Raw genomic sequence first — 72089 nt, 5'->3', positions numbered from 1 at the left:
GGCTGAATAACTACAAAAAAAATAGAAAACGGACCCTGATTACAGCAAGATTTTTCAGAGGGAACTATTCTTGGAATGTAAAAGCTAGTTTTTATTTTGCTTTTTCTGTAAATACTCTAGGAATATAGAGCATGCCTTTCTTTTCTTTCAAATGTCTATGAAATGAGTTCTTGAAATTTTTCAGTAAATATGCATTAACACTTCATTTCAATGATCAGGATCAACCATGTGCAAGGCTTTTCAGTTCATAGGTTATTAGGTTTATTGCTGAACCTATTTCCCTCTTTGTCCTGCCAGATTTGATTGTGGCCAAACATATTACGAACACAGAGATGCTAATTCAAAGAGACATTTACAGATTGGAGAAATAATCACAAGCACACAGCACAGTTGGGAAAGATTGTGTGGGTAGTTTAAAAAAGGAAGCTATACTCACAAGCGAAATACTCTGTAAGTTAAAAAAAAAATGGCATTATAGTAAACAAAATAGAGATTTGTCATAGGTGTTTTCAACCAAGCATGTTGAGAAAACACTTTATTTGTTTTAAATTCTCCTTCTTCCCGCAAACAGAATACCCACTTGGCCAGTACTCGGAACTTGAAGTTGATAAAGCACAGGGAGAAAAGTATTAGGCCTTGGAAACTAGGTTTTCTGACATTATCTGCCTGTGTTTGATGGAGGGCAGGGTCTTTGGTATTCCCGTAAATGCCTTCTATCAAAAGGTAGAGATGATTCCAATGAAAGATAAGAAAACAAAAACAAACAACTTCATCCAAGGTGAGAAAAAAATCACCAACCTTATGAATGCATTTATTGAGGATCATGAACTTATACTCATTGACCCGATTTCTATCAGAAAGCAAGATTTAAAATGATTGGTAAAGGGTAAATAATGTTGTATAAAATGCCAAGCCACATAGACTGGAATCTTAAAAACAAAAAAGTTATCCAAGAGAGTCAAGGAATCAACCTATGTACAAAGGGTTTTACTATTAACTATGAAACTAGTATAAAATTTGGTAACATTCTTTGTCTAATATTGGAATATTCTAGTTAACATGCTTGATTTAAAACATAGGAAGAGAATGTGGGCAATTTTTCCAGGTAAATACCTGCTAAAAACAAAGTAAAGGTTCCCCAAACTTATTCTTAGATCAACAGGGAGAATGAAGTGGATTCAGTAAGATTTCAGTGTGTGACCTTATAGTTCCTCCGTTAGCTAGCATTTATTTTTCTTCTTAGGATCCCAAACACTTTTATTAATTCCTGATTATGTCCAAGTCCTTCTGTTTTAACAGATCTAAAATAGAAAATAGGAAAAATAACACTGTAATTTTGAATATGCATAATATATCTTATATATATTGGAATATATTGATATTGTAAAATAGATTTATAAATTATATGCTAATTAAAAAATAGACAATCCCAGTTTAATGCATGCTTTATGACTGAAGGACAAAAAAAATCTAAACGTTTGCAAATATATAGGAAGCCATTAGTTTTTCTTTTTAAATGATGTCATTAACTAATGATCTACAATATTACATTACCTACTATTTTTCAAAATAGCCAGCTTAGGTTAAAAATATCTATATTTTTAAAAAAATATTTCATTTGATAATAAATGTGGATGTTAATAACTTCTTTTAAAGATAGATTGCATTTAGCATATCATAAAAATGGCATCTAAATAACTATCACGTCCCTTTCCAAAATAACTTCACATATTGAAGATAAGTCTATCAATACAATGCTAATATTTTGCGGGGGGTGTGTGCATGTGTGTGTGTGCATGTATGTATGTATGAAAGGTGTTCAAGGATAATTTTTAAGGAAAAAATTTCTATATGGAGTGACAAATATTATGGATAGAGTTTGTTGTACATTTATATACTCAAATATTTTATGTTTAATTTTATGTGTTTTTTTTTGTGAGGAATATCAGCCCTGAGCTAACTTCTGATGTCAATCCTCCTCTTTTTACAGAGGAAGATTGGCCCTGGGCTAACATCTGTTCCCATCTTCCTCTACTTTATATGGGACGCCAGCACAGCATGGCTTGACAAGCGGTGCATCTGTGCGCCTGGGATCCGGGCCTGCAAACCCCCAGGCCACCGAAGCGGAGCGTGTACACTTAACCGCTATGCCACTAGGCTGGCCCCTATGTTAAATTTTTTAAGACACAAGAATCAAGTTCTATGATAGTGAGAGTAAACCAGTTATTGATTTATCAGTTTCTTATAACAATGCCCATCTCACAGTTAGAAGTCTTTCTTTCCAAACATACCAAGAGAAGCATAACTGATGCTTGCCCAATGAGGCTACAATCAAAGAAGAAAAAAACAAGTGAGGATCTCTGTTCATGACTGGAGAATTCCAAAGTGGGTTCAAGGAATCAGGGTTCTACACAGCTACTCCTGAATGTCACTTACCAATTGAAATTGTGATGTAGTCATTGACCTACCCAATCTTTATTTTTGACTACACTGTGCTGGGCAAAATGGGCACTAGTAAGCTAATGGTGATGAAGACTCAAGTCCTGATCTCGAGAATCTTAAGTGTACTGCAGTGGTATAATATTGAGTGCTATGGAACATAAAGAGTGAGAAACCACTTGGCTTTGGGAAGTTCAGGAAAAGCTTACTAGAAAAATAAAACTGAAACCAAGACGTAATAGTCAAACGAAAGGAAAAGACACCTCATACTGTATATAACAGTGGTGGAATTTGAGGAAAGAGGAAAGTTCAGGCAGAAGAAAGTTTGTACAAAATACTTAGAGTGGTCCTCAAATATAAATCCATAGCTGAAGCTTGTGAAGGTTCACAATGAAATATAAAAAATAAAAGAAATAAAATATTTCATAAATGTAAATGCTTTTTAAAATCTTTGAATTTGAATAACATTTTTAGTGTTAAAAATGTTTTATTGTATGAAATAATTATGAGGTATATACAAGAAATAAAATGTTAATATATTATTAATATGGATTTAATTATTTATTAATATAAATTTTAACATATAATTTATATTTTATATAATAAAGAAATAATTGTGATATATGTATATGTATGTATATATATAACATATATATATGTATACATATATATAACAATTATTTAAATAATGAGAAAATATATATGTATATACATACACATATACATATATATATTTTTTTAACCTCCTTACTCAAAAAATACAACGTTTGTAAGACTGGGTGCCTGTGTGTCTTCTAATTTTTATTTTTTTTCCAGGTAATGACAGCAAAACATCTACCAGCTGTTGCTTTTAGATAACTTCTAGGACTTCAGTATGTGTGGAACACTCAGAGATACATTTGAGAAAGACTGAAGATTAAGGTTATAAAGGAAAGCATGGGCCAAATAACAGAGAATCTTACATTTAAAATTAAGAAATTTTCACTTTATCCTGAGCTTATGGGGAAACATTATAGAATTTCAAGAAAGAAAGTGAGAAGATTAAATGTGTTCTTTTGAAGTATTATCTTAGCTACCACATAAAGACAGAAGTGTTGTGGGGCAAGACTGAATGAGACATGAAAAGTAGTAAAATGGACCGTTCAAGTTTTTCAGGACACAGCTGAGGTTGTTTTAATCCAAGATAAGACAGTAGCACCGGAAATGGAGAGCTATAGAGATCTAATAGGATCTGTGGGCACATAAAAATTGTGTAGAGGGGCCGGCCCGGTGGCGCAAGCAGTTAAGTGCGCGCGCTCTGCTGCGGCGGCCCGGGGTTCACTGGTTCGGATCCCGGGCGCGCACCGACGCACTGCTTGATAAGCCATGCTGTGGCGGCGTCCCATATAAAGTGGAGGAAGATGGGCACCGATGTTAGCCCAGGGCCGTCTTCCTCAGCAAAAAAAAAAAAAAAAAAAAGAGGAGGATTGGCGGATGTTAGCTCAGGGCTGATCTCCTCACAAAAAAAAAAAAAAGATTGTGTAGAAAAGCCTTCTACGTTTTATTATGTATTTATTATACACCAGCATATTTATCATATGTGATGAATTCCTACTCAAAGAAAAGTAGCAATCCAATTTTTTTCAACATATATGCAGGAGGTGAAGATATATCAATGACATTTTTTAGTGCATCTTTGATATGAAAATTTTCTGATGCATCTAAAATATTTAAAATGGATATTTTCCTCCATTTAAAGTGTCCTTTAGAGTATATTGACTAATCCAAATATTTAGAAGACAATGATTCTCTCATACAAAATGGTTCGCTCAATTTTGAGATTTATTATACTCATCAAATTTAAAGATTGAACACTAGATATCACTAATTTTAGGTAGAAGACCTGGCTAATGTTAATGTGCAATCAAAAGGCAACTGGAAACAGCAATATTATTGCAACTATAATAAAATGAATACTGGGCATATTTGAGAAGATGCTAATGCATGCTAATGTTCCATTGAAAACACAACTTACAGAACTAGAGTCCTACCATCTATGCAGAATGATTTAAATACAATTACTTTAAAACTACTTGGCAGCTAGGATTGCAATCTACAGAATTTTAATAATACAAGTAACTAGAGGTTAAAATAATAAATGAAAGTTAAAGATTTTTTTAAAGTAATAGTGTGACCAACAGAAATGTCCTTCTCTAGATCTGAATTTCAATTTTCATTTAATCAATACCTCTAGCTAATACTAATGTTATCCTTCAAAGAAATATCTATTGAACACATGCATTCCACACACTGTGCTAGAAATGGAATGGAATTTTAGCAGAAGAATCTGTCATTTTGAAGTATATTATTTAGAGTCCTAATAAGAAATGTTAGGATAATTTGAGTTGTGCTTAATAAATGTACTATTTACAAAGTCATAGGCAAGTATAGCAAAACAACTAGGTAAGGCTAGTAATTGCAGAGCCATTGCCTCCCGTAGGCTTGAAGAGAGGAGGAGAGGGGTCTGTTACTGGAATCCTGTAAGAGAAAGTTCTGGAGATGGGGCAACCTTGAGAGGGGCAGTGCCTTTGGTCAAGGGACACTTCCAGCCCACGGTGAATCTTTAAGGAGGAGAACAAGAAAATAAATACATTGAATTCATCCTCTTACTCTCTGCTCTTGAACTGGGGCTTCATATTGGCCAAACTGAATGAAAGGCAGAGGGTAAGGGGGCCTGTTGATGAACTCCATCCTTATCAGCATTCCGTGGAAGAGATCAGGGCAAAGAGTGTTGAGATAAATCTCAATGAGCAAATGTATGGTACCCAGCACCTCCAGAATCTGGTAGGCAGGTAATTACGGTGCCCGGAGGTGCTTGCTCTGATAGCGGGGAATCATTCCACTTAAGTCATTAATTCTGTTCTTGTAAGGTCCTTAAAAGCAACTCACAGCAAGAAATATCTATCATGAGATATTAAGAATGGTACGGGGAGCTGGCCCTGTGGCTAGTGATTAAGTTTGTCTAGCTCCGCTTCAGCTGCCTGGGTTCACAGGTTTGGATCCTGGGCATGGACACACACCACTCATCAGCCATGCTGAGGTGGTGACCCACATACAAAGTAGAGGAAGACTGGCACAGATGTTAGCTCAGGACTAATCTTCCTCAAGCAAAAAAAGAGGAAGATTGGCAACAGATGTGAGCTCAGGGCTAACCTTTCTCAGCAAAAAAAAAAAGAAAAAGAAAAAGAATGAGATGGAATTAGCCAAAGAGAGTAATATAATATCCCAGACCTGTGTTTCTCACTCTTTTGTACTATAATACACAGACTCATTTTAAAAAGGAAAAAAAACACAAAACATCATAGGTCCTAGAATTGGCTTCAATTATTTATTTAAATACAACTTGACTATATTCAAATATAAACCTATGTATAAACACATTATGCTTATTGTATGTACTGTAGTATAAAATCTCAACAGAATAACTTAATAACATCATAAAACAAATAAAATTCAAATTAATGTTAATGTAATTGAAGGATGAAGTTTTGTGGAGACAAAATTGCTTTTTTTGTGGAAGCTAAAGCAAATCTAAGTATCAGAGACTTTTGTATAGATCATGCTTATACAACCAAAGTTGGGAACTAACTCAATTTTCTTTCCTCTTGTAACTATTTAAGCCATTGGGAAGTCCTCATTCACAGTTTGTCATTTTTTTATTTGCTTATCCCTCTCACTTTACAAGAATGCATTTTTTATATATCAAGGTGATCTTTCTCTTACTTTATCTCTCCATAACAATCAGAATAGCACTTCTTATGGTCAGTGTTGTTGAGAATATAAGTAAGAATGAACACTGTCTTAGTCAGTTAGGACTACTGTGACAAAGTACCATAGACTGAGTGGCTTACAAACACAGAAATGTATTCCTCACAGTTCTGGAGGCTGGAAGTCTGAGGTCAGGGTACCAGCATGGTTGGATTCTGGTGAGAGCCCTCCTCCAGGCTGCAGATTGCTGACTTTCCTTTGCATCCTCACATGGGGAAAAAAGAGCTAGCTAGCTCCCTGGCCTTTTCTTATAAGGGCACTAATCCCATTCCTGAGGGCTCCGTCCTCATGACCTAATTACCTCCCAAAAGCTGCACCTCCTAATACCATCACATTGGGATTAGATTTCAACTTAGGAATTTTGCAGAGATGCAAACATTCAGTCCTTAACAAACAATTTACATGGTAATTCTAGTACTAGGTTGTCTTCCAGATGTTCTGGAATGTGATCATATTCATATTCTTTAGGCCATCGTAAGCATAAATAAAAAAGTATTTATCTGTTCATATGTGTTGACTCAAGATTAAGGAACAATTCATTGCCCCAAAAGCAATTATGCAAATATTTTGTGGATTTCAGAAATTTGCCTTATGTTACACCAGTATTTCTAAAACTTACAGTGAAACAAATTCCTCGGAGAACTTCCTAAAAATTTGATACTTTAATCCAACTCTAAATATTGGGGGGCTGGGGTTATATATTTTAATGGGCATCCCAGGTGATTTTGATGTAGATAATTCACTGATGAGACTTTAGAAAATATTGACTTAAACATTCCTTTAGAGTCTGTTAAAAATGTCTCAAATTATTATTCAAAATATTGTGAGAGCAGTGATTAAGTGAATTTGATTAGGATTTATTTATGGTTAGTATTTTTCAAACTAGATTAACGTATTAACACAGAATCTTGTTTATAATATTTCTTAAAAATACAAACCTCCATTATAAGATACCAGGTTTTATATGCCTGTATGTACAATAGCTAGAATAACTTGCAAGATGCCTTCTCTACCCACTGGGACTCTGAACACGTCCTTTCTGACTGGAAGCATCTTCTCCCTGTCAGGCTTTCCCTCCTTAAACTCCAACTCATCCTCTGGCCCCAGCTCAAAAAAATCACCCCTCAAAGAAGCTTCTCTGATATTTCAGATTAGGTAAACTCCCCTGAAAAACCCTCTCTTAGCAGCACGGACATTCCCTCTTCAGCAGTTATTCACATCTATTTAGTACCAATTTGTGGTGACTTCCAAATATTTTGGGTTCTCCTCCCAAGCACTTAGTAGGATTGTATCTTCTTGTCAAGTTGAATTTAGTGTGGATCTTTGACCTGGTTAACCAGTGAAAGGTGAGTAACAGTAGCAGGTGTCTTGTTTAAGTAGAAGCTTTAAGAACAAATATGCAGTTCTCTACTCTCTGTTTCCCAACATGCACAGATGGTACCTGCTAATTCAGTATGGATTCCAGAATGAGAATTATATGGAGCAGCCCCTGATTGACAAATCACAATATGTAGCCTAAGTGAGAAATAAACTTGTAATTTTAAGCCCTTAATATTTTGGGATAGTTTATTAGAGTAAAAACATAATGTAGCCTTTTCTGTCTGAAATATCACAGGTGTCATTTTATATTTATGTGACTGATTATTGATTATCTGCCTACCATACCTAACTAGGGTCCCAGGGGCAATCTTAATTTTCACTGCACAGGATATCTTTGATACCTAGCAAGGCACCTCGTATACAGCAAGGACTTAGGCTAGGCAGAATAATGATCTCCCAAAGATGTCCATCTCCAAAAGCCTGGAATCTGTGAATATGAGACCTTAAGTGGCAAAAGGTAATTTGCAGATGGAATAAAGGTTGCAAACATTAAAAGAAGGAGATTATCCCTGATTATAATGGTGGACTCAATTTAAATGCCTGAGATCTTAAAAGTTCAAGAGGAAGACAGAAGAGTGAGAGATCTGACAACAGAAGAAGGAGGAGGAAAGATTTACAGAGTGAAAAGACTTGACCTGTCACTACTGGCTTTGACAGTGGAGGAAGGGGCCCTGTGAGAACCTATGTGGGCAGGCTCTAAAGACAGTAACTGCTCTCAGTGGACAGACAGAAAAGAACTGGGGATCCAGTCCTACAACCACAAGGAGCTGAATTCTGCCAAGTACCTGAATAAGCTAGGAAGCAGATTCTCCCCCAGAGCCTCTGGGAAGGAATGCACCCTGCTGTCAACTTGCTTTTAATCTGGTGAGACCTCTGTTGGAATTATAAGATAATACATTTGTACTGTTTTAAAACCCAAAGTTTCTGGTAATTCGTTAGAACAGCAATTGAAACTAGTACATGTCTCAATAGGTTCATGCTGAAAGAATAAATTAATGAATGAAAGAAACACCAGTAACAAATTTAAACCTCTTTCTTACATAAAACTTTAGTGAAGAGATAAAATGTTATCTAAAATGGTATAATTTTTTAATGGAATCCTATTTTTCTTATTCCTTAAAGATAAATCTTTCATTTTCATTCATTTAAGAGATTTGGGTTAGAAGGAAATTTGTTCAGGGTTGGTCTTTGGTGCTTAACCAGCTCCTGATTTTTAGAGGGGTATCAAAATCTGCTAACTAGGTTTTTACTCCTCCAAAGGGAAGACCTTAAGTGCCTCCCTAATCCATATCTTCTAGCTCTGCCAGGGAAGAAATTGGTCTAATTACTCCAAGTGAAAGTCGTAATTGCCCTTCTACATTTTATGCCATAGCCCCTGTCTTATTTCCCCTCACTGTTAATAAAGACAGAAAGAAAGAAACACTTGCCCTGCTTGGTTCACCAGCTTTCCCTAATGCTGATTATTGCCTTTAACCTAGAGTGCCTCTGCGTTGGCTCACACACTAGTAGACTACTCACTGTTCCTTCAGAATCTTACTCTTTGTATACAGGTGACGACATAGTGATGGCCAAACATGATATTGTAAACAAATCTCCAGACTTCCAGTTGTTTTAATTTACTAACTTTGGCCAGTTTGCATTTTTCTTTGTTTGATTAAAGGGGCAAAAAATGTGTAAGTCTACAAGTAAGTGGAGTTAAATGGGATTTCTTCGAAATATTCCACTGAGCTTTTAAGGAACATCAGACAATAGCGAGTACATTTGTCAAAGATTTGCTGGCAAAATATGAAAAAGATAAAAATACATCCATACCCACCTATACACCAACCCCTCCTCCAAAAAAAAAGCAATAAAATAAAAACTCCCCTCCAAACACAATTAGTTTGCTTTTTTCTCCTTTGACTGTAATTTTATGGTCCAGCATGTTTATAGACTTATAAATACGGGAAAAAAAGGAAAACATTCATAATATCAAATGTTGTCAGGGTTTGAAACATCTCAAAAAAGAACATATAAATTCAGATTAAAGAGAAACAGAATTAACTACAAAATATCTTTAAGTCAGATAATCATCTTAGCTTTCTGCGTAAGAATTTAGTCAACGTGAAATTTCATTTTCTCAGAAAGAAGCCTCCATCTTAATACAGATTATTTCAGAATTTTTCTGGCCATCAAGATTCTCTGGCAATTTTCCTAGAGATAAATTTCATTTGTTAATGTACTCTGTTATTTTAAAAATAAGCTATTGTTTATGCAGGGATTTATAAAACAATGATCTTTATGCTATGGGAAGATTTTAATTTACATGGTAATTTTGAAAATACTCCTCAAAGTTATTCTAGGCATATCTCCTCTTCATTTAAAAGAAAGCTTTGTATCATGTTAATATTTATGATTATAGGTGCTATATAGTCTTTTTTAACAAAATTGATATTGTCAGGATAATTCTTAATTATATATGTCTGACCCAAGCACTGTAGGATATTTGGTATTCTTTGGTATTGTCACTAAATGTCATTAGCACTTTTCTGTCCTTGTGACAAAAACAAGATGCTCCACACATTTTCAATCCCTTCTTTCCATGGAGTGGTACAGTCTCAGTTTGATAGCCATTGTAAAAATATCCTGCATTACTGCTGGATACTGCTGGACACAGTTCTAATGTGAGAAAACTTTCAGAGAAGCATTTCCTTATATGTTTATAATAAATTATAAAAGTAAAGTTGTCACATCTCTACTAAATATGGAGAAATAATTTTGCAAAATGATTTATTTTTATTGCTTAATGCCAACTCTTTTTGACCTTGAACATGATTGTGATTTACTAATTTGGAATTGAATCATCATTCCCAATAAGTGCCTAATGATATCTTGTGCAGGGGTTTCAAGTCATAACTGTTATGTTTGAATCCATATTTTACAACATATTGCTATTGCCAAACCCTGTTCTTATGATCTTCACAATCTTAGAATTCTCTTTTTCCCCACTTTCTTCCCTCTTCTATACTAAACAAGTCATAACCTTTATTTATTTGAAATATCATCAGTGCCTCCTTTATTTTCACTCATGCTCACAATCTTCTCATTTAATTTCTTATCAAAATTCCTTAACCATCATGCTGCCCTACCTGCCATATTGACTTTTTCCAAAACAAACAACAACAAAACCCAGAAATAATGGCTAAAATTTATTGGGCATATTATAGAATTATATAATTTAATTCTGAGAACATATCATGAAGACAAAAACTCCCTCTATTACAGATGAAAAATCTTGGTAAAATATCTCTTTGACCATGTTCATAGGAAGACAGACTACAGATTAAAGGTCCCCGGCCTGCCCCGTGGCTTAGCGATTAAGTGCACGAGCTCCGCTGCTGGTGGCCCGGATTCAGATCCCAGGCGCGCACCGATGTACCGCTTCTCCGGCCATGCAGAGGCCACGTCCCACATACAGCAACTAGAAGGATGTGCAGCTATGACATACAACTATCTACTGGGGCTTTGGGGGAAAAAATAAATAAATAAATAAAATTATAAATGTCCCAGGTAGGGGCAGGCAACTCTGTGCAGGTAGTAATTCTGCTAGGTGAACAAAATTACCTCTTGTATTTTTAAGGAAACTCATTAATTCCATTGTAATCTTCAAGTTGCACACCTCATGAGACTAAACTACATTCTCCACTCACACTTAAACTGATAAAATCACTTCTACTATATTACAAGGAAAATAGGGATTAGAACATAGCAACCCTCTCATTTCTATATCCATTATCTTACACTGCACCACACTTCACTGGAAAAGAAATCTGGATCAGTAGTTATTCTTTTGTCTGTTACTCCTAAAGAGTGATTGAGTTGTTAGTAAAGTTGTTTTTATTCGTATGTTGATTATTTCAACAAATATTTTTCAGTGCCTACTGTATATTAGCTACTATGCTAGTAGAATTTGGACAAACATTTGGACCTTATTTTTAGCTTTTTAGCACTAAAAATTCTATTTTTAGTTTTTTAGAGCTAAAAATTCTATTTTTAGTTCTAAAATAGTTTAGAACTAAACTATTTTTAGTTTTTTAGTCTTATATTTTTAGTTTTTCAGAAATCTTGCTCCACCAGGTATCCCCCATTTTTTAATGTATTTTCTTTCCTAGATCAGGGTTTAAAAATATTATTTTGTAAAGTGCTAAATAATAAAAATTTGGGGCTATATGGGGCAGATGGTTTCTGTCACAACCATTCAATTCTATTCTTGAAACTCAAATGTATGGCTGTCTTCCAATAAAACTTTATTTATAAAAACAGGCAGTGGGCCAGACTTGACCCAAAGACCATAAGTTCCAATCCATGTTCTATGTACTCCCTTTTAGCATATAGACACATTCAAGTCTTTCCTGTTTTAAAAAGCCAATCTTTGAAAGGCTTAACCTTCTAGGTAATGTACCCTATGTTCTTTATCTTCGATATTTATAAATGGAATTGTTATACCCACTCTCTATTTCCTCACTTCTCATTCAATTCTTGGGTCAGTGAAATCTTGCTTTTACTTTTATCTTGGCTGTATAATGTCCCTTTCCAGGACTAAACTTAACGGCATATTTTACCATTGCCATACTTTACCTCTCCATCATATATGATATTTTGGGTCACTTTTTCATGCTGTACATTGAATTTTCAACAGATAGCAGTGGTTTCTCCAATTTCATATGCTCTTCTAGAACCTTGCCATTTCCCCATCAAGAGGTACAATCTAATCCTCTTCACTTTAATCTGCATGGGCCTGTAACCAATTGAATCCTGTGGAAGTGACATTGTATGACTTCCGAGATTAGGTCATAAAAGGCAACACATGCAGCTTACTAGCTGAAACACTTGCACTGGAACTCTGTGCCATCATGTAAGCTGTCCCACTGTTCTGAAACCGCCTTGCAGTAAGGAAGCCCAAATTGCTCATATGAAGACATCCTATAGACAAGCCATGGGACTAAATGAAGGGAGAGATATGCAAATGCATCTCCCAGACTGCCACTCCAGCCACTGTGTAACTGCAACTGCATCAGAGACCTTCAGCCACCAAGCCAAGCCTTTCCCAAATTCATGGGACACAGAAACCTTAAGAAATAGTGGAATGATGGGTGCTGCTTTAAGCACCCAAACTTTGGACTGATTTGTTATAAAGCAATAAAGAGACACTCTTTCAGATTCTCTACTTTCTTGACTTCTAGGCAGATTACTCTAAACGTCCTTCTGCTTTTCTAACATTCTTTCTCAGTCTACATTACTTTATTCTTAAACAATCCGGTTTTCCACTGTGGTGTTCTCTGTGGTTCTGTCCTCAGCTAATATCAGCCAACCCCATGGTTTCATCTATCATGTATAAATGATGCTTACTCCCAAATCTCTCCTGAGGTTTTAGATTAAATTCCCAAAGGTCTACTAAATTCACATTTATATTCCCTCATGTATCTTAAATTCATAATATTCCAGACTAAAGCTATCATCTCTACTGCTTTTCACACTGTTCCTCTCTTCTGGATATGTAATTTTTGTGTATAGTACTACCATTTATCCAATTTCCAAAGTCAGAAAATAGGGAATCATCATGTCTCTTCCATTTCCTTTACCTTATCACCCCACATTACAACAAACCACTGATTCCTTGTGTTTTTATAAATGCTTTTCCCACCTTTAGTCATTGTCCATATCGTTAATAGAATATTGTATCTCAAAGGAAAATCTTATCCTCTCACTTTCTGTATGGGATGCGTAAAAGTATTTTAAGAGCAATTAAACTCACTTCATCTTGCCCTGACAAACTGTACGCTAAATGTGTAACCACTCATCAAAGTGTTCAGAAGATCTAAAAGACTTTACTTAGACACTCTCTGCTTAAGAAGCAGTTGTGTAAGAGAGACCATTACACTACAGTCTATACAAGACCCTAAGAGTCGTAGGGGGCAATCACTTTGAAAAGCTCAAATTTCAGATGCTCTATTCCCTGCCAAATGGTCACTCCTCTTTTTATTGAAGACTATGACATAAAACACCTTTCCCAACAGGCCCATTCCTATCTCTTACTGCTTTACCTTCAGGTACGCATTTCTATATGTTCCAGTATTACATTTACATAATCCTAGCATCACTCAGTACTCAAGTCATCATATATTCACATATCTTTTCCTTCTATTAGACTTTGGCCTCCTCAAAATCATCAGTGCATCATTTGCCCCACTCCCATCAATTTTGCCCTTTGTGACTAATTAGAGCCTAAAATTTAGAAGCTAAGTAAGTAGTTTTAGAATAATAAACCTATCAATGAAGGATTAATAGGTATTTGTGCTCTTTTTAGGATATTTTGTAAACTAAATTCTCCTCTAAAACAGATAGATTTTTTTTCTCTTAAATGTGATGATTTCAGGCAATTGGTGACATTTTCTGGTAATTTTTCTTGTTCAGGAATATCAGGAGGAGATAGTACCTCATAATTCAAAGAGGGGTTGTCATAAATAATATACCTCAGAGCTGGGAGATCCAATTCTTAAAACGAAGCCAATGTATTTCTTTGAAGCTTTAGACAGTAAAAATACTCATTGAAACTCCTAAATTAAAATATGAGAAACACAAAAGACTACTTTAGGAAACTACTGGCATGTATGTTCATATTTCTGATAGTAGTGGGCACAAAATAAAAACTGGTTATTATTAGTTTCATGAGAAATATTTTACTGTTTTATTGCCTCACATACAATTTTATAGGAAATTTTTATAGACAATATAAAATAACATTTTATAGAACATATAAAAATAATATAGACTGGAGTTTGGACATGAAGAAATCCAAAACAATGTCAGCTAAATAATTAATTGCATCAAGAGAATGGAGAACAAAATCTGAGAGTAAAGAATGAGAATTTTATATCATGATAGTTATACAAAAACATAGTGATGGAGATATATTTTAGCAGCAATATATGTGAAGAAAGCTGAAGAGATTTTCATTGTCAATAAATTCAATAAATTGCTTTGTAGCTACAAAAAAATCAGCATATGTCTTCATTAGCAAAAGTACAGTATTTCAAATTAGGGAGATGCTGCGCCCTTTATCCTTCTCTGATAAAACCAAATCTGGACCATTATTTTCAGTTCTGGTCACCATATTTTAACAGCATCATAGGGAAAAACGTTTAAAGGAGAGTGACTAGGATGGTAAAGTTTTACATGAAGACAGCTCAAACGAATGAGAAAATCACATGTGGAAGTGTTAGAGATTTGCTGCACGGACCCAGGGGAAGCTCTAAGACCAACGAATGAAAATTACAGAGTCATAGACTCTGGGTTGATATGAGAAATTTTATAACAGTCAGATATGTTTTATTCAGTCTCCAATAACTTGAGCTGTTCAACGAAAAGCAAGGATGACCACTTAGTGGGAAATTTGACACATTTACAATTCGACTTAGGGCAAAGAGAGGAAAAAAATATATACATATCCAATAATATATGTGAAATATATATCTTAATGTACAAATAGATCATAAACAGCAAATATAACTGGTAATTTTTCAACACTGATATCAAAGTGATGTAGCAATGGTAGTGTACACAATTCAAAATGAAGAAAAATTTAAAAAACCCAGTGGAAGTCCAAGTTTTCATCTATTACAGCAATTGCTTTAATGCTTTGGAAAACTGAACACTTATGCTTTAAAGCATGAACAGTAGGGTTCACCATCCATGCCTCTAAAGTGCCTCGAATAGAAACATCCTCTTCTATAGTGTTTTGAAGCGTGTGCATAACCATTTGTACAATAGTCACTTAAAGGTTAACCAGTTATCTTTAGTCCTACAAAGTCTAGAAATACATTATATGCAATATTTCACTTTCATATTGTCTATGCAGATTAATCCTCCTAAAGTCAGCAAAAATCAAAAAAGCACAAGAGATATTTTACAGATAATAATTACAAGAACCTCCTAAGGAGAATGTATCTTGTATTTTTTTTTTTTTTTGATGAGGAAGATGAGCCCTGAGCTAACACCTGATGCCAATCCTCTTTTTTGCTGAGGAAGACTGGCCCTGGGCTAACATCTGTTTCCATCCTCCTCTACTTTACATGGGATGCCGCCACAGCATGCCTTGACAAGCAGTGCCTCGGTCCATGCCCAGGATCTGAACCTGTGAATCCAGGGCTGCCAAAGAGGAGCATGTGAACTTAACCACTACGCCTCTGGGCTGGCCTCGTATCTTTTTTTTTTTTTGGTGAGGAAGATTGGCCCTGAGCTAACATCTATTGCCAATCTCCCTCTTTTTGCTTCAGGAAGATTGTCCCTGAGTTAACATCTGTGCCAATCTTCCTCTATTTTGTATGTGGGATGCCACCACAGTACGGCTTGATGAGTGGAGCTGTGCGTAGGTCTATGCCTGGGATCGAATCCACTAACCCTGGGCCACTGAAGCCGAATGTGCAAACCCAATCATTATGCCACTGTGCCGGCCCCTGTATCTTGTTTTATAGAAGGCTTTTTGGCCTTCTGAAGGCCTTTGTAGGTTAGACGGGAGCTTAGGAGGAGTAAGAAAGAGATGAATAACTCCAGACTACAAAGTGAAAAGAATTTTTAAATAAGTTAGGAAGTAAGGAGTGAGGTAGAGAAATTAGAGAGAAAGAGATAAGAACAGCCTCTGAGCTGCCATGAGCTGCCAGGTACTACATGTAATGAAGGGGCCAGAGTAAAATCTCTGGTGGTTTGATGGTTGAAAATGTTATGAACAGGAGTGTCTATGGTTCGATGCTTAGTCTGTAGTGTTCCTGCGATGTACTCATTCCTTCTTCTATTTCTACTCAGGTCTGGATTAAACACTATTGTCCATGCAAAATGGCATATGAGAATGTTGTTACATTGTTGTTTTATTTGTGGAAATCTGAGAAGGAGCTGTGTAGTTCTCAAAAAGAAATAAAGATTAGATCCAGATCCATGCAATTCAGAAGAAAAACAACTTGAGGGTCAAAGAGATTTTTCATAAACTGAAAGGGCCTATATGTGGGCTTGGTGCTTTTCCAGGAGTTCATAGAACTCATATAGAAGACTTTGGGTCCCTCATTGCTTGAAACTGTGGAAAGTGGGCTGATTTCAAATAAATTCAACTTTGATAGGAAACAGGAAATCCCAGCTGAGATCTGCTTTATATATAGTCCTTCTGTTCTGCCTGTTACAGCCTTATTGGACCACATTAGCCTTAAATGGTCCCTGTCCTCTCTGAACTCAATTCACTTAACATGTTTCATGAACTAATTTGGCTTGCACTTTGCTGTCTTGAACACTCATTTAATTAGGCCTGTGTTTTTTACATTTGCATGTGCTTACATTATGCCTTGGAAAATATTTATGAACTGCAGAAACACAGGGTCTGTTTTGTAAAACGTGCTGAGTTTATATAACACATACTTGATGCATTGTCCAAGTAGGCAGGGAATAAATACTTGTTGAGTTGATGAATCTCTATATGAAGTTAGAAACATTGTTTTTGGGCAGATTAAATTAATACCCAAACACGCTACCTTCCTAAATGCCTCAGAAGTCATTCACGATTGTGCCTAAATGAAAAATTATTTGGCAATGTAAAATTTTTAAAAAACCAAGATTGTATTAATGTGTAGGATTTTCACACAGAAAAATTATGTAATTCTCATTACATTTCTCTCTATTCAAACTTAAGAAGATTATTTGGTAGACATCAGTTCATCACAGTTTGATAACACCTCTTCCAGTGTTGTTAATATGAGGATTGGTTCAGATCATACATATAAGCAGTTAGCATGGTGTCACATTCCCTGGACTCCAAATATGTTAACTATTCTCATTTAATAAAGTGCCATTCCTGTGATTAAAACATAAGTATAACAAGTTGTTATTTAATTCTTACATCAATTTTTAAATGTCATATGGAATATAATCTAGCAATCTTTTTAAACAGTTAAAAAGTGCTAAAGTTTCGGAGCTAACATCTGTTGCCAATCCCCTTCTTTTTGCTTCAGGAAGATTGTCCCTGAGTTAACATCTGTGCCAATCTTCCTCTATTTTGTTGCCAATCCCCCTCTTTTTGCTTTTTACACATTTTTAGGAAAGCCAGTATCTAAATAAATGTCATGCCGTTATTTGATGATAACGTAGTAATTAGAAACATAGACTTCAACTCTGAGAGACCTATATTCAAGTTTTTAATTGGCTCACCTATGAACTCTACAACTTTGAGGACATTGTTTAACCTTTTTATCAACCTGGTTTCCATAAATGTGAATAAATATACCATCTCCTTCACAGCTTCCTGTGCAGGTTAAATGAGATAGGATGAGTAAAACATGTGGCTCATGGACTCAGTATGCATTTGAAAAAGAGTTGTTATGATTTTATTGAAGTATTAATAATGCTTTGTTTATAATAACTACAAAATATCTGATTTTATTAGTTCAATGTAACAGGAAAATATCACATAGGCATGTGAAGGATATTAAAGCAAATTTTGAATTCAAATCTGATAATATAAAAATCAAGAAATCACTGTCTGAATACTTACAAAGTCAAGGTTTTCTTGCACAGTCTGATATCTAACCACTAACATCCCTAATAAAGGAAGAAAGCATTTAAAATTCTGTTGCATGCTTTCTCCAAAGGTAGTAAAATTAATTAGGGAGATGTGCAGGCTGCTGATTCATTTGATTATATGTTACTACCTAAAGTGCAAAATTTCCCTGCTAGGTCTGTTGCCTAAAGCAGTTTGGTTGATTCATCACCTCTTTCACTCAGAGGGTTGATCATTGTAAATGACTTTATTGACCCATGGCTTGGTTCAGCATCATATGCTCCAGTGAACCAAGCAATAAACAGCTGCTAAGTGCAGGTGAGAAGTCGTCATGGAAAATTCAAAGACTGAATCAGCGTTCTCTCTGCCATCAGACTCCTGTGCTGTCACAGATTTCTGAATTTCTTTTTTGACAGGCACGATTTTTAAAGGGACTTGCCCTAGAATAATGCATCTTCCTACGGATTTTCTTGACTTTTAGATAGTAAAAGAGGGCATTCTATTTTCAGAATCTGTATTCCAAATTCCTGGATCTGTAGCCATAATTTTTAATTATGGTTTTGATTTTTTGGTTTACATTTGTACATTTTTAGTGGTTTATTAGGCGTCAATGGATATCTCAAGCTAAATACAATTTGATAAAATAACATATAATATTTAAGGATTGAAATAGCATCCTGGAATCATTTGATGACTTTAAACACTGTAAAAAGGAAGAAAACAACTAACCATTAAGAACCAAAGGTAATTCAACAGTTGAAAGACTCAGAGCAGAGAGATCTCAGCTGCCACCTGCTCCTTCCACCAGATAGTTCTAACTGTTACTAAATTAGCCCTAACTATTGCTAAGTCCACCTAATTAGTCGTCCTAATCTGCCAAGGTTCTCCCAATTAGAAGTAGCCTGATCTTCAGACAACTCTTCTATTTAGAGCTGGTTAAAAGAAAAAAAAAAATTCTGTCTCCTCCATTAAACTAAGTTAGGGATGGATTAGGAATTAAGTTTTACTGTTCTCAAAGGTACACGATGAATGTTTGTCAAGTAGGTCAACAAAATAAAGAATAAATTCTAAAATTATATTCAGTATCAAGAGAATGAGAAAACAAGTCACAGCTGGGGAGAAAATATTTACAAAAGACATATCTGATAAAAGACTATTATCCAAAATGTACGAAGAACTCTTAAAACTCAACAATTAGAAAACAGTGAATCTGATTAAAAAGTGGGCCAAAGACTTGAACAGACACCTCACCAAATAAGACATACAGAGGGCAAATAGGCATATGAAAACATCATATATCATTAGGGAAATGCAAATTAAAATAACAATGAGATACCAGTACATAACTATTAGAAAGGCCACAATTCAGAACACTGAAAATACCAAATGCTGGCAAGGGTGTAGAGCAACAGGAATGCTCATTCATTGCAGGAGAATGCAAAATGGTAAAGCCAGTTTAGAAGACCGTTTGGAGGTTTCCTATAAAAGTGAACTACTCTTACCATACAATCTAGCAATTGCACTCCTTGGTACTTACCCAAATGTGTTGAAAACTTATATCCACATATAAACCTGCATACTAATGGTTACAGCAGCTTTCTTCATAATGCCCAAAACTTGGAAGCAATCAAGACATCCTTCAGTAGGTGAATAGATAAATAAATAGTGGTACATCCAGAAAATGGAATATTATTCAATGCTAAAAGAAATGAGCTACTAAGCCACGAAAAGATGTGGAGGAATCTTAAATGCATATTTCTAAGTGAAAGAAGCCCATCTGAAAAGGCTACATACTGTATGATTCCAACTATACGACATTCTTAGAAAGGCAAAACTAGGGAGACAGTAAAAAGTTTAGTGGTTGCCAGGGGTTCAAGGGGAGAAAGAGATGAATAGGAGGTGCACAGAGGATTCTTAGTGTAGTGAAAATACTTTGTATGATGTTATAATGATGGATACATGTCATTACACATTTGTCCAAACCAATCAGAATGTACACCACCGAGAGTGAACTCTAACGAAAAATATGGACTTCAGGTGATGATGTGTTAATGTAGGGGCATCAATTGTAACAAATGTACTACTCTGGTGAATGATGTTGATAACAGGGGAGGCTATACATGTGCACAGGCAGGAGATAAATGGATATATGTGAAGTCTCTGTTCTTTCGTCTCAATTTTGCTGTGAACCTAAAACTTCTCTAAAAAATTGTCTTACAATTATATAGATATATAGACATTGATACAGATATTTGTAAAAGCGGTGTTTTGGAACAATAAAAAGATCAGCGGCTGCCAAGGGTTGGGGAGAGGGAGGGAGGAATAGGTGGAGAAAAGAGGAGTTAAAGGAAAAAAAAAAATTACATACAGTAAAAGATGATTTCTTTAAATTAATAATTCCAGGTTCATAGTTGAATAAGATTATATATATAACTCATTTACTCATTCTTGTCTTGTAAGATCTTCATTATTAATTTCTTTGAGTTATCAAAAAGAAGTCTATCATATTCTCAAAATTTGAAAACAAAATGACACCCTATTTTTCATTTGAAAATATGAATTATATGATATTATGCCAATACCTGCACCACAAGTCTCAAATCAAATACTCTGTTATGAACGAAAAGGGATGCAAAGGTTTCTATAACAATATTCAATGTTTTATGATAAAAATTTAGAAAATATTAATTATAAAATTCATAGACATAGTCTATGAATAGAAGACATAGTCTTATAAAAACTGGAGATCCATAACAGAAAAGAAAATAGGTGACCTACTTTGAACATTCACAAATCCAAAGGGTAAAAGAATTCGGTGGGAATTGATTTTTCACTCAAAATAGTTAATATATGTAATAAACCCTTGAAAGGAGAAACAGAAATTAGTATCAAGAGTTTTCAAATTGCTTGGGGACAAGGAGAAATATGAGACACAGTATGAGTTTATTGCTATACACAAAGGAATACTAGATATAATTTTTCAATAATGCCTGAGGAATCTTCCTGGAATCAGAGTGGGGGAATATTTTAGGAAATGCTTTAGAGCAGTCTTAGGTACCCCAGTTATTAAGCAAAATGTAAAACAAGGTTATTAATTAAAATTTTATTAATATGAAATATATGGAGGCATGGTTACCAAAAATTAATTCAAGTCAGAATACTTTATATAAAAATATTAAAAGACATACTAGTACCACCTAATAAGAATAATACAATTAGGTTTAAATCATAGAATAACTAATTTTGTTTAGTACTTCTCAATCTTTAATATCACTATGAATCACCTGGGGATATTGTCAAAATGCAGGTACTAATTCAGTTGACTCTGGCGTATCTCTACCATTTCTACCAAGCTCCTAGTTAATGTCATTCTATTGATACATGGATCATACTTTGAGCAGCAAGAGTTTTTACCACGATATACTAACTACTCTAACCTACAACATTCTTTCTACAACACACGGAAAACCTAACTCCAAAAGTAGAAAGAAGGTCTGGCTTCACACTGAGTTGATCATTAACCAAGGACTTATTAGCACGAGAGCAAAAATGCATATGACTCCACAGCAAAGAATGTCTTTTTATTTTCCCAATACCCTACAGTTGAAAAATAGGGATGGGGGGAGTGGGGAAAAGCATACTGGTGTCACCTGTCTCATGTTAAGTTTTTTATTTATTTATTTTTTTGTGGGGAAGATCAGCCCTGTGCTAACATCTGCCAATCCTCCTCTTTTCTTGCTGAGGAAGACTGGCCCCGGGCTAACATCCATGCCCATCTTCCTCTACTTTATATGGGACACCGCCACAGCATGGCTTGCCAAGCGGTGCTTCGGTGCACACCCAGGATCCGAACCGTCAAACCCTGGGCCTCCGTAGCGGAGCGTGCACTTAACCACTTGCGCCCACCGGCTGGCCCCTCATGTTAAGTTTTTGAGAGCACATATCTAAGGGTATCATTTAAATACATTAACAGAGTCTAAAATTTATGTTAAAATATTCTAGACAACTTTTCTTTTTTTGATAAGCATTTTGGAGCACTGTTTCAATCTTTAACAGACTAGATATGTTCTTTTATACTTTTTGCATATGACAGCCAGATCTAGAATGTCTCTTTAATTTTCCTTCATTTAATTATTGACACTAAGTTCAATTCATTTTTTTATATGTAAATCAAATCAAAAAAGGAAACTATTTAAACACTAGTGAATATTTTTGTAATTAGTGCTCAGTGGGTTTGAAAACCTTTTGCTGCTGCAGTTCGGATACCCGGTCACAAGCTTAAATTGAACAGCTGGTTGTGACAGATCTAAAGTGTGCTTAGCATGCATAAAATACTAACTGGTATGTTGAGGAAATTCTATTGCTTTAGACAACTCATTTATTTATATTACATCTAGTACAGTGGTGGTCCCAAGAGAGCTCCTTAAACTCTTGTTATTAACCAAAACAAAATGGAACTCTCACCTAACAGGCTAAAATCTGAAATGAGAGAAGCTAGTAGAGAAGCCCATATCCAATATATTTGCCCCACATTCTCCAATTATAGAAAGAGCCCAGAGCACCTGTATTCTATTATTATTAACGTTTAAAATATCTACTTATATCTTTGGGCAAATCGGATCATGTTACCCCATGGATTAAAAACATTTAAAGATTTATCATCCAAAAAGTCCATATTCCTTGGCATAATGCATAATATATTCTAGTAATCTGTTTGCCTGTCTGTTTCTCAGGGCCAATAGCCCTGGGTTCCTCATGCAGACCCTACGTCAGCCATGCTGGGCTACATTCACTTTTCCCAACCCTCCATGGGCATTCTGAATATCCTCTCTTCCCCTCCAATTCTTTGGGGCATACTTCTCACCATTTGAGAGACAACTCAAATATCAAGTTCTCTAGGATGCCTTTACTGATTGAGCAAAGAAAAAAGTAACTGATTTCTTTTTCACTGTCTCTCACATTTTCCACAGCATCTTGCATTTAAATTTTTTTTTTTAGCAATTATTAAATGTCGTACTATGTTTACCATTTTGGATGTGCGAAAATTTCCCAAAACTTTCATCTTGGCTCTTCCTTCTAAAGATAATAACTCTGATAATAACTGAAATATCTTCAGTTTCCGGGTCAGAAATCTAATGCGGGGATGTTGCCATTAGCCAATTATTCTTATATTAAGTATACTTTCAGGAATTAGCAAAAGAACAAGAGAGTGGGTTAATGACCACCATAATGTCCTATTTTGGTAGGTCACCATGTATTTTAGGTCACCAGAAATTAGCATCACTTCTGAGACAGTGAGTAACTTTCCAGGGATTGATATTTTTTTCTCTTCCATGTATGGTCACCCTAGTAAGTGACCATAGGTTCCTTTGAAGAAGGCATGGAGGGAAATTTACAACATATACTTGATGAGGCGTGGCTGGTCTTTCCTCAAGGGAACCCACCATCTCCTCAATCGAACTGTTCCAGATATGTGAACTGGCTTTGTTTTGGGAACTGGGTGAGAGGCATGACATTTCAGTGTGGAAATTCAAGTCATGTTTCTAGCAACAGACATAAAATGTGTTGTTGTTGTAAATATTGAGTAAAATTTTAGTAAGAATAGCATGATCAATTGGCTAACAGCCAAGATCCCTGCCAGTAAAAACATCCTGATTAGTAATTTGTTCCTGCTGTTTACTTGGTAAGTGCATCATCTTATCCTTGGAAGTTATCTACTTGGCTTCTATTACTTTAGAATCTCTCCATCTAATATCATGATATCAGGGAGCTCACCTCATGGTGACAGATGAAGAATCAATGGTGACATCTCCCACCATCATGTCTGAACTGCTGTGGATAGCACCACAAATTGTTTCAAGCAGTACTAGAAATGTCCGGTATCCTCATTTCCTATTTATTTTTCCATGCCTTCATAAAGAGAGCATCTTCTGAGTCCTCGAGATGGGATTGAGGTGGAAGAGAGTAGGGAGGCAATTTGCACATATTAAATCTGCTCCAACAGTCCTATCTTTCTAAGCCTTTGCATTCTTTCTTCTATGTTATGATAAATAAGTTACGAGATTTCAGTCTCTTCTAATGTAGGTCTGTTGAATACACATTTCAGTCAACCTACCAAGCAAACTCTTTAGCGCTACTTTCAGACGTGAAATCAAAACTATTAAATATAGAATCCTTGTTAGGTGCGTCCATATCAATAAGTTCAGCCCAATCTACTATTACGTTTTGTCATCTTTTGTCTACTTCTCTTTGAATCCAATACCTCACATACTCCCTGGCTTTTGGCTGATATCAATTAGCAAAATCTCTCAATTATTTAGAAGTGTAAGTTACTTCCTCCTAGGTTAGATTTTGTACGTATTCTTCTAGAGCATGTTGAGCTCTAGAAGAGATCTGACTTTAATGATGGATCAGGAGACAATAAGGAGGTAGGGGCAGTCTTGAAGAAAATGGACAACCTTAGTAGGGCAAGTCTATCAGGTGAATTATTATGGGATCTTCAAGCAAGGAAAGATTAGTCTCCTCAGACAGAGGAAAGAAGGCTTTTTCCATCAACGAGAGAGGTTTAGAGAAACTCAGGATTTCACGTTTCTCAGCTTATTCAAACCCATTCGGATGGCCTTATTTTTCTTGCAATGATTTGATCTAACAATATAAAGCCATGAGCTTTTGTGTGTGGTATGTTTGTTTGTTTCTCTTGCTTATCTGTAGGCTCTCAAGTGCAGTTAAAAAAAAATTATTCCATCTTATAGTCTTGTAATCACCATTACAAACAAATAGTGAAGGACTGTTATGACTTGGCTTCCAAAGCTTTGCTTCAGAAAGCTCTTTATCATAAGCAAACATGGTTGGTCGTTTGATCAGTTGGGAAGCCACTGCATGCTATAGATTATTAGTATTCCATTTACCATTAACAAATATTTCAGTATTGTGCTCATGGCCAAAGACATAATCAAAACAATTCCCTGGACCCAACATTGACACCCCACTCCATTTCTGGTATCAACTCTTCTGATATCAACTTTTGATATCAACTTCAACTGACTCTTTATTCAGTCAGTAATGAGTCAGGAAAAAAGAAACCCAACAGTTATTTTAACAGAAAGTTTAATACATATCTTGGAAGACTGAAAATGCAAGACAAAAACAGTCAGGTAAGAGAGAGAGAGAAAATGCTGGAAGCAGTTACCACCCTTAAGGCTGGGAGAACAAAGGAGAATTCCTTGGTTCTTTTTCTACAATCTTTAGATTCAAATAAATGTTTTTTAAAAACTGACAGGAACAAACCTTTAATTTACACTCTCTGTCTTGAAGTATTTTTCTCATCTTTTTTTTTAAACAAAAGACTTTTAAAAATATTTTGTTTTCTCAAGGACAGCTACTTATGAAGCATACAGGAACCTAAAAGATGGAGAAGGGGCCTGCTGGTGGGAGAGAAAGGGCACTGCTTGCCTGGTGCTATAACCATTGAGGGGGCACAATGAGGCTAGTTCTATGAGTTCTAGAAACAGCTGGAAACAGGAAATAAAAGCTAGTTGAATTAACTCTTGTTGCTGAGGTGAAGAGCACAATGAAGTAATGCTGACACGAGCAAAAAATAAAAAGAAAAGGAAAAGGTCTTTTTCCATCCTCCTGCCTTCCACCTCTCTCTAGAACTTCCTTGGCAGAACCTAACGAGAAGAAACATGGAAAAAGAGAAACGTCATTTCAATAGCCTCTGCCCCTCATTGAAATTCAGGCTTACAAATGTTAAAAAAAACAAAATCTTTTGTAAGGTTCTAGAATAAGAGAGACAATATAACATAGGGCTAAAAATATTGAGTTTAAGAGACTGAAAGACCTGAATTTGAAATCCAACTTTCTATTCTCTTTTTCCTCTCTATTAAATGAATTTCAAAATTGAGCTTCAGAAATTTACTCTGGAAAACCTCTAGTGTCCTCAGTGATAATTGTGCCTCTGTGGGTCAAACTGTTCTGTCCTCAATATCAACGAGTATTCTTGACAATGAATTGGTCAGTTCTTTAGTTCCAGCCAAGAAGTTAACATTACGTTGATTTATGACACAAGAATGCGAAACTAGATGGTAGAAATGATACCCTGGGCAACTCTTACTAGCCAACAACTAAACTTTATGAAAAAGAATATTAAAAGTACATATAAATTATTACATTAATGTCAAGAAAGAGTATTTCAAAATATGTCAATTTATAAGAAATAAATATACCAACACACATACCCACACAGAGAGAAGGAGATGATGACAGAGAAGACAGTGGATTTTAAATACTTTTCATATCTGTTCTTTTGCAGGAACTCCAGACATATTCACAGACTGGTGCTTTTATTTATGCTTCAGATATACTTTTATCTGTGCATTGTTTCAAGAGACCTTCCAAATTTAACTAGTGTGTTAGCAAAATGGTTCAATTCTTTGGCTCTCATTTCAACATCTTTTAAACTCAAATCAATGACCAAAAAGGGAGCATAAGCAAATTTTCACCTTGTACTCTCTGCCTTGCATTGCATTCTTTCACCAAATACTTTAAATTTTGTTTTCGGAGGGATATCTATTAATATACACTGCATAATAACCCTATGCTCATCCACAGTGCTTTCTATCTATAAGTGATGTATACATGCTAGCTTAACTATCATAATTCCACTGCATGTTGTTCCGATGAGTAGACAAGGAAGCAGGTGCAGAGCAGTTAGTGGCATGCACACAAGTTTTATAGGTACCTACCTTCATGTAAGGATTAGAACACAAGAACTTTTCACCACTGAATTGCCCACTCTTTTAAATCAAAAGAAAAGAGGAGAAAAAGGAAAAAAACTTGGAAATAGCAAAATTTTAAAAAATCATTCACATATTTTATAGTAATAAGAACTAATGTTTTGATTTATTCCTTCAACTCAGAGGAATTAATAAGTAGCATGAACATTGCACTTTGAGGATTGGAAAAAATAAATGCAAAGGATTTTCTTTCCCTTTTTGAATTCTACAGTTTGAATAGGAGGATGTAATACAGATACAGTAAATGTTTAGTGAATGCAACGTCAGATGCGATTAACAGTAGAAGAATTCTCATGGATTTGTAGAAAGACTGGTAACGTTTGAATTACTAGAGAGGGTAAAGAAGGTCAATCAAATCAGGAGGGTTATCATAGGCAAAAGTTGTGAGCTGAGAGAAAGTACTTTGGGGGCTAGGGAAAATACAGCTTAGTTTGTGCTCGGAGTAATAAACAATGATGTCAGAAACTTTGGTTTCTGATATCTCCATGTGTGCTAGGATTTTGGATTTTCTCTTATAAGAAATATGAAGCCAGATATTTCTACCTACAAGAGAAATATGGCTAGAAGGTGCAATATGGAACAGAATATACTGACTTATGTTCCCTAATTCAATCATACTGCTTTAAAAATAGAAAATTATTGTTACTATCTGATAATTGATAAATGTGGGGCTGAATTATTTGATTGCTGTAATTTATACATTCATTCTAGCAAAGCCCTAAATTATGAATAGCAAACGTGTCTTACAAATAATGGACTTCCTCACCAACACCCCCACCCAGTATACACACACATACATCCTGTCCTGCAAAGGGAAAAAAAACAATTTGTCAAGGAAACATTGCCAGTTGATTACGGACATGTTTCCTGAAGATCATCATGTGCCTCAGAATTATTGTCAACATGGCACAAGCAGCTATTACCAAATGTATATTTCAAAAACAACAAGGTATACTATACATCCACTAGAATGACTAAAATCCAAGACACTGACAATACCAAATTCTGGTGAGGATGTGGAGTAACAGGAACTCTTATTCATTGCTGGTGGGAATGCAAAATAGTGTAGCCACCGTGGAAGACAATTTGGCAGTTTCTTACAAAACTAAACACACTCTTACCATATGAACAAGCAGTCACATTCCTTGGTATTTACCCAAAGGAGTTGAAAACGTTATGTCCACACAAAAACCTTCTCATGGATGTTTACAGCAGCTTTATTCATAATTGCCGAAACTTGAAAGCAACTAAGATGTCCTTCAGTAGATAAATGGATAAACAAACTGTGGTTAATGTTTACAACGGAATATTATTCAGCAATAAAAAGAAATGATCTATCAAGATTCAAAAAGACATGGAGGAACTTTAAACGCATATTGCTAAGTGAAAGACGCCAGTCTGAAAAGACTGCATACTGTATGATTTCAACCATATGACATTCTTGTAAAGGCAAAACTGTGGAGACAGAAAAAAGTCAGAGGTTCATGGGAGGGGGAAGGGAAAAAGGGAGGGAGGGCAACATATTCATGTAGAGCACGGGGGAATTAGGGTAGTGAAACTGTTCTGCGTGTAACTATAATGGTGGACGTATGCCATTACACATTTGTTAAAACCCACACAATATACACAGACTATACAAAAAGTGAACCCTAATATCAACTATGGACTTTAGTTAATAATAATTTATTAATAATGGCTCATTCAATGCAACAAATGCACCACGCTAATGAAAGATGTTAATAATAGGGGAAATTGGCAGGGTTGGAGAGGTGGAGGTGCGGGAGTATATGGAAACTCTATGTTCTTTCCTCTCATTTTCTGGTAAACCTAAAACTGATCTGAAAATGTGTCTATTCATTTAAAAAAATGTATATCACATAAATATATGAAACCCATTTGCCATGTCTGCTCTAAAATGCTATTTGTTATATACTGTGGTTTACTGCTGGATCTTTTCCCACTTTCTTTATTTCTGCCAAGCATGGGTAAGAATGGATAAATGGATATGTTGAGATGAGTGGCATTTGTATACCTGGTAGACAAGTAAAAACACTTGTTCTTATTTCTGCCTATACCTTACCCATTCTGTGATTAATGAAATGTATGTACTGGTCTAATAAGTTATCTTACATTAGTCTCAGTAATTCTGTGCCCCAATCCTCCCATTTACAACTTAGAGTGACAAGAGTTCGGTGAGCAACAAGGTTTAAGGATTCAGTTACATGACTCAAGACCCAGTTCTAATGGACAGAAAACGATACCCATTAGAAGAGACAGAATATAGACCAATCTAAGATCATATCTAAGCAAATTCTAATGTAAAATAACTAGAGATAATCATAGTATCTGTGTACGTATGTGTGCCAGTGGTGGGGGAGGGACTGAATACAGTGAAGATAATTTATTAAAGTAGGAAATGGAAAATACAGAACACAAATCACGTCACACAGTAAAGGTGATTACATTTTCATGTTATTCAAACGCTCTAAAAACAATCATACCCGTATATACACACACACACGTTCTCACCCAACCATACATACATATAGTTTCACAAAGATGAACAGGCCCAGCAGTAATTTTACAGAGAATGCAATTTAGTTCATTGGTAATAGCAACAACAATAAATATAAATAGATTTATGCTTTCTAATTATTAACATCGTCTATCTCAGTCCATCATATTAAACTCAATAAGAATGAGCTATATAGTTTCCTTTGAAAGTCTAATTTTAGCCCATCATACTAAAAGTTACCTATACCAGTTACCGATTTTCCTACTTTTTACATCTCTATGGAGCTTTCTCTCCATATCACGTGAGGGATAGAAATGTTACACATCAGTGGTATTACCACTTCTTTACCATTCAATCAAAAACGTGAATATTTAACTTGCATTGTTATATTTATCTCTTGGTTCAGGATAAAATTTTGCAACATAAAAATTCATGTAGAGTCATTCATGTACATTTTCATTTCTTTGTCTCATTTTCAATTTTAGCCCCTTTCTTCATCTTCAGTGCAATGCTATGCTACTTTAACATAAAAGGCAATCTCTTTTTAGAAGAGATTTAAAGTTCTTAAAGTATTTTTCATACTGATTACATCAAATCTGTAGCGTTAGAATTCCCATTCAAGTCTTGTTACTCAATATTTTACATTACTAAACCTAATTTTGTGATAAAGAACTGCATTACAGTACATACCAGCCTGTTCCATGTAGATGTGAATGATGCCTACACAGCTATGTATATTATATTAGTTGCATTCAAAATTCACTCCTTTCAAGATATGCAAATTTTCAAATAAAACTCTCATGTGTTTACTTTCAAAATATCAGTAAAGGAAATATCTGTACCATTTCCATTTCCCCTTTTAATCTAAGCAACTACTCTTCTACCCTGGTAAGTAAAGGAGCCATTCAATAAAGGTTTGAAATTCCATGATTAATTGCTCAGAATCCATCCCTTTCTCTCACTTCCCAACAGAAATCTCTCTTAGAAAGTGTATGTCACTTCTTTTTCATTCCATGGAGCTGGCATTATTTAATGAAAAGCCTAGACCCCCTAAATAGATTGCTTTTACACGGAGTCATTATTAAGTGTTGATTAATTCCCAAACAATTCTTGCAGTCAGAGGACATCTTCACTGTTGTGGAGATGGGAGGAATGTGTTCCATTTATCAGGAAAGTCTGCAATGCAATTCAATATGGATGGCTTTCAGAGGTGATCCAGGAAACATGATTTCTGCCCATAATCAGCCCTTGCCTTTTCCTCTGTGTATACTTATGTAACTTCATACAGTGTGATGAAGAAACTGTTTTGGTATTTAAAAATACATTTCCTACCTGTATGTATGGATAATGAACCCATTCTATTATTTTCAATTCTTTCATGTCTATTTTTGTAGAAAACAAGCAATATTCTCTTTTAGCTGCCTGCTAAAAGGCAGTTCTCTTCTCCTGAAAGCAAATTGCATGTAAGCCCAGAGTCACTCATTCTCTCTGTGATGTTCACAGATATTTGCAGACAATTGTAAAGGAAGACTCTTTCCGTCAGTTTTTTCTCATTTTAACATTTCTTATGATGCTAGTTGCATAAAATGTAATCTTTAAATTTGCCTAAAATCAGCCATTTTAATATTTGAAGCCATTATTATTTTCAAAGATTATTTTATATACAAGACTATTTTAAAGAGAATAAATTTAGAAAGCATAGGATAAATACACTTCCTGTGAAAATAAAGAATTGTTATTGATCTGAAATGTTTCTTTTTGTGGGGAGTAGGAGAAAGCTACTTCAAACAGCACTCATATTTTAAAAACAGAGACAATAACCTTAAGAAATCAGTATCACCTCTCTCAGTGGTTTGCTGAATATAACATAGGGTGAAAGAGCCCCCTAATGGTTCAGATATCTATAAAAACAGAAGAGGCTGTACTTTCTCCATTCTTATTGGTTTACTATGGCTAAAATGAATAATCAGGAAAGACATCTGATCTATGGACGTGAATGGAAAGTTGAATAGAAGGTCAAATGGAGCTCTCTCAAAAATGCAAAGAAAAGTGAGAATTCCTAAGCTGAACTGACTAAACAAGTGTCTAGATTTCAGACTCAGACTGACATGTATACACATGACTCCTAGGACACTTGTCTTCCTCCATCATGTTTGCTGAGGAACACTGATCTGGAATGTAGGAGACATATTAATTACATAGCTGGGAAGTGTGAAATGCTATTTAAAAAGGAACTTGCTTTTTTCCCAATCATGCAACCATTTCCTATTAAGAAGATGGGGAATCAAATCCCTCATAGGAGTAATTGCAGGATTGGTGAGATCACAAAAAAAGAGAATCAAAGTGATATTGAGGGTAAGCTAAAAAGAATGTCTAAGTGCAAGAGGCATATAGTTTAAGAAATTATTTTAAAAGTCTTTTTAAAGGAAAAACATGCCTATTCATAGAAAAAATAAGTATGGATGTTTACATCTATCCATGCTAAAATATTAGTTGTCTCATCAAAACACACAATGCAACTGAGAATTAGTTTTCTTTATTGACATACTTCAATATAACCCATAAATAAGTGCTAGAAGGAAGCAGTGCTGTATAACTAGGTCAGACACTTAATATTGCTGCAACAAAAGCTATAGAATTTTAAATAAATTTGTGTATTAAATATAAAAATTACTAGATGAATTAGTCAAACCTTAATTATATCTTTCATGAGATATGTCGTATTGTGTGCATAAACAATAATATGGAAAGATTAAAAACACTATATTGGGTAAGTTGCACAAAAAGTTAACATAATTAATATAATATCTAAAGCAATAATTAAACAAGGTTATAATAGATTTAAGACAAATGCTGCATGTGGATTTGACATAATACTGCTACTATACACACAAATGAATGGTCTACAGTGCCTGCTACCTTCCTCAGTCAATAGTTCAGTGTTAGTTCCTCAAACATAATACTCACAAGAGAGTATATAATTTTTTTCAAATGACAATTCAAAGACAAAAAATTCAATATTCTCAAATACACATTTCTATTCCTTTAGTCAAAATGCACTTTATAAAATTTATAATAACACAATTATTCCCTTCTGATATGGTTATTATAAATGGAACTATCTAGGTAGCTATAATATTTATATTATTACAAAGTATTAAAACATTATTTCACATTTGGAAGACAAAACAGATGCCATGAAAAATCATGTTCTTCAAATATGCAGTTATGTTTAGAATACAAGCAAAGGTGAAACATACCAAATGCAGCCATTCAGAGTACGTAATATGCCTAACTTCAGCTACATTGGCTCCCAAGAGCGTTGGCAATCATGTTCTTATTTGAAACACTGAACAACATATTAAAAAGTTTTGCCTCCTTATCACAGATGGCAGCTTGATCTTTGATTAGTGGAGTGACTCAGGGAACTTCACTCAAAAGTACTATCAGAGCAGCTCTTGGGGTAAAATATCTCTCTTCACTGATTCAAAAGCAAATAAATTGACATCAAAAATATCACCAGCCATTCTAGTTCTAATAACGATGAAATAGATCCTTTTTGTCTCATATCACAATGCTATCTCTTTAGCAGTTGATTTTTCTGACCTATAAACCTAAAGTCAATCAACCACATCAGTACTGCATTGCCCCAACCCATCATTCCTATTCCATCCTATCACTTTTCTCAAAACAAAACTGGAAAAAATTCTGTTCCCAGAAGAGAATTTAATATGTGCAAAGTTCCTATATATTCACAGCCACTTTACCAGCACATACCATCACTGACACTTAAAACATTAATTGACGGAACTGCAGCTCTAGCTCTGAACTCTAGAATAACTAAACATCTTCAGACTCATATTTCTTTGCTTTAGCTCAGTACTTTTTTAAGACTAATTGCTAGCCATCAATAACTTAACCATAATAAGATGGTAGTCTAATGTCACATCATTTAAGAAACAGCATGTTTACATTAAAGAGTTAAGACTGCAATCAAGACAGATTTAGAAAAAAACTAACCACTGACATTTACTGAAAAGCGCATAGTATCTTCTACATCTGCATGAAATATAATGGTAGAAAGTAAATGCAGTAATCGTCTTCTCATGATATGCTATTATTTTTCAAAGTTATTTAACAGCTAAGAACAATATATGTGAACATATTTTCAGGTTGTCACCAAAAATGTTCTTTTTAGTATGGACTTTGCTTATTCCTCTTCTTCATACAGAGTATCTGCTACATAAACTTATAATCTAGTGGTCTTAAAAAACAACTTACATGTACCTGGAGAGAAAATACAAATATATTCATATAAACGTGCAACAACACATTTCTAAATCCACATGCCTGTGTATTGCGTTAACTTTAATACATTACTGAAAACTCAGTTTTTAAAACATGCAAAGCCAGAATGTCTTTTACTGTATATAACTAAAAAGGAACTCAGGTACAAAAATGTAATTTTCTTACCTGGAGCATGAAACTGTTTCTGTTTAATTCTGGAACAAAGTGGGACTAGAAGGGGGACTTGATTTTTGTTTCCTTTTCAAAATCCTCTTTAATGATGCAGGAGTGAGATGAACCGTTCCAAGGAGAAGTCTGTTATTTCTTGCTGGGGCTCGAAGCTGACATCCTCTTGTGAAAGGAAAGGCACCTCAGTAAGTTGTTGACTGAGGGAGCTAAGAAGCAAGATCGTCGGCACCGGCAGTCACATAGTGATGCTGTGGAACGTGCACTGCCTCCCTCTCCACCTCGCGCTCCCCTCTCTCTCTCTCCTTTTCACCCTGACGCTCACTCAGCTCTGAGTCTTAGCTCCTGCTGCTGCTGTATAATCAATCTAGCCTGTCTGAAGCTAATAGTCCTCTATTTAACCAACCAATCAATAGCAAGGATTCCACTGCTAATCCCAAGAGTCTTTTTCAAGAGTGGTACAAACAATACGAGTTTTGCCAGCAGTTTAGCGAAGTACTTTTCATTATTTTATCTCCCTTAGAGATAGGACTTGAGAGACCAGAGGCTCAAAGCAAGCTTAATGTTATTGCAGATTTTTGCATTTTTAAAATTTACCCCTTCTTATCCAACTAATAGTAATTTATAATTACACACCTGCTATCCATCAACGTTTAGGAATTACAGACTTGCATGTCTGTGATAAAATCTTTCTAATTCAAATGTATAAGAAAAACTCAGGAGCAAAATTGCATACAGTGACAAATGCTTTTTGCTGGAAATAGCAATGTCTTCAGTAGGCTGTATGGCTTGGATCAGTTAAAGAACACCCCATTATATTGATTGATGTTAAAAGTTATTCATTTTATTCTGGAAGAATGGTGATCTATATTTTTGTTTCTCATAAGAAAAAAGGGGTAATGTTTGTAGATATTTTTGAGCTAGAGCCTGAGTCAGACTTCAGTGTATAAAATGTTTTTCAATTTTAAAGCATAAATCTACAAAAGGATCCCTCTGAATGTATCAAATAGAGCATTTCACACCTGATTCATCCCTTCAAGGTTAAGATTTTCTTCTGAAAGTGACAAGCTCACTGCTCAACTGCCGTAACTGACCATTATTAAGAGCACAAGGCAAACCATGAAGACCAGACTGATTTTTCATTTCCCACATGCTTCCAGGGGGAAAAAAATAAAAGAGCATTTGGGGTCAACTTAGTGTTGGTTCACAAACTGGCTTCTATACAGGGAGTACAGGGAGAGACCCAAGAAAGAGGAGGCCAGCCACTCCAGGTTGGTAAGTGGCAGGTTTAATAAACAAGGGAACTTACATACTAGGCTGGTTTTGGGTGGTCACAAGACCTGCCAGCCAGAATCGTAGAGGTTTATATAGAGGCCTTACCTGGGTTCTGTCACATACACTGTCAGATGGTCTCAATAACACCTTACTCCCTCAAGGCCGTGTCCTTGAAAATGGCTCTCACTGTGGGAACATTGGGAAGAACATATATTTCAAGGACAGGGAAGGACATGAAGAGCCACTAGTTGCTTTGGATCCAGCTCACGGGTCAACCTATGGTCACATCCTCTAGATGACCTGCTCTGACACTTAGCCAAACCCTAGAAATGAACTCTCTCTTAATTTCTAATTAGAAAACGGTTGCTTATCTCAATTTCACACTGCTCGGTCAACCAACCTTTTAGTTACTTTTTCTTTGTAATAATACATTACTGCACTCATTAAAGTAAATTGTATAGGAATGCTTAACGACACCTCAATTCCCAGTTGGAATTAAATTCCAGGCAGTAGTCATTGTAGTTCCAACCTTCAACATCATATAATACAAATAAAAGTCTGTAATATGTGCTAAAATGTCTTCAAAATGAAGACCAAAAAGGCCATAAGGTATGTATGGTCATAGGGTTACATTCAACTAAAGCATAAACTATAAAGTGCTGTAACACTTATTAGAGGCAAACTTCCTTGATTTAATTGACTCAGTTCAGCAAATATTTATTGAGCAACTCTTTGTAACAGGGCTTTTACTCTCAGTAAGAGAAAAGTAATTAAGTAAAGGCAAAAACAGGATTCTTTGTGTTCTTGGTATTTTCAGTGTACTGTAGTAGAATTAGTCAATCTTCCAGGAGTTTACAAGCTGCTAGGTAGATAAGAAGTTCTCAAGTAAGCAAAATACAAAGGATAGTGATTAATAGCTTCTTTACCAGTAGTTCAAAGAGCAACTAAGTACTCAAAAGCAAGATCATATGTCCTCTAGGACAACATAAAGACTTTGTAAAAAACATGGCATTTGCAATGATTCATATCAATGAGAATAAAAAAAAATTACAGGCAGAGGAAAAAGTCAACAAGGGGTGAGGGATAACATAGGCAAAACTACAGGGTCAAACAAAGCAGGAGATGGGTAAAGGTGTTAGAGGAAGAGCAAAGATGGGTAGTAGGAACACATAGAGCCTAGAAGCTATAACTGGAAAGAAGGGAATAATATGGAGGATGTTGGATGCTAGGCTGAGAGTAATTGGGTAATTGGGAGCCTTTTAAATATTTTTTTTAACAAAAAAGTGATAAAATTTGAACTGTATTTTGGGAATCTCAATCTAACAGAAGGTTGTAGGCTGTATTGGAATACAAGCCCGGTGAGAGTGAGCAATCACTAGGGAGACCAGTGCCAACGTCTCTCTCAGGAGTAATGAAGGGAGGGCATGTGAGCTCATGGTGGGAATGAGTAGGATGAACTAATATTGGGAAATATTTCAAAATAAAATCTCTATGTGACTTTGTAAACTCCTAAGGAGAGGGGCAGCTTAAGAAGACATTAATTTTTTTTTTTTCCTGAGGAAGATTCACCTCAAGCCAACATCTGTTGCCAATCTTCCTCTTTTTGCATGTGAGCTGCCACCACAGCATGGCCAGTGACAGAGAAGTGGTGTGGTTCCACGCATGGGAATCGAACCCAGGCCACTGAAGCAGAGCACGCTGAACATAACCACTAGGCCACTGGGCCTGGCCCGGAAAGACTTTAAATTTTCAACTAAGATGGATGACTGAAAGGAAAGATGAATTATAAATACCACACATTTCTTCTCCTTCTCTTTTTTTTTCTGTTATAAAATTCATCCTTTCTTAATCATATATATATATGCATATACATATGTGTTTTGTTGTTGTTGTTATATGCAATTTCCTACAACAGTGTAAACTCCATGAAGAAAAAGAATTGGATTTGTCTAACACTTTTTACCTCACATTTTTTAGAATTTTCCCTGATATATATTAGTTATTAAATGAATGGCAATAAAATAATTTCCATTTTTGGAGTGGTTGAGTGCTCAATACATGACAAGTTCTGAGCTAATAATTCTGCAAACATCATCCCATTTAACACTCTATGAAATAGACATTATCTTATTTCACATCTAAAGAAAGTGAAGTTTAAAAAGGTTAATTACCTTGTCCAGTGAAACACAACTAATAAGCGTCTGTTGACACTTAAAGCCTGTATTCTTAACAGTGTTGAGTTTTCAGGAACAAGCAGGTAATATAGTAGAAAATATAACACAAAATATTGATTTGTGGGTAATATATTTGGAACAGGTAGAGAAGGGAAAAATAAATGAAATTAAAACTAGAGAGTCAGAGAGATGTATATGGGGGATAGGAAGCTGAATAATAGTCTAATAACCACTAAAGCGAGGTGCTGAGATGAAAGAGGACTATTAGGGGGTGTTGGGAGGAGACCTAGCAGAAAGGTAAGTGGCATAGGAATAGATGCTGAGGCGAATTACAGTGAGGACCTTACTAAGTGGAAGAAGGTTGGCTGAGCTTCTCTGAGCGCCCAGCTGGGCCTGCAAGCCATAAATTTCCAGAGGCACCATTCTGTGAGATTGCATGGATTTCCTGACCTGTGTTCAGCAGCTTGGATGCCTGAGAGATCAAAAGGATTAATATAAAGCAGAGATTTGGTTTCTTTTACAAGAAATTTGGCAGGAATAGAAAAAGAGATGAGAAGGGGGGAGGGAGGAGGGAGAGAGTCTAATATCTTGCATAGTTTGAGTGTGTTAGTAATTGGTGGTAAAGACTATATTTCTGTACATAAGGTAAAGAACCGATTGAAAGAGACGACTTGAGAAGGAAGTGAGATAGAGATGCTTAATTTATCAAGGTCACAAAGGAAATGAAAAGGCAGGGCCAAAAGATCTCATGGGGGATTTAGTACTAACAAAGAAGAAGGGGTTATTTCTTGGAGGCATGAGTAAAGAGATAAGCTTTATATCAAACATTATTCTGGTGAAGTGATTTATTTATTCCAAAGATAATAGCAAATAACTTAATGTTCCCAATACCTACCAGGAGCTGGAGATTTAAATATAGATGTTGGATTTATTTTGTCTTCAAGTTGACTAATCTAATGAAAAAATATATATTTGTAATTATATAAAAATTATATAATTGCAATTATTAATATAAGTTCTCCAATAAAATTGTATACAGGGCACTAAGAATCATGGAAGTGGGAAAGTCTAACAATATTGGAAGATAAGCATGCAGGCATGGTGAACAGAGTGAAAAATTACTCATCAGAAGATTTCCAAAGGGAGAAAAAAATTTTAAAAATGGGAAATAAAAAGGGAAAGGATATTTAGGCTTCGTTTTGGGTTCACAAGCTTTTAAAAATAGAAAATAGTGCACTGAAGTGGGAAATGCCAGTCAGGAATGATTTTGGAGTCTATGTTAAGATAAGAGAAGAAGGAGAGAAAACAGTGAGGTCAGGGTATATTTTATTCCTGATATATTTTTTCCCTATAATTTTGTGAAAACATTGAAGAAATAAAACGAAAATAGTATTATACTATAGAAAAAATCTTTTCACAACAAAGAACTTTTAGAAATAATAATGTTTTATAAATAATAACAAGATTAATACTAAAATAGTAACACTTTAGAAAGAATATTCAGTGGTAACAAGAAATAAGGGGAGATTTTACAAAGGTACTAGATGTGGGGATGGAGACCAAGGAAAATGAGCACTTTTTAGGAGATAAAGTGTGCAGAGCTTGAAGAATTATTGAATGTTGGGTAAGTCTGAAGACAAAGATTAATTATGGGTCTATTTTGATGTTGAGTGATGATGGAGGCGGAAAGGTATATTTTAGTTTTGGAAATGATGATGTTGACATTTATGATGGACGTATAGGTGTAGAGTCCAGTAAGTGTTTACTAATTGGGTTTTTGGTACTTAGGACAGCTATTTAAACAGACGATCTAGATATTCATTTATGTTAGCCAAGAGAATCAAGAAAGAACATGTAGAATAAAAAGATAAAAGGACGAAAGGCAGGAACATAGAGAACCCTGACATTGAAAAGTGATCCATAGGTACAAGCCAGTGAATGACATTGAGAAGGATCAGCTTGAGAAATCCAGAAAATAGAAGTTTAAAGAAACCACAGTGAAAAATGTATCAGGCATTCACTGATGCTTTATGAACAGCAGTTTTATGTCTCGTATTGTGGTCTATTAGAGTCAATTATAACAATGGAAATGACAAGGGAATGAAACATATATAAAAGATTCAGCTTTGTGACCCTCTCTCTTTCCCAACCACCTATTTTCTCCCATGTGTTAACCATTCTTTGGATAATTTTATTTTGAGTAACTGTACGTGTAAAACCCAGTGCCAACACATGGGGAATACAAAAGGGAAATACAATACAAAACATGATGAGACTACAAAGGTGAAATGAGCAATGTCTTAGAGCTTAAAAAGCGAATATTATAACTTGAAAATGAGATAAGTATTTTTCATATAAGAGAGAAACAGAATTCTGTATAAATAGATAAGCTATTTTAAACTGTCAGTATGTTGAAAGGATTCACAGTCTGTATTACTTATTGTCTCCAATTACTTTTTAATAATTAGAAATTATACCAGATGTAGGAAAATATGAATTTAAACTCTTGAACGTGAATTTTTGACAGTTCATAAGAATATGTTTAATCCTGGGAATTTTGACAAGTACTTGTTTTACTAAATAATATGCACCTGTACATTTAAAAGGAATTTATTGCAGGTATTTATCATGTATTTACATATGAATCATAAAAACGTTATCAACTACAAATATTTTATTTTTGAAAATACCGTCTCACTTTTGAAATGTGTTTTGTGCGTATCAAACATTAACCTATGAAGAAAGATTTCCTTCACTAATACTTTATCAGGAAATGTCTACACAAGGGAAGAGTAAGTTAACAAGTAAATATATTCCTTTGGTGATAACAAACCATCATTTTCACTTTCATATTAATAGTTCATTTTATTAAACTCTAGTAGTACCTAGTATCTCTACCACTCGTACCATTTGGTATTACCGTTACCTATCTCTGTAAGTTTGTTTGTTCTCATATGTATTTTAGCTATCTGAAGAGATTATAAGCAATTTTGGAGCAGGAATTACATTTCATATTTTTTTATCTTCTACAATAAGCATTTTTATTACATTAGTAAACAGCAGAGATCCAATGATTGATTTTTGAATTATTGAGTTATTTTTAAGTATGAGGTATTATGTCTGTATTGGAGAGAATATCATTACTTTAAGATATGGACACGTAATTATTTTCAAGAAGAGAACTGTCTAGTTCTGAAACAGATCTTATTTTAAAAGAGAGGTCCCCTGAGTTTATCTTGAAAGAGCTATGGTTATCCAACTAGATTGATAAATGGTGATAATTAGGCAATGAGAGGGAATTTGAAGGTGTGGTTGAGGAAGGATCAGGAATAAAAATGGGTTTGGGTGAAGCAACATGGCATCAGAGACCAGTTGGAAAGAGGGCCTAGGTTAAAGGAATTGATGGTGGCAGAGGTGGCTGAAGAAAAAGTTAATTTAAATTAATTACACAACCCCCCTCCAATATACCAAAATACCAAAAGAATCATTAAAATACAAACATGTGTGGTGTGCATAGTGATTGAGAATTTGATTCAATTCTACGTCAGCTTAGGGAAGGGGTACTCTCAGAATACGTGTTGAAATGAAGATACGATATTTAATGGAAACAAGATATCAAATAATGGTTTTCTAAGAGAATTTAACCTCCTAGGAATTCCCAAAATGTTGGGCATCCACTGAATTTTTCTGAGTTATGGGATAAGACAGTCAAGCCAAATTTATTTAAAACTCAGCATATACATGACAACAGCTGATATGTAAGTTTCTGTGGAAGTCATACTCATCACCCTTTCAAACTCCTTTTCCAGGTCTTCCTGTATTGTAGTCTTGAAAGCTAAAATCTGCATTTTTTAGGCTTAATGTCAGCTAAGGTTTTGGTGTGTGTCTTTGTATCCACTAATCAAATGTGTCTTCATGAGACTCAAAAGTGGAAATTAGCAAAGTGAGATGGTTATTGGCCACAGCAGACCATATCTACTAGCAAGCATGGTAGTGAATGCATCTGCTTTTGGGGGGACTGCAGAAGCGGAATTCTTGGGTCTATTCCCTATTTTTTTAGGTGACAAGCGAAGTACAGTGAAGTTTCCATTAGAAGAGTGTCTGCATATGGCTGTTCATAAACTCTTGCTTTCCATCTCTGGATACGTAGTTCCTGAGTGTGCAGAATCTCAGCCTAGTTCTCTCTTCTCCTGATGAGTCTGTGACAAGACTAACATCCTTAATAAATCCCTAACTGCTAGAATAGTTAAACTGGTTCTATTATCTGCAACTAAGAATCCTATAGGAATAAACATATATGAAAATATACCATAATAAACCACAGTATAACTGGCTTGTCATGTATTTTGAGATAGGAAATGAGTATGACATCCTAAATGCCAAGAATCCTTGTGTAATATTAAAATGCCATATACAAACAATCTTCCTCACTCCCTGAGTTACCTTCCCCTCCCAGCTCACCACACAGAGCCAAAGTCAAAGGCCATCTGACCCAACTGAATAAGCAAAACACCCAAAACCTCTGTAATGGGCTATGACATTGTTTTCGTGAAGTTTCAGAGATTTTCACTATATCAAAAGTAAAATGGAAAACAAAAGTGAGTTTCTGGTTTCTAGGGCTCTGCTTCTGTAAGAAGCAGTTGGGAAAGAAAGAGATAGTAGATGACTACAAAAGACTTGTTGAATGTTTCAGTGTAGGGGACTCAACAACAATTTCCCCAAACCATAATTTTTAAGCTGTGGTTATAGTAATGGGGAAAGTGGCCAAAAATATCTCTTTATACTAGGAATATGTATACTGTTGACTATTCTAGATTCAAATAGAGAGCTGAAATGAAACAAAGAATCAGACAGGGAGTCTTCTACAAAATAGAAGACTACAAGCCAGGTGTTCCTTCCACGTAATGATCTGATCTCTGCTTAGAGCTTTTCTCTACATAGCTGGAGCCAGGGAATTAGACGGGTGTGAACTGATTGATACTAGCAGAAAGGGAGTGCTTATAGTACAAGAAACATAGTGCAGTTGGACCAGATTATTCCAGAGAGGAGCGTTATATAAAGGCTGTAGCTAGCACCAGCTTCAAACTCAGCTGAAGCATCTGGTTATTGGTTCGTATATGTTTGGCAGTGAGTTCTGTGCATTGCTCATCTTCAATTGCATTGCTTCGTTTTCTGTGGTGTGTGTTTTCATCAAATTACTTTGACACATACTGCTTTTCCTGTTCTGGCCTTTCCGTCTCCCGGAAGAAAGAGACATCTTGATGTTGAAACGAATTGATTTGTAGCATTGTACACAGGTATTAGAAACATTACAGGCTTCAGTGAGGCTGTTAACTATCTATGGGAATGCTTATTGACTGTGTGTCATTACATACAAAAGAGTATCATGATGTGATCTTATCGAAAAGTGGACAATCTTTCCCCAAAAGGGTATGTTTACTCCGATATTTTACTTTAGTTTGCTTTCTGGAGAAGATTACAGTAATTCTGCAGTGAGAAGATTTTTCTACCATAGGAAGCGTCCTGCGTTGAAATAAATAATGGTGCTACCTATCCTGTCTAATAAACATTTATGAAGTTTTATAGGACTTAGAGCTGATGGTACCATTGCGATCATATTCATTTTATCAAGAATCCTTTCGAATGCACTTTGAGAGTTCACTCTATAATCCCATTTTCCCTTGAATTATACATATGAGGGGGAAAAATCACAAGCTTTCAAGATATAGAAGTTTAAAGTGGTGGCTGGGAGTTGTGTGTGAAAAGAAAGTTAGAAGGAGAAAAATCAATACTATCACAGGAAAGAGAAAATATCAGTGATATGAACAATGCTATGTACCAAACTAGAAGGAAAATACAAAGTCCAATGTGGATTTCATGAAGGAATATTTTAGGGTTGCTAGGAAAAGGGCCTGAGGAGACAAATGTGCTGAGAAAACATTGACGTAAGTCTCTCGAAACCTCGTACCTAAGAAACAGATCAAGGGACTCACGTAAAATGTGAGGTCCCTGTGAGTTGCTATATGCATTCACACATATATACACACACACACAGAATGGAGTGAATTATGATTTTAAGTAAGTACATCATTTAAAGAGAAAAAATAAGAATACAATTAAAAGTAGAAATATCACTGTCAACAGTTTTTTGTTTTTTTGTGTGTGACGAAGACCAGCCCTGAGCTGACATCTATTGCCAATCCTCCTCCTTTTTTTTCCCCTTTTTCTCCCCAAAGCCCCAGTAGATAGTTGTATGCCATAGTTGCACGTCCTGCTAGTTGCTCTATGTGGGATACCACTTTAGCATGGCTGGACAAGTGGTGCGTCGGTGCACGCCCGGGATCCGAACCCGGGCTGCCAGTAGCGGAGTGCATGCACTTAACCGCTAAGCCACGGAGCCGGCCCCAACAGTTTTAAACTATAGAGGTTGGTGTTAAAAACCATGAATAGTCGAAAGAGAGAATGGTGGATGTATATACCCGCCTGTAACTACACTTACACCTTGAAGAGATTTTTAGGGGGGAAAAAAGTGACTAATTTGTGAATTAGTTCTAGAAAAGGTTGAGACTTTTTGTCACTTTGTACTTAAAGTTTGTGGGCTAAGTTGTGCATCAAGATCAACACTTGTGCCACCAAGAGACTCTGGGGAGATGTTCAACAAATTTAACAATTTTAATATAAAGGAAATAAGGAAAAATAAAACTAACTAAGTCTGAGAAATGAAGTCAACCAACCAACCAACACACAAACAAATGGACAAAAGAAATCGTGTAAACTGGGGCTGGCCTAGTGGCGTAGTGGGTTAAGTTCACATGCTCTGCTTCAGTGGCCTGGGGTTCACAGGTTCAGATCCCAGGCATGGACGTACACCACTTATTAAGCCATGCTGTGGCGGCATCCCACATACAAAACAGAGGAAGACTGGCATAGATGTTAGCTCACAGATGATCTTCCTTAAGCAAAAAGAGGAAGATTGGCAATAGATGTTAGTTCTGGGCCAATCTTCCTCACCTTTTTTTTTTATGTAAAAAAAAAGAAAACAAATAAATAAATGGGATTGGGATTATTAGGAGTATTTGGAGGTTTATGGTGCACAGAAGGCTTTGTCTGCCCACAAGTTAGAATTGCTTAAGATTGAGGGCCATTTTTTAACTAAGAAGAATAATGGAAATTGAGAGATATATAAAATTACACACTAGAAATCTGAGCCATAATTGTCAAAACATTTGTTTGTATAACTCTTTGATTGGGAATGAGAGTGAGAAGTTATAGCTGAAGCCTAAAATTATACTTTTAATTAAGGATATTTTTCACAGAAGTCTCTCTACTTTTCAATTATTTTACCTCTAAGGATATGAAATAATTCAAAACAACAGATACATGGAGATATTTATACTTGAGTTTGGAATGTAGTGAGATTTTTACACTCAACTTGGTTAAGACATATTATCAAGTAAATAAAATATTAATATTAAAATATTTATTCAAAATAAGCATTTTATATTACATAAAAAGAAATCAAAGATTGTTTCAAGAAACAATTTCTGTCACAGATGCCTTTAAGTCTTTTGTCAGAAATCTGGGCTTTTGGTGAGGAAAAGAGGTCAGAGTATTTAAGTTTATTGCCAATGTTGCCTCTGGCATGTTGTAATGAGTCCATCCTTTTTATAAGGATTTAAATCATTCTCATACTACTGTCCTACTATGGTTAAAATATCATGACTCCATAGAGTGACCTTTCTGTGATTGCCCACCTACCAGCCAAAGTTAATTTCTGATTCCATCATCGGACATTCCATATTTGTGAGATTATCTTGAGTTTTATGTAAAATAGCTTTTAGAAGAAGCTAAGGAAAATATTGTGACCCAATTCTATGCTCTTCCTAAAAATTAGAAATTATCTTGTCTCAACTTATGAGCCCTTGCGCTATCCTTTCTCAATAGAAAGTGTTACAGAAAATAGCAGAAGTCATTTAGTCCCACTTTTCACACACAAACTTTTAAGAGCTGACACTGAGAACTCAAGGGAAAATGAGGGAGACTGAGATGGTGGTGAGCTCCTTTTCTTGCCCAATGTGAGGAGAGAGGGAGAGACAAAGAGAGAAAGAGTCAGAGAGATTGAGACTTCTAAGATTATAAAAATAAAAGAAGTAGAAATGTATAAGGAGACTGACAATATCAGAAATCCAAAGTAAAAGAGAAGATTATCATGGCATGGTGGTTTATTCATAACACGACAATGAGTTAACTTCCAGAAATAGAGAACAGAGATGAGCCTGTGCTCTCCAAAGGAGTGGGAAACATCTATATCAGGACTTTCCAGAGAAACAGAACATATATATTGAGGAATTGGCTCACATGTTTGTGGGGGCTGGCAAGTCTGAAATCTGTAGCACAGATCAGCAGTCTGGAATCTCAGGAAGGAATTGATGCTGCAGTTTTGAGAAAGAAGTTTTCCTCTGCAGGAAATCCAAGTTTTTGCTCTGAACCCTTTCAATTGATTGGATGAGACCCACTCTCATTATTAAGTGTAATTCCTTTACTTGAAGTCAACTCATCGTAGTAGTTAACCACATCTATGAAATACCTTCACAGCAATATTTAGATTAGTCTTGGATTAAATAACTGGATACTATAGCGTAGCTGCAATTACACATAAACTATCATAATACACAAGCATCCTTATGTTTAAATTCTAGTCTGAGATAAGGTGCCGGAGGCACCGTGCTCCGTCTTAAGGTGCTAGGGAAGAAAATGTTCCAGGTCTCTCTGCCAGCTTCTGGTAGTTCCTTGGCTTCTAGCAGCATAACTCCAATCTTTACATGGCATTCTCCCAGATTTTTCATGTCTATGTTCAAATTTCCCCTTTCCATAAGGAAGTGGGTCGTAATGGATTATTGGCCCACCCTACTCCTCTATGACCTTATCTTAACTAATTATGTCTGCAATGACTCTATTTACAAATAAGGTCATATTCTGAAGTACTGGTGGTTAAGACTTCAGCATATGAATCTGGGGGAACAATTTAACCCATAACACAGAGTTTGGAATGAATTTGTAAAAGAACATCTTCTATTTCTTCATGAGCAATATACAGTAAATCTTCTATTTACCCTAACATATGCAATCTTCATTCTTCTCCATCCTACTCTCTTCCCAGGACACTATTTTAGGCTCCTGTGCACTCTGGTGTCCATAGGTTTTGTCCATAGGGAAACCCAATAAGGAAACTGGAATAGGGTGGAAAGTGAGGGAAGGATGGAAATTGAAGGAAGGATATTTATTCTCCAGGCTACTTTTTTGAGTTATCACTTTGAGCTTGTTGAACCCATCAACCGAATATCACTGCTGTCTCTATGAGATCTTCTCATCATGACTCGCTCTGGGTTCCCAATAACTGCTCCCATTCCTCATCTGTTCCAGCCAAGGGTAGTAATAGCTTCTACATCCACACACCTACCGTATCCCCATTTGTTCCCTCACATGACATCTACACCATTGTAATTAGCCCCTTTTGAAAATAAACTTTTCTAATATAACCATGCTTTCTGTTTACCATTGGTACCATGGCCGATACTTTCCAAAATGAACTGTACTATTCATAATGGATAAATAAACAAAAAGTGTAACAAAATAATGTGCTGTCTAGATTTTCTGAATGCTTCATCAATGAAAATTTATGTTAATTCCCTTTCTCAGCCACTCTTCATTTGATGACAATTTTGAAGTTCTATTTGTTGGACTCCTCTTTTTTTTTTTATTGAGGTCACATTGGTTTATAACATTATATAAATTTCAGGCTTACATCATTATATTTCGACTTCTGTATACATTACATCGTGTTCACCACCAAAAGTCTAATTGCCATCTGTCACTGTACAAATGTGCCCCTTTGCCCCTTTCGCCCTCCCCCTACTTCTCTTCACTCTGGTAACCACCAATCTATTCTTAAGAAGTATTGGAGATGATCCAGCTATTCCACTGCTGGGTATCTATCCAAAGAACTTGAAAACACCAGTGTGTAAAGATACATGCACCCCTGTGTTCATTGCAGCGTTATTCACAATAGCCAAGACTTGGAAGCAACTTAAGTGCCCAAGGGACGAATGGATAAAGAAGATGTGGTATATATACACAATGGAATACTACTCAGCCATAAGAAATGATGAAATCCAGCCATTTGTGACAACATGGATGGACATTGAGGGTATTATGCAAAGCGAAATAAGTCAGAGGGAGAAGGTCAAATACCGTATGATTTACTTCATTAAGGAGTAGATAATAACAACAATAAACAAACACATAGAGACAGAGATTGGGTTGGTGGTTACCAGAGGGGAAAGGGGGAGGGAGGAGGGCGAAAGTGATAATTTGGCACATGTGTGTGGTGATGGGTTGTAATTAGTATTTGGGTGGTGAACATGAGGTAATCTATGCAGAAATAGAAGTATAATGATGTACACCTGAAATTTATACAATGTTATAAACCAATAAATACAATGTTACTGCAATAAGTAAAAAATTAAAAAATTAAAAAATAAATTAAAAAATTAATAAAAAAAAAGAAGTATTGGAGAGGATGTGGAGAAAAGGGAACCCTCATACGATGCTGGGGGGAATGTAAATTGGTGCAACCACTATGGAAAACAGTATGGAGATTCCTCAAAAAATTAAAAATAGAACTACTACATGATCCAACTATTCCACTTCTAGTGTCCTCTTGATGGTCCAAATTTAGGTCAGGTTGATGACTTTGTCCTCTTATCATTGTGAAATGCCTTCCTTGTTCTGTACCTTATCTGATATAAATGAAAACATCTCAGCCATCTTTTGACTGACGTTTGCATAGAGCATCTGGTTTCATCTTTTAACCTATGTCTTCAATATTTAAAATGAGTTCCTTATAGACAGCCTATGGTTGGATCTTTCTTTTCACCCAATCTGGCAAAGTCTGCCTTTAAATTTATTGTAACTGTCAATATGGTTAAGTTTAAATCTGCTCTCTCACATTTGTTTTCTATTTGTATCATCTGTAATTTGGTCATTTTTCATCTATTTGTGTCTTCTTTTGATTAATGTAATACCTTTTTGTAATTCCATTTTCTGCATTATTCACTTATTAGTGAAGGTGATCAGAATTTGCTACCCCAAAATATGCCTCTTGGGCATAAGGATTATCTTGAGCTGGTTATTTTTAAGAAACAGCAGACATAGGAAAAGCTCTGAAAACCTAGTATAAATTACCTTTGCAAGAGGCATTTACATATATAAGGGAAATTTCCATTTGTAAGGATGTTCTCTCTCTACCAGGAAGAGAAAGATGACTAAATCTCTAGAAACTCTTATCAAGGGAGAAGGCAGAGACTTAAATTTGTATACCAATCAGACCCTCCTATACTATGCTTTGCCTGAAAACCTCCTATAACTGTCTCCTCATCTCCCATCATCTTCTTTTGTCTTTAGCTGGAGGTGGTATTTAAGATGATGGCTTGGGTCATATCTGGGAGTTACTCAGTTTTCCTGGATCGCGCCCATGTATTCAGGAGGTATACATGTTACTAAACTTCTGTTTGTTTTTTCCCGTTAATATGTCTTTTATTACAGGGGTGTCACAGCCAAGAATCTAGAAGGGTAGAGGGAAATTATTTTCCCTCACCTACATTAGCTATGTCTTTTGTTCGGTATTTTTTAAAGGTATCCAGATTGAGTGAGTGGCATTGGTTCAAGAATAGACCAACAACAGAATGGAGAGTCCATTACTTAAGGAAAGAATTGTCTTTACAATATTGCTAGGTCAAGATTGAGAAACCCACATAAAAAATGAAATTTGACCCCTATATATCACACAGTACAGAACAATTAAGTTATGATGAATTATAAATGTACAAGTTAGAATAATAATGCTTCTACATGAAAACATTTGAGAATATCTTCATAACTTTGGAATAAGCAAAGAATTCTACAACTTTACAAGAAAAAAACTATTAAAAATATTTTTAAAGTATAAATTGGACTTTATTAAAATTAAGAACTCCTATTGATCAAGTATTAATATTAAGAAAGTGAAAAAGAAAGCCACAGACTAGAAAACAATATTTCAAAAAAGGTTAAAATCCAGTAAGATACCAGTACATTCAACCAGAAGGGCTACAATTAAAAGTCTGATAATATCCAATGTTAGCCAAAATACTAAACAAACAATTTGTTACATGGCTTGGGAATGTAAATTGGCATGGGCATTTTAGAAAACATTTTGGCAGTATCTTCTAAAGTTAAACATATTTATACTCTAGGAAACAGAAATTCTTTTTAAAGCAAGATAGATGAGCAGTGATGTCTATCAAAGGTAACAACTGGGTAGAGAGTGATTACAATGATAATTACAGTTAAAATAGAATGAAAGTCCAGTGGGAACATAAATAAATAAATACGTAAAGAAATAATCAATCAGTAAATCACAGACAATTCAAATAATCACAGATTTTGATGAGTGCTTTGAAATAAATAAACAAGATCCATGGGTTGGTAACTGAGAGAGGCTACTTTAGATGAGATGGTCAGAGAAAGACTCTCTAAAAATGTGATATCGGAGATAAGATACAACGATACAACATTTGAGAATGAGTATGCCATGCAAGGGATTGGGAGAAGAACGAATGAGTGAATTCAATAGGCGATGGGCAGGAAAGAATTTGGTATTTTCCATTAACAGTAAGAAGGCAATATGATGGCCAACTGCTCAGGGGCAGCTGTGGCTCATGTTCTAAAGGTACAGGCACTGCTTCACTGGCTGCTCCTCACGCTGAACAAAGTGCCCTCTCAGGGATGCTCTGGTATCTTATGTCATGGTCACTAGCTCTCCCAATGATCTACCCACATTCCTCGGGGTCTCTCTCTCATTTTACCCCAGTTGATCTTGATCATTAATCCTCCTAGGAAGTTATCTTTGTTCCCATGGGGAATGTCTTCCACCTTGGGCGGCTTTACTGATTCCTTCTGCTACTTCCAAAAGGAGAGTACAAGAAATGAATTTTCTCAATCTGGTTGTAAGTGATCATGCTAGGAAAATTACTCTTTAAAAAAAATCATTACCTGTTGTATAATGTAACTAGGAATGATTTTCATATTATCACACATGACATAAATTGAAGAAAAGACTTTATTGGGGAAATAAACAAAAGTCCAGGGTCAACAAATGAGAAATCATGGTTTCCCCATCTTTCCTCCATCCACAACGAGGCTGATGGAAAACAGAGAACTTTGTTCTGGGAAGGAACCCCTGCCTCTTTTCACTCTCCTTATTTTTTCATGAGAGTCATCATTTAATGAAGGAATCAATAAACTGTTTATGGGTAGGACCATTTAGATTTTGGGTACTGTTTATATGAATTGTTTATGAACCTCCTCTGCCTATCACTTAGAACCTTAGGGGCCACTAGGAGGTCATAACCCTTCCTGGATGTCAGGGGTAAATATCCACTGGTCCTGGAAACCCCAGGGTCCACTCCAGGCCATCTCCTTTTTGCATCACAAAGAGGACTACAAACAGAGACAGATGCACTGAGGTTTACTCCAAAACTCATTAATACCTCTTACATCAAAGGGAAATTTTTTTTCCCCAGAACATTGCAAAACTTTCACAGTACCCATCATGATTCATTGCTAAAAATAATGAAGTAAGCCCAATAAATTTTTAACATTTGATAAACTATAGGAGTAGATGTTTGTAATATTGTTCTAAGTATGTGTATTTCAGTATGTTTAAGATATTTCTTTAATCCATTTTGAGTTAATTTTTGTGTATGTAGACCTGAAATTTACATATTGTTGTAAGCCAATATGACCCCAGTAAAAGAATTAAAAAAATATTTCTATATAATAAAAGGAGCTAAATGATGTAAGTTCAAGAGGTCTAAATTTCATCCCAAAATTTAAATGTATTTTAAGCCTATATGCGCCAGTTTTATTCATTTTCAAAGTGTTCCTCAGATGAATTAAATACATGAGAAAATGCTTGAGAAATATGTAAGCCATAGTTTTAAGCTGTTGAAGAACATTTATGCCCAAGCAACCTAAATGTCCTTTTCAGTGTTTTTCTGCCTCACTTCACTACATGATAAAATTCCTGCCACACAATTAAAATAAAACAAACAAACAAAAATGTTTCTGGGGAAAATTTCCAGAAATTTAGAGGAATGGTTGGGATGGAGATAATTGAGTAGGAGTGTAGAATCATTCTCTTTTCTAAATGTTATTTGGCAAAGAAAGATACTTATTATGACAAAAAAATGTGTGCATGTGATTTGAAAGATCAGTTTTTAGTGTGAATATATATGATTTTTTAAAACATCCTCATATATTGTTTTTGGCAAGTAAAAATTTACATCCATTGATCTAACTCAATGTGTCCCTTTTCATTTAAGGAAAGAAAAAATTTGCCTGACAGTATTGTAAGAATGCTGAAGTCCTGATCATGAGCTGCCTTAAATATTATACAGGATATTTACTGTATCCTGATTCTGATACTGATTCAATATCCTTGAATCTCATTATAATACTATTCTATAGCATTATGTGGTTAATTTGTTTATGTATAGTAAACTTGTTTATTCAAGCATTAAAATCAGTAGACCTTTCTCCTTCTTTTTTTTTTTTTGCTGAGGAAGATTCTCCCTGAGCTAACATCTGTGCCGATCTTCCTGTGTTTTGTATGTGGTTTGCCACCACAACATGGCCACCGATGAGTGGTGTAGGTCCATGCCCGGGGACCAAACCGAGGCGACCAAAGAGGAATGCTTTGAACTTACCCACTAGGCCATAGGGCCAGCCCCAGTAGATCTTTCTTGTGTGCCTACTATGTGCTGAGCAACAACTAAGGGCTGGGGTTAAAACAATGAAAAAACAAATAAATAAACACCCTCTCCTTGTGGATCTTAGAGTCTATTAGGAAGAAATATACAATGAAATATAATAAATGAATAAAATGTAGTATGCTCAATGATAATAAGTATTAATGAGTAAAAAAAATCTGAAAAATGAAGTAGAGGACATTGGGTTTGGGTGGGTTCAATTAAAAGAAGATGATCAAGGAAAGCTTTGTTAAGGCTTGAGGACCTTATGTTTCCTTCCTCATAATCTCATCCAGATGAGCATATTTTGGGTGCCGATTTTCAGTATCACTCCAAGAATATTTAGATAGATAGCTAAGTAGATAGATATCAGACTGCACATAAATAAAAACAGACATGTAATTGTTCTAGAAAAGAGGAAAGGGCATCAAGAAGAGAGGCAGAGATGAAAAGATTGACATAAAGAATAAGTGATAGGAAAGATGTAGGTAGAAACATCATTATTTATATAATAAGAATCTCAGAGGAAAGAAAAATAAAGATAATAAAATAATAGCTGGGCATTTCACAGAATTTCAAAATATATCATCACAAATTAAAATGATTGATAGGTAGTTAAGTAGTATATAAAAGAAAGAATGCACAAATCTAGGCATATTACAGTGAAATTTAGGAATATCAATGACAAAAGAAATTTAAAAAGCATCTAAGGAGAACTGATCATGCACAAAAGAATAAAAGCTAGTTGTATAACCAACATTATAGCAGTAAGACTGGAAGGAGGAAGTCAACATGTTCAAATTGTTGAACAAAAGAACTTCATAACTAGAATATTATCTTTTAAGCACAAGGGAGAATTAAATATAAACATACAGTCATCGAAGATTATCTACCAAAATGTACTTTGAGTAAAGTTAGGATTCTAGTGCTGAAATCACATTTTATCATATTACGGAATACCCACTGTCACTCTATGGAAATTGTATGGTTCTTCTCTTTATATTGACAGGTATGATGAATTATGTTAACGGATTTCTAATATTAAAACTACATTTGCAGTTTTGGAATATGACCTACTGACATCAGGAGAAAGCAATAAAAGATATTATACAGGGATGTATAAGCAACAGCACCAAAAGAATAAACACCAGTGAGAAAATATCTTCATAGCAATCCAGAACTAAACTCATATGATGGAATCATGGGGAAATTGGTACAAGAGAACAAAGACGGGTGATTAGCAAGTGAGGATTGTATACTTTGAAATCAATAAATGAAATAGTAATAATAATAATAATAACAACAATAATGATAATAGAGTACAACTTTCAAACAAGTAGTAACAAAATGTAATGTCGTAAAGAAGACTTCAACGCATTTCAAGGAAGAAACAAGCCATAGACTTTTTCATCCATCTTTACGTAATAACATTAGAAGTCAGTAAAAAAACACAGCAAACACAGATATACACACTCTTCCCATTTTCAGGGGGAACATAAACCAAAATACTTATAAGCAACCATTTAGTTAAATAACTCTTATGGAATTAAAAAAAAATAGTGCCATTACTAAATATCAAATTTGTGAGACCAGCTATACCATTTGATGGAAATAAAGAGAATTAGAAAACAAATAAGCACTTTTACTTAAACTCTGAAAACATTTAGATATAGCCACTTTCTCCTAACTGTCCTCTAAAAAAAGGTACATAAAATAAAACTACATTAACTGCTGAGTACAAGGTGCATAGGAGAGGATATAACAAAAGACAAGTGATAGCAACAAAGTTTTAGAAACTGGAAAGAAGATAAATGAAGGTTAAATGATTTGGCAGAGCAGAGAAAGCAATCTTTGTGTGTATGTGTATGTGTGTGTGTGTGTGTAAAACTCATCAAACCCTGCAAAGGCTGAGGCATTAAAGGCACCATATGGCTGAAGCAGGATGTTCTGGCGGCTGACAACAGGTGATGCTGTTAAAAGTTTATCTATGGAGTAGCTAGACATGGGAATCTCCAGTCCAACATTGAACAGCCTCTCTTGCAGAAACGTGGAAAGCTGCAAGTCAGAGAAATTGGATCAGACATTGTATGAATTCAGAGATCACAGGCAAAATTGACTGTGGTTTAGACATTAAACTAGAAGCAAGGAGATTAATTAAAATTCTGAAGCTGTTTTCTCCCTAAACCACCAATATTGACAGCCAGGTTTATACAACACAGGTAGGAAATAAGAAGTTTCCTTTCTGGGGAAGCTGAACAATCCTGTGGTAGGTAGAATAATGGCCTCCCAAAGATGCTCTGGTCCTAATCCCTAGAACCTGTGAACATGTTCCACTAAAAGGGACGTTGCAGATTAAATTAAGGTATGGACCTTAAAAAAAAAAAAAGGGGGACATTATTCTAGATTATTCCATTGGGCACAATCTAATCATATGAGTCCTTAAAAGCACAGAATTTTCTCTGGCAGGAATAAGAGAGATGAGGCAGAAGGTGAAATTAGACTTTTAAAAATTAAATTAGGGGCCGGCCCTGTGGCGCTGCAGTTAAGTGCACGTGCTCTGCTGTGGCGGCCCGGGGTTCGCAGGTTCGGATCCCGGGCATGCACCAACGCACAGCTTGTCAAGCCGTGCTGTGGTGGCGTCCCATATAAAGTAGAGGAGGATGGGCATGGATGTTAGCTCAGGGCCAGTCTTCCTCAAGAAAAAAGGGGAGGATTGGCATCGGATGTTAGCTCAGGACTAGTCCTCCTCACAAAATAAATAAATAAATAAAAATAAAAATTAAATTAAATTAAACCATGCAATAGGAAGTGATCCAATGGAAACCAGATAACAGAGCTACCATTTTAAGATGAGGCCCACCATTCAACAAGATCCGTCTGAAACACAGGGCTTTGAGTCAATTATTTTATGTTTCTCTTTTGATTAATAACAGGCAGCCAAACAAAATCAAACATTTGAAGAAATCCTCTGAATAAAAGTCAGAGACGAACACTAACAAATGCAAAATAAGTTACTGAGAGATACCAGAGAAATTTTGAATAGAAGGGGGAAAAAAACTACAAATAATAACGTTTACAGTTATGTGAGATGTCATCTCATCTCAGAAACAAGATAAAGATACTAGAAAATAGGAACATTCACATGAATAGAATTTGTTGGAAATTGAAAATATTATAGTAGATATTAAAAATAAATGAACAGTTTAGATTACTAAAGAAAAAAGGAAATATAAGAAAGTAAAAAAATAAAAGAAAAATTGGAAGTATAGAAATTATTAAAGAAAATATATAAACAAATTTTCAGAAATGAGGAAATGAATTTCTAGATTGAAAGAGCTCTCTATAAACATCACACAATTAGTGACAACTAACTCACACAGCTTCCTGGAATTTTAGAATGATGGAGATAAACAAAAGTTCCAAAAATCCTCCATGTTTTTAGGAGATGAAAACTTGACCAAGTGGTAGACAAAATTGTAAGACAGCCCCCATGATCTCCACTCCCTGGTGTTACACTCATGTTTAGGTTACACTATATGGCAAAAGTGAGGAATGTCAAGTCTTTATTAGGTTATGTTCCCAAATCAATCCACTTTAAGTTAATCACGAGAGGTAGGCCTGGCTTAATCAGTTGGAATCCTTCTAAAAATGGATGTGGGCCTTCCCTGAGTTCAGAGACTCTCCTACTGGCCTGGAAGAATAAGCTGCCATGAGTTCTATAGCCATGAGGAGGTGAATTCTACCAGCAACTTGAATGTGCTCCCAAGTGCACTCTTACCCAGTCAAGTCTCTGGATGAGAATGCAGCCAGGTCAACACATTGATTGCATCCCTGTGAGACCCTGAGCAGAAACACGCTAGGCCATGCCTGGCATCTTGGCCCAGGGAAGCTGAAATAAGAAATGTATTTCGTTTAAGTCAAGTTTGCAGTAATACTCAGCTTAAACTACTGCAATCATGAGTCAGAATAGCATTGGGTATCTCAACATAAACACTTGAAGCTACAATAAAATGGGAAAAAGCTTTCAATTTTGATGTTCATATAGGCATTTCAAGATGTCATGAGTAGCAACTTGAGTCTGTATTGGGGAGTAGAAATTGTAGGGTATTTATAAGCAGTGGAATGGTGCGTGGCTAAACTATGCAGAGGTGTTTGACTGAAGGAAAACTCATGTCATACCATAGATAATACTCCACTCTGTCGACTAAATATTTATCAGAATGAGGGTACAGAGATGAAGTTTATATACAACTAGTAGCTATGTTACTAGAACTGCTTTATCAATGAGGGATAGATGGCATGAAGATAATTTTGAAATAACACCAGATTTAACGAAAGAGATAAAAGTTTAAGAATTAATGTTTCAACCTAAAACCAGGTATCAGAAGTTATCACTGGTGATTGTATTCTAGGAAAGATCATGCATGTCTCTGAGACTGAGTACTATGGAAAATTCTAGTGCTCATCATTTTCTGGTTCCCCTCTTTTTTTTTTGGTGAGGAAGACTCGCCCTGGGCTAACATGTGTTGCCAATCCTCCTCTTTTTGCTTGAGGAAGATTAGCCCTGAGCTAATATCTGTGCCAATCTTCCTCTATTTTGTGTGTGGGTCACTGCCACAGCATGGCTGTTGAGTCGTGTATGTCCACGCCAAGGATCTGAACCCGCAAACCCCGGGCTGCTGAAGTGGAGCGCACCGAAGTTAACCACCACGCCACGGGGCTGGCGCCTGGTTCCACTCTTTTTGCATGAATCCGGGAAGAATAAACTATCCTGCTCCCACTGCCAGTATTAGGGATTGCTTAATTCTAGCCAACGAATCGCGAGCAAAGGTGACCTATGTCAGACCTTGAGTGAAACATTTAATGGACACTGTGAGGTCCTCTTGCTCTCTCTCTTCCTCTGTTGCATTAACCGGAGAAGCCATGTACTTCAGAATATACAACCACAGACAGGATAACAGACCTCCATCAGCCTGGAAAATTGAGTCATCACACAGAAGAATTTGGACCCAGAATGTTATTGGAATTTTCAGAGCTTTTTATGAATAAGAAGTAAACTTTTACTGCGTTAAGCCATTGGAATTCTGGGCTTGTTTATATTGCAATAATTCTAACCTATGTTGAGTATTTAACGAGGAATGCTAGAAGGTTATAGAGAATTTAGGACACTTTTGTCAAGATGACTGTAGGATGAATTTTAAACAGGAATTGGTATGGACCTGATGGTGTAAAATAAGTAGAGCAAGGCATTGAACTCAGGACGGTGGAGGGATGACTGATTAATTCAGGTCCTGAATATGATTTGCAGTGTCCAGCAAGTACTTCATTCCATTATGTCAGGTTGTGCTCTGATCATTACATGAAAGCAATAACGGAAAGTGAACGGACTGAATAGGGATTGTGGTAGGCAGGATAATGGTCTCCCAAAGGCATGTATGTCTTAATCCCCCAGAATTTGTGAATATGATAGGTTACATGGTAAAGGAGGATTAAGGTTGCAGATGGAATTATGTTGCTAATTTGCTGATTTTAAAATAGGGAGATTATTCTGGGTTATCTAGGGGGACCAATGTCATCACAGGATCCTTAAAAGTAGAAGAGGGAGGCAGGAAAGAAGGTAAGAGTGATGTGATGTGAGCAGGATTCCACCTGCCATTGCTGGCTTTGAAAACGGAGGAAGGGGACCATAAGCCAAGGACTGTGGGTGGCCTCTAGATAGTGGAAAAGACAAGGAAATGGATTCTATTCTAGAGCTCCTCAAAGGGAATGCAGCCTGGCTGACATCTTAATTTTAGCCCAGTGATATCCATGTTGAGCTTCTAACCTACAGAATTGTAGAATAATAAATTGGTGGGTTTTTTTTTTGAAGCCACTAAGTTTGTAGTATTTATTATGGCTACAATAGAAAATAAATACAAGCAGTTGTATAACCGTCTCTGCAGGCTGGCAGAGGGAATAGTGTAGTGCTACCACATGCCAGTGGGGAGCAGCCAGTAGGAGCTAAGGGCGACCCCCCAGCTGATGGCCAGCAAGAAAACAGACACTTCAGTCTTACAACCACAAAGAACTGCATTTGGCCAACAACCTGAATAAACATGGAAACTGATTCTTCCCCAAAGCCTCCAGAAAGGTATGAAGCCCTGCCAACACCTTGGTTTCAGTCTTGCACAACCTGAAGTAGAGGACCAGCTGGGCACGCTAGGACTTCTGACAAACAGAACTGTAAAACAATAAGTATGTGGTGTTTTTGTTATGTTTTGCTTTGTTTTGTTTTTTTAGTCACTATGTTTTTTGTCAATTGTTATGGCAGCAATAGAAAACTAATACAACACGTAAGGATTGAGCTCCTTTATACTTCATTGTCATCTCTCGCCTATCCTCTAATTATAGTCAAAAGTGTACGTTATTTAAGTAAATATTCAGTACTTACATACTTATGTCCATGTAAATATCACTCCATAAAAGGTCAAATAGATAAAACTTTTTTCTTATACAGATTTTCTTTGAGTTATTAATTGCCTTGTCTATTCATCTGCATACTTTTCCACATAAATATTGATTTCTTTCTTAGTCTTTCATATTTCTTCCATGGTATTACCTACTCTATTGTATCATTTTTTTCCCCATTGCCCCTTTACCTGGTGCCCAGGCTAGACTGATTGTTATCTAGGACTATGTACAACTGTATTTTGGGGACTTCTGATGGGTTGAAGTCACGGTTTCTGGATTTTTTTTTTTTTTTTGGTTAAGTTTTCTTTTTACTGGAGCCTGTCTTCCTAAGAAAGGAGTACATGGAAATAATTCCTTTCAGTTGTTTTTTCCCCCAAATTATCTTTATTATATCTCATCCTTGATTACTAATGTGGCTGGGAATGGAATTCTTTCTTAAGCATCATTTTCTGTAGATGTTGTTAAAGTTTTGTCCAGTCTTCTACCATTCAGCAGCGTTGTCAAAAAATCCAGTTCCAATTTCATTATCACACCTTTATATTTAAAGCGCTTTTTCTTCTCTTAATTCTATTAAAATCGTCTTTAGTATATTGAAATATGAAAATGAGCCTTGATGTAGATATTTTAAAACATCGGTACTGAATGATTTTTGTATTGAATCATGCTCTTATTTCTGGGAAATGCTATTCTGTTATTTACGCATTTTATCGAATCTGTTTGTTCTTAATCTCTTTCTGGGATAGATTTTATTTTATGTGGGATGTTGTGGATTGTTCCTCTAAGTCTTTTTTTTTTCCATTTAAAATTTTGACCTTAGGTTTGTTTTCTGCAAAACTTCCTCAAAGTTATTTCTGAACTTTCAATTAAAGTTTTTTAATTTTATATTTTTACTTGAAATACTGTTTATTTTAATCTAATTTTTCTTCGTTAATGGCACACTCTTTCTGTTTGATGTATATAATTTATTTTCATATTTCTGAAAATCGGTTCGTATTTGTGGCTTTGGCTTTGGTTTGTGTACATTTCTCCTGCTGCTTTCATGATCTCTCTTTCCTTTTGCTTATGTTTATAATTTTGGTCCTTTGTTTTTCTTTTTCATGGGGAGTACTTTGCTTCTATATCCTGTTTCTTGATAATCTATTCATGTTTTAAATTCTTGATCGTTATCTATAATATCTAGCTCCTATTTTCTCTATGACATCCAATAACTTCCCTCCTTACTCTCCTCCAGCCACAGTGCCTTGCTTGCTCCTTTTTAAAAATAGTAAGTGTGCTCATCCTTGTGTCCTTTGCACTGCCCATTCTCTCTGCGTGGGATTACTTTCCCTGAAGCACCCACACGGCCAATTCCCTCATCTCATTAAAACTACTGCTGGATTATCATCTTCTCAGTGACACCTCCCTTGGACATTCTAATTAATATTATAACTAATTCCTGTCTCTCCAATACTCCTGACCCTTCTTCAACTGCTCCACTTTTTTCTTTTGTTCATAGCACTTATTTTTAGGTCTTTTTTGTATTTTTGTAGAAAATGTTTATTATCAGTCTGCCCCAACGAGGGTGTCAGTTCCATAAGAGAAGTGATCTTCTCACTCATAATTCCTAACATATTTTGATCACCTAGAACAATTACTGGACTGAGATGAGTATTCATTTATTCATTTAATGAATGAATGTGTGATTTACGGGTGAAGCACTAACGTTACTTAATGGAAATAATTTTTATATGGGTGGGGCTTGTCGCTTTGAAGACTTCATGTAATACCGATTGGGGAAGAAGACACCCAAATGTCAGTAGCGTCATGGTAGAAGCTGGGGTTGCAATGTGGCTATTTCTAAATGTCCCGCTGGTTCCTTGAGATCAACCAACATCTTGCTCAGTAATGACCAATCTCACCAGTCACTTTTTTACAGGTCTTTGTCCAAAAGTATGCACTTCGTGATCCTGACCCAGATTCTCCATTTACATGCTGCACACATCACTCTCACTCCTGCTTATGACCTACCTAGCTCCTCAACATCATCAACCTCTCCAGGCATGGTTGACAGTTGCTACCCTTCTCTTCTGCTTTGGCCTCTGAAGGCAGAGCAGAGGTGCCTCCTAAGTCAGTTACCCCTTGTCTATTTTCTGCCTTTTCATCTCCAGACATTCTCTCTCTTTTCCTCTTTACCCACCTGAATCTGTATCTTTTACACATATTTACTTTCTTGAGGCCTCAAGGGTGAGAAGAAATATATCTGGGAATTCAGTGCACCTGCCTAATTTTACCTGGCTATTACTGTATTTTCACTGTTATTTTTTATATCTAAGAAGTCTAGTGTATCTGAAAATTAGATATCATTGTTATTATCCTACTTCTTATTCATATCTTACCTGTATGAAATTTAAGACTATCTTTTTATTTGTGGAGGCTCCTTACTTTCAACTTTCTCAAAATTCGTGTTAAATAACATATTTGATTACCCAGTTTTATTAAACTGGATACAATGCTTTGCAGAAACAATAGTAAAAAATTTTTAAAAAATAGATATTCATAAAAAAGCACCTGAAACTGACTATGTCTCATTAAAAAGCAAACACAAAAACATTTTAGATTCAATTATATCTTTTGAAATAAAATTATAAAAGTAAGAGCTGATAGATTTATTTTACTCATTTTAATGTATTAATGTATATTTTTTATTTTCACTACATAAAAACTGAAATTAGAGTGTAGATTGTTTTGAAAAGAGGTATAAAATACAATAAACTTGAACTATGAAGATAAATAGTCTAATGATCATGTTTGTAATATAACTAACCTTCTCCTATGTTTTTACTGGGAAGCTAATGAACATTTGTTATTTAGAGGCATTATGTAGACTTCTTGTTTCAAAAAAAAAATCTCCCCAAAGGACACGAAGTTTCAAAATGACTTTGATAAGTTTTTGAAATGACTTGAAATAAATAAGATGCTATTCCATCCTTTTCAGTATTGCTTCCAACTCTCCTGAAACTGTTGGTTCAAAGGCTCACAGGAAGATTGATATAACAACATCAGCCTATAATTATAATCACTCTTACTTTTCAATAATTCGTTATTTCAAGATGCTAGTTCCTCATTATTGAGTGTTGTTTAGTTTCATTATCGCAATCCTTGGTTTGTTTATGATGCTAATCCTTTACTTTTAACAGCAATGGTTTTAATTTTAGGAACAGCAATTTGGGTAGAATTTAACAAAAAAGCAGTCAAAATTAAGTAAGTTAGAAGTAGAATCTCTTTATTTTGACTGAATTAATTTATGTCCACAGTTTATTTGCTGGTCTGACTATTTTGAAGCCAGCAGCTCTCTGCTTCAGTTCCTCCTGACTTGCTGCAATGATTTATGGGTATGCTAACACTAATTCATGTCCCAAAGTGACAGCTTGAAAGACTGCAAATGTTGCCCAGGTGGTTGATTATCAGAAAAGTTATTGAAATACATGAAGTTAGGCATTCAGTGGGTGGTACCAGTAGGTCAAACACAATTTATCACACCTGATAAAAATGTCCTTGGCTAGATCTAGTTACATTTGTAACATAACTAAATGAGTTACATATTAAGGTAAAAAACAGATTGAAGGAGATATTTCTCTGCTTTTGACCTTGGCTCTCTGCTGCCCTGGTTGTCATTTGGCAGGTCTACTGTACTATCTCATTCCCTTGGGGCGTAAAGTTTGCATTGTGAAAATTTTCAATACATTTCTCAAATTTTTCCATGATTATCAAATATTTATCAACTTTGAGGTGAATGTGTGAAGGAGATTTGGGGATTGAGTGATGAAGTGAAAAATAGCTCTATATAGTTGATAATTTCATTTTTATGTGATAACAGTTAAAACCAGTCTGGGCCATGGCTACCTGTTTATTAATTCATAAGAGGGATTATGTATACCTCTTCATTATATTGTGTATGCCTCTTCATGAGAGAACATGGTATCAGGTATCAGGAGATGGTCCATGCTTAATATTCAGAGGTTTAATAACCCAGAAATTGTTTCATGATTAGAAATTCTCAGAAATTATTTAACCCCTCTGTTTCTTCTTGCAGTGAAAATCTTAATATCATTCAAGGGTGAATGCTAAACATTTTCCAGTTTGGTGGTTGTAGACTGTAACAAAAAATTATTTTCACAGAACCCAGAGAGACCATTTCCTGCCTGTGGCTGAAACATCTGATTGGGACAGTATGGTAGGCAGAATTCTAAGATGAGCCACAGAATTCTTGCCCCTGGTATACAGGGTCTACCCTTGAGTGTTAGCTGGACCTGTAAATATGATGAGAAAGCCACTCTTCTGATTATATTATGTTATATAAGACACCATCTTAGCTGACTGAAGACAGAGAGAGTTTCCTGATGGCTTTGAAGAAGTAAGCTGCCATGTTCTGACCCACAGGACGAGGGACTGTAGGTGGCCTCCAGGAGTTGAGGCATCCTCCGCTGACTGGACAAGAAAATGGGGACCTCAATCCTATAGTCAGGGGAAACTGAATTCTGCCAACAACCACATGAGCCTGGAAGAGGTTCCCAAGTTTTAGAAAGAAAGATCACTCACCCAGCTGATATATTGATTTTAACTTTGTTATGCCCTGAATGGAAGACTAGCTAAACTGTGCTAGACTCCTGACCCATAGAAACTGTGAAATAATAAATATGTGCTTTTTAAAGCTGGTAAGTGTGGTAATTTGTTACTCAACAATAGCAAACTAGTACAGGAAGAGATGGTACTTTCACCTAGTAACTGGAGAACTTGTTAGGTTTATGAGGAAGAAGAGTTTAAAATGGTTTTACTTCTTCAGTGACAAGAGAGTCAGGTCAAGCTGTCTTCTTAGAGTCAAAGTAGAGAAATAAATGCAAAATTCTAGAATAAAAGGTTGAAAGTCGATCATCATAAATGTGTGGTAGCATGATATATATCACAGCAAAATTATTTTTGCACATTTTAATACAATTTGTAAAGGCTCATTGGCCAAAATATTTTAACTGGATGCTGCAATTAAAATAATTTACAGGCTTTGCTTGATTTAAGGCTACACTAATGCAAGGTCATTAATTCTTGTAATTATGCTCAATGCCATTTTTTATTGCAAAAGAGAATACCTATAGCACATGACTGTATGCGGTTATTCTTTAAATTACCGTAAAGAATATTTCACCCATGAGAGACTGATGTTTTATATTATTTATATAATAAACAGGGTAATAAAAATTATATGCAAAAGGAAACAAATCAAGAAGTTGTAAATTTAAAATGTTTGTGCTTTTAATTTGGTTTTCTGTCTGCTTTTTTATATACGATGCTAGGAGCAGGTACTGACTTAGGATTTATAAGTGATAGCATTGTTAAAATTATTACATTGATCAGAAAGGAAGGGGAACAATGCATCATAGTCCAGTTGAATAAAGAGCTAAAATCTAGACCTAGAACTGATGTCCTAAATATTTTGAGAAAAAAAGAAAAAGTTTCATTCAATTATCTTTATATATCTAATATCAAGGAGTGATGCTAACATGTGCGTGAAAATGCTTCATTCTGACATGCTGAGCATTGTTTAGATAAGTTATGAAATCAATTCCACATTCCTCAAAAAGACTTCCAAGAAAGCAAGATATACAAACTCTTAGGCAAACATTTTTCTCATTATATAAGCATTGCATGCAACATTTGTAATAGAACTGTAAGGTGCTAATACAATATAAGGAATACCTGCCCACACATTGTCCTGTATAACAATTGAGTACACTGTCTGTTGAAGCCTTCTTCTAGCCATTCTCTTACCCATTACATGCAGAATTTTGAGTTGCTTTTCTTTATAAATTTACTATCCAAGGCTGTGTCTTTATCGGTAAAATGCTTAGTGTTACATATAGTATAACTGGCTATGAATGGGATCATAATACATTCTATACTTGTATTTTCAACCAAAAGTACATAGGAGAACAAAAGCAAGGGAGAATTAGGTAAAATATCCAGCAAAACTTATGATCGATTTTGGAACATTTTCACAACAGTGTTCCGCCTGTCGTGGTTGCAATGAGGTTAAATCCTGAAAGCTCTATCTTTCAGTCTTAGATAGGGTTGTGCTAATCAGCCAACGTTTACCTCTATCTCTGCTTAGTCTACTTTTCATTTCTTTAAAATTGACCTACTGAGGGAAATATTATTTCTTTATCAAAGGCAATAGAGCAAATTAGGTTACCCTCCAGCTTGTCTGGGTGGTGCATTGCTACTCTGCTTTAAAGATATCTATGCATAATTCTATCTTGGGTTTTAGTTTCAAGCTTAGATTTTAAAGTGCAACCATATTTTCAAGTTCATTGAATTGGAGAAAGAGAAAGATCACCTCAATGTCATCATCCATATCATCTATAAATATATTAAAGATTATATTCATTTACTCTATAAATATCATCTACATGTACACTACTGGCCAGATAGTTAGGTTATATTGATAAAAAGTCATGATCCTTGCCCTTAAGTAGGTCACAATATATAGCAGAAGTTGGTCAAGTAGGCCTCTGGGCCAAATCCAGGCCACCACCTGTCTCTGTAAATAATATGTATTGGAATACATCCATGCTCATTTGGTAACACATTATCTATGGCTAATTTTGCCTTACAATGACACGTTAAGTAGTTGTGACAGAGGTCATTTGGCCCTGGAAGCCTAAAGTATTTCCTAACTGGCCTTTTATTAAAAAACAATTTCTGACCCATGTTATAGAGGAAAAGCACTAATTAAATAGAGATTTGAAATTCAATTGGTCTAATATAGATATTTGTATTTGTTGGTGGTCTAACTTGCCCACACAATGGTTATGATTTCTTAAATTGTCTCCCAATAAACTATTTGTACTCAAATTGCTATGTCAAGGTTGATCATGGGAAAACCTAAACAAAGACGGTTGGTACTAGAGACGGATTCTTAGCAAACAGGTTTGTATTATGTGATTGCAGTATTGAGTCACTCTCTGGCCATTAGTAGTAACAAGTGAGGGAGTAAGAACTCTTGGCCTAATAAGCATCTGAAGTACTATGACCATCACCATCACTTGTTGTGAATTTGGATGGAGTAAAAATAGAAGGGTTCATGCTGGGCTATACAATCACTCTAGCAGTTGAGAAGTATTGGAAAATGGCAATTATAAGTATTTATAAGGATTGATGAAGTAATTAGAAGATCCTAACTGAAATCAAAGCCCTAAAAGGAAAAAAAAAAAATGACAGGCTCAAGTAGGCCACCTATCAAGTCAGAGAATGTTGATGTCCTGTTTAAAGAGCGTTTCCTCTTACCAATTAGCCACTTATAAAAGTGGATAAAATTTCAGCCCTGGGGAACATTTTATGCCAAAGTGTTCATTCTGATGGGGAAGAGGTGAGACCCTGAGACTTGAGGCAGGGACAACTTTTCAATGCTCTTGAGAAAACTGAATGGACAGATTTGCTTAACTTCTCCAGGCAACAGAAGCGGTCCTTCTCTTTCCATGTAAGAGAGGCCTCCCTTTATCTGGAAGAGATCAAAGATCTCACCTGGAGTGGATGCATTATGAGATGATGCTTGCCCTCCTCCATATTTGTCTTCACCTGCCCACACTCCTAAACTAGTGGTTCTCAAACTGTAATGTGCACACATATCACCTGGAGAGATGGTTAACATTGAGTACCTCAGTCCCCACTCACAGAAATTCCAATTTGTTAAGTCAGAGTAGGTTATAAATGTGCATTTTAACAAGCTACGGGCAATGATGCTGCAGAGTCAAGGGCAACACTGTAAGTTATACTATCCTATACTGATAACTAGGGTCAAGTCTCAGGGTGACTCTATAAGTACTGTCCTTGCTGTAGGAAGAAAGAGATTATTCATCAAAGGAATTGTAGCGCCTGGACATATACCTGAAGGCACCAGGAGAACATGTCTGCAAACAAATCACGAGGGTCCTGGACCAGTGAAGGGGGAGAAGGAGATTTTTAAACTGATGAGGGGAGAGTTTATTGATATTGTGGAAACTCTCCCATGATTCAGGATTCCACGTCCTGTCAAGGACAATCTAAGCTGGTTCTAAGATGCTGCTGAAGTTGACCAAGACAGCCTAACAGGTCCCTCTTATTTTTTTCTCATTTTTTCTTTGTTTTGTAAACCACTTTATTGAGGCATGATTGATATACAAAAAGCTGTACATACTTAACGTATACAACTTGAGGAGTTTGGAGATGAGCATATTTCTGTGAAAATATCACCACAATTTATGCTATAAACATATCCATCACCTCCAAAAGTTTCCTCTTGCTGTCTTTATTTATTATTATCATTATTTCTATGTGATAAGAACACGTAGATGCAGAAAATGTATTTGACAAAATTCAATACCCTTTCATGGTAAAAACTCTCAAGAAATTAGGTGTAGAAGGAGCTTATTTCAACACAATAAAGGCCATAAATGAAACACCCACAACTATCATATACTCAATGATGAAAAACTGAAATCTTTTCCTCTAAGATCTGGGAAAAGGCAAGGATGTCCACTCTCACCATTTCTATTCAACACTGTGCTGGAAGTCCTAGCCAGAGCAATTAGTCAAGAAAAAGAAGTAAAAGACATCCAAATTGGAAATGAAGAAGTAAAATTATCTCTGTTTTTTCATGTATGTAGAAAATCCTAAAGATTCCATCAAAAAAAAGCGAAAAACCACTTAGAACTAATAAATTCATTACAGTCACAGTATACAAAATCAACAAAAAAAATCAATTGCAATTCTATTCCCAAACAATGAACTATCTGAAAATGAAATTAAGAAAACAGTCTCATTTACAATAGCATCAAGTGAACAAAATACAGGGGCCAGCCCCGTGGCCTAGTGGATGAGTTCTGCGAGTTGTGCTGCAGCAGCCCGGGTTCGGTTCCCAGGCGCAGACCTACACCACTCATCGGCAACCATGCTGTGGCAGTGACCTACATACAAAATAGAGGAAGATTGGCACAGATGTTAGTTCAGGGACAATCTTCCTCAGCAAAAAAAAGAAAAAAGAAAAAAAGAATAAAATACTTCGGAATAAACTTAATCTCCAGATCTCCAGTCTTCACTTAACATTAGGCAGGTTTCTTCCTGACTCTGGGTACCTGACCTCCCTTTTCTTAGAGCATTTACTTTTTAAAAACTACAGTAGTTGCAAATTCTTTCTTTGTCCTTTTGAGCCATAAATCTTTTTAAAACCTTCGTGCCAGTTTTACAATCCAAGACTGCCTTTCTCAAGGATTGAGAGCTATATCCCTTTGAAATGTGATCAGCGAGGAAGATCATGCCCTTTTCTCCCAGTCTCTAGGCAAAAGTAGGAACATAATTTCTTTCCGTGGGTGCCTGGCCCAAATTATAAATTTACCTCCTGTCATTTAGATACAAGAGTCTTCTTTGGATAAGGCCAACTGGAAAACACAGATGGCCTCAGATTCCCCCCACCCCACCTTCCATCTCTTAGAAACTCTCCCTCCCTTTGTTTCGGTGGAGTTGAGTTCAGACTGCATTCTAACCTCTATCCTCTATTGCAGATGCCTTGAACAAAGTCTTCCTTACCTGTTTAACTTTTTCCAGTGCAGTTTTGCTTTAACAAAGCTTAGAAAAATTAATAGTGAGCAGTAAGTTAGGAGGAGATACCAGAACAGCCTTGGCAGAATATCGAGGATGGGTTCTAAAGGCTCACCGAGGTGGATGTGCTAAAATGGATTAATTATGTAAGAACAGAGAATCTACCAGTTATCTATATTCCCCAGAAAGCTCAGAAGGTATTCCTCTACTAAAGTAATAAGACATATGCTGTGACACTACTGCCAAGATATCATGTAATGCAGGAGGGGTAAATCCCAAGAAAAAGTCAGGCCACTCTTACCAAAGGAAGAAGAAATAGATACTGGTTATGAAACACAATCAATGTCCATCAAAACCAATCCTACTTATTTTACCTTGCATTTTGTGCATTCCTGAAAACCTATTTAAATATTTCACAATAAACGATATTATAAATAAATATAAACATAAAATTATTTTTTATATTTATATTCCAATCATTTCTAAAGAAGACATTATAGCTTCACACATTTTTAAAAACTGATGAAAACATAATGATTACATTGTAAAAAAAATTAGGGAAAAATTAGAATGCATGAAAAGAAAAAGACAACTATGCTAGAGACAAAGGTCTGCATATTTTCTATGACAAAATTTAAATTAGCTGTGAGAATCTTTACAGCCAGGAAAAAAGAGACTACAATGGGTCACGTTGCTCTTGTTATGCAAAGTAGGAAGTACATTATTTCCTGTGGGTAGGTGTATTAGTTTTCTATTGCTGTTGTAGCAAGTTACCACGTTTAGTTGTTTAAAATAACACAAACTTATTAACTCACAGCTCTATAGGTCAGAAGTCCTAGTGGGCTGACAGGTTGCAGGTCTTGCAAGGTCAAAATCAAGGTGTCAGCTGGCCTGGGCTCCTATCTCCAGGCTCTCAGGGAACATCTGCTTCCAAGATAATTCAGGTTGTTTGCAGAGTTCTTGCAGCTTTTTCTGGTTGAAGTTCTGTGGTATCCTTCTGGCTATCATCAGGGAGACTCTCTCAGTTCCTTACGACCACCTGCAGTCCTGGTCACTTTGCCCCCTCCATCTTCAAACCAGCAATGGCATGTTACGTCCTCTCATGCTTTGAGTCTCTATAACTTCTCTTTTGCCGAATTTCTTCTGTTCCAGCTGGACTTAGCTCTCTGCTTTTAAAGATCCTTGTGATTTGATTGGGCCTAACCATTTATTCCAGGAGAATCTCCTTATTTTAAGATCCTCGACCTTAATTACCTCTGCAAAGTTCCTTTTCCCAAGTAATATAATATCTTCATGGTTCTGGGGATTACAGGGTGGACATCTTTCATGGGCCATTCAGCCTACCACAGGGAGGAAGTTTACCAAAACAGACAAACAAATCCTTTTCAAATATGACTTCGGTGGAGTCACAGTGATCCAAGAAATAATATCCTCAGTATCCCTTGTATTATTCATACAAAATCCATTTCCTTTGGCAAGTGTGACTTCCCATACAATCTGATTTCGTAACACTAAAATGTTTGGCTAAAGCAAGGGTAGTGCAAAGCCTTTTAGAAGCAAATTGTCTCAAGATGTGAATATGTGGGGGGCCAGCCCGTGGCATAGTGGTTAAGTTTGTGAACTCAGCTTTGGCAGCCCAGGGTTCACAGTTTTGGATACCAAGGGCGGACCTATGCACCACTCGTCAAGCCATGCTGTGGCAGTGTCCCACATATAAAATAGGGGAAGATGGGCACAGAGGTTAGCTCAGGGCCAATCTTCCTTAACAACAACAACAAAAAAGATGTGATATGTGGTACACATCGTCTTTAGACAATGATTCTGAAAGACTATTTTCTCCAACGAACTTTTTGAACAGAGATGCTTTCCTTAAAAGTCTCTAATAAGAGCCTGAAATTGTGGTAATTCTATACTGTATGTTGATAGATTTCTCCACTTTTCAAGTTAGGTAAATGGAAAATGAGTTTGAGCATCAATTATTTTTTGTCTTCCTTTGTCAACAGGATTATGTAGGTACCACCCTTCGAGCATCGGGTGAACTGAAAGCCATGTCTTCTATATTTAAGTTGGTTGCATAAATTCATGTATAAAAGTTCTTGAAACTTAGCTAATATTTTCCTTGAAATGTTAAAGGTGTGTCATTTTCATTCTTTCTAAATGTGCTTGAGTTGTTGAGAGAATTTAGTATGCTGGGTGATATTTCTGGCCTTTTGGCAAATCAGGCATATCCTGAATGTAATGACAATCCCTACCCAGCAGGTATTTCTAAGTGAATACAAACAAAATTAACTGTGTGCAAATGTTCATATAATTATAGTTTGACATGATGTGAGGTAAGACACTTTACTTTATTATCGGTAGGCAGATTGCAGACTAATTTACTGATTCCAACGACATAAATAGCTAATTTTTTAAGCACAAAAGACAACCAAATCAATATTTCAGACCATACTTCTACACATTATGAAAGGAAATTTTTACTTTTGTATTATTATTTTTTTTAGCCTGTTTTAACCTGTTTAATAGGTTTGGAAATATTTCCTCTTCTTTTTAAATCTCTATTATAACCCATGCTTTGGTAGTCTTCAATGTATCTTTAAAAATAATAAGGAAACAAGTATTTCCTGTGAAAATATTACATCACATTAATATACGTATACAAATATATATAAGTATATATTCTTTATCAATATTTTCTGATACCCCAAGTCTCATGATTCATAGAATAAAATTGAAAATAAAAGTTGTTGAAGAATACAATTCATAATTTGCATCTGCAAATTTGTAACCGCAACATGTCTCAAATACTTATCTGTTCCAAGAATGAATAAATACAGAATATTAAGTTCCTATTCCTCCATGTCTCAGCCACCCTACAAGCTGCCATCTGTTACTCATGACTAGAGAATTCTAGCATAAGGTCTCTATGAACTGGGTGCTTGTGTTTTATAAAATAAATGGTGGAAAGAGCCCAGAAATGGTAATTCAAATATGTTAGACTCTCTTCTCTGCCACTGATAAATGGGCTTCATTTTCCCTTCCTTGGATGCAGATAACAAAAGTATCCTTCCGAGAGTTGGGTCAGATGCCGCCTCTGGTCACACATTGCTTTGCTGTGGAGGGAGCAACTGCAATGGAGCAACAACACTATTTGCACGTGAGATTTCTTGTTTATAATGCGTTCATTTCTTGTCCGTGTGTGATAAGTTACATGAACACTCAAATAAGATCTTTAGTTATTGTGAAGAATACTGAGGAGTAGAAGCGGGATACATACCACAATTATTTTTATTTATGAATAGCAATTCTTTTCGTTCTTATTTTGAATTTAGGAAAAGTAATGAGGAGGCATAAGTAAGGTTAAAATTTCAAGTGACAACTTTAATAAATAGCAATATATTTAAGAACGTAGAAGCCAAAATTTGGACTTAAAGTGAAAGGTATTATTTGGATTACCTAGTTTTGATATGGAGAGAGAGCTGATCAAGGCTGTTATTTACTGGATGTCCTCTCGGCGGGTCCCAGCCTCACATCCACAAGTGTCACTTGGGTCTTTCTGGTGTAAACGTCTCCCTTTGACAACTCAAAAAGGGGAGTGATTAAAGCTTTGGATTTAATAAATTGGTAAACTGAGTCACATTTTGCAATAAATTGTACATAATTAATCGAAATACATATTATATACATACATATATACACATATATATATTTATACATAATTACATAAAAATATACATATCTTGTTATAGC

The sequence above is a fragment of the Diceros bicornis genome, chromosome 20, assembly GCF_020826845.1.
Source record: "Diceros bicornis minor isolate mBicDic1 chromosome 20, mDicBic1.mat.cur, whole genome shotgun sequence".
NCBI classification, from domain to species: domain Eukaryota; kingdom Metazoa; phylum Chordata; class Mammalia; order Perissodactyla; family Rhinocerotidae; genus Diceros; species Diceros bicornis.
This window is presented reverse-complemented; position numbering follows the sequence as displayed.